Raw genomic sequence first — 58,122 nt, forward strand, 5'->3', positions numbered from 1 at the left:
AAATCAAAATTTAATTAGTACTTAATTGGCTTCATTCATGAACTAGGTAGCATCTCATGTAGCAAGCAGAGAGATACTATGAGGATTTACACAAAATGGGAAGCCTTTAAGAAAGGAGAGTGGGGCAAGGAGTCATAGACAAGAGAAAAACAAAAGTTTGTGTGAGAGTAGTGAAGAGTTCAGGGTAACGATGGCTTCTTGTTGCCTGAGCATGGCATTTTCTATTGGCTGGGTTTGTGGCCGGGCAAGAAGAAAACCTCCCTTCCCGCTTGAGCAGTAAAGTAGATTCCCTGCCTGTTGGAGATGGAGGTGAATCTTACTGTTTGAGGTAATAGATGAGTAGCAGGGCATGCGGGCTTCCTCTCCCGGCTTTACCCACTCCAGCTTCAGCTGAAGTTTTCTTTGTTTCACGTACAAACAGTAACATGGAAATCAAACAATCAACTTCAATCTTTTACCCTCAAAAATGCATTCTTATTTAAAGCATCTTAAGTCAATAAATACACGGTGACACCAATGTAGTAACCTAATGTTCCTGATGACTATTCAAGTAAAATTAGCTTTATAAACTTCCTTATTTTTTTTTTATTTTGGAGGGGAAGGGAGGGAGAAAGAGATGGCAAGAAACATTGATGTGAGAGATAAACACGGATCCGTTGCCTCTTGTACGTGCCCCAGGAGACCCAACCTGCAACTCAGGCATATGCGCTGACCCAGAATTGAACCAGCGACCTTTCAGTTTGTGGGATAATGCCCAACCAACTGAGCTACACTGGCTAGGGCCGACATAAGTTGCATCTGTAGTTTCTGTAGTGTTTTTCTCCCCCAATATTGTGATATTTTTCCAAAAGAAAAGGATTAATGCTGTACACATAGTGACTTAATATAGAGAAGTGATTATAGTTCTAAGAACAGAAGAAATAATTGAAATAAGTAAAGGTAAAGTATGTGAAAAAAGGGGGGAATGTTTTCAAGGAAATGAAAAGGGAACTAGAGGATAGGGAAGACGTGGAAATCTCGTAACATCTTTTAAAGTTTGGCTTCAATTGTTGGAAAAATTAACAAGTACTACATACATGGCTTACAGACCTCATTACACTGTGTTGAGCAGTGTCTCTTCTTAGATATAGTAGGTCTTTTCCCCAAAATATTTTCTTAAAAATATAATACCTTTATTAGTAAATTATCCATAAAAATTAGAATAATTCTGATTTTTCTTGTTTTTCTGTTATTTTTTAGAGCAATGAACACCATTTTTTGTGGTGTTTTACACTCAAAATAAAATAATGTTTGGGATTACAAAAGGAACTCTCAGTAGGAATAAGCAATCTCAGCTGAAATGTCAAAAGTTTGTTCATCCTTCCCAATCACAGCCACAGTCAGGAGCTGGCCTTCTGGTCTCGGCCCACTCAGAAGTACGTTCATTGTGCCTTGTCTTTGAGGAAGTGCTACAGGGAGTGTGCATTACTCACATTCTTAGAACTGAGGATTTCTAGGGCAAACATTGCAGAAAATAAAACAGAAGTTTTGTCCTAACTGGGGTGGCTCAGTGGGTTGAGCATCATCCCACAGAACGAAAGGTCGCCAGCGCCATACCCAGTCAGGGCACGCGACTGGGTTGTGGGCCAGGACCTCACTTGGGGACATGCTGGAGGCAACCGATGGCTGTTTCCCTCGCACATCAATGTCTCTCTTCCTGTCTCCCTCTTTCCCTCTCTCTAAAAATAAGATCTTTCTGTTCTCTCAGAAGTCTAAAAACTATCATTTTAGCTGGGTCCACTACCCCACTTTTAAGAAGACGAAAGTATCTGAAAAGTGCACCCTGTTGTTGTAGTTGGCCTTTCCACTAGTCACTTGTAAAGAAGACTCAAAGTCCAAATTTTTAAGAAATACGGAACATGGAGTAGAATAGAAAACAAAAACATCTGTCCTGGAAATTACAACTAATATAATAATGTCCTTTGGATTTTTTTTTAGAATGTAAATCAGCTCCAAAAATTTAGTGTAGCATGTAAAAGCTACAGCCCGGATATTTACATCAAGCAGTTTTAGGGACTAAGCAAGCTGTGAATACGCTTCTTTGAACATAAACAGAATGCTCAAGGACCACTTGTTAGACAGTTTCAGGAGTGATGATGAGAAAAAACCTCAGCCTCTTTGTGTAGGAGGCAACTAAACATCGGTGTCTGCTGAAATAATACAATGGTAAAGAAAGGTCAAGGTAAACACTCAACAAGGGGTTAAAGACCAAAACAGGACTTTGGGGAAAAGCTTGTTCTTTTACAACACTTCTTGACTTAGAAGAATCAGTTCAGTTTCTTTTTCTGGGATAAATTCCTGCCACCGTTTAAAAACTTTCCAGTGAAGATGTACAAAACAAGTGAGATCAAGGCTAGTAATGAGTTAATCCCCACTACATCCTTGGAATTGCCATCGACAATTCTGTTGGATTCTGAGTGCGTGATTATGCTTTTGTGAAGGAGGATGGGGGGAGGCAGTGGCTGTGCTTAAAAATTACCATGTTGCATCAGAGTCTCTGAAGCGTGTTAAACCTCTTTCTTTACAAATGGAGAGCATCTATTAATACAATTTCTAGTTATGAGGGCTAAAGTCAAAGGACACACTGAGGGAGTGACAGGAAAAGCGCGTTAGGGCTAACAGATGGTCCCCAGACACTGGCTGAGAGAGAGTTCACAGCTAAAGTGTCATGTGTGGGTGTTGCTGTGTTTTCCTCACGCATGCTCTCTGTGGAGAGGCGTTCTGGAACCCTGGTCGTTCTAGCTATGGCCGTAAGAAGAACCGTCAGAAGAACAGGCTGGCTGTGGTACTGGTTTCCCAAAGCACCAACCTGCTTGGAGAAGCGGAAATCCAAGTTGCCCTGGAGGCAAGTGGGAGGTAAGTTATCTCAGGCTAATGCTTCATTTCAAGTACATTTTTTTGTGTGTTGCCACAGTGAAGGCCTCCCTCAAGTAGGAGCAGAAAATCAAGTTCTTAAAGCCTTTAAAAAGTATTAGTGCAATTGTCTGAAGGAAAATTGAGAGGAAGCAATTTGAAGGTGAGATGATGTTAAAAGCCATGAGTATTTTTATAATCCAATGTTATGCTGTTTAGGCATTTAGGTTCAGAGTTTTCTATAGGGAGAAATGTTTATCTTTAAAATCACAAGTTAAAAAAACTCTTATTTTCAATGACCCTGAATTTTTGGAATTAAATTACTTCATTAAAAACAAAAAAGTAAGTTGATGACAGTGAGTTCTCCTTTTCCTAGAAAACTGAGGTCACTAGCCCTTAATTTCTTTTGTTTGGGTCAATTTATGTAGCATATTTTAGTCAGGGGTTGATGTGAGATTTTAAAGCACCTAAATAGGCTCCTGCATAAAGCCCTGCATTTTCTGTCCAGTCTTGCCTGACTGGGGTGTGAAACAGTGAGAGGAGAGGGAGTCAAGAGGGAACCGGCGGCCTCTCCAGCTCAGTGTCTGAAGCCTCTTCCACAGAGACCGGCACATCCCTCCCTTCTCTGCAGGTGGGAGCAGGACTGGACATACAGCCCAGACTAAGGTAAGCAAATTCTTTTACTTCCACCTTGCAACTGAATCGAAATTCTGTTTTCTTGACACCCATGTAGCTCTGCATCTTTTTTTAAAAAATATTGTATTTATTTATCTTTAGAGGGGAAGGGGAGGAGAGGAGAGAGGAAGGGAAACATCAATGTATGGTTGCTTCTCGTGCATCCCCTGCTGGGAACTGGCCCCTGCCGGGAACTGGCCTGCAACCCATGCATGTGCCCTGACTGGGAATCGAACCACGATCGCCTGGTTCACAGGCCCATGCTCAATCCACTGAGCTACACCAGCCAGGGCTCTCTGCATCTTATATAAATGCTTAACATTTACCCCTTGTCTGAGAGATTGTCAAACATAATCTGATGATCTGATAGATGACCCAGCACCAAATCCTCCTCTAAATCAATACAGAAACGGGTATGATGTGTAATCGCCAAGGAAGGTATCTGATTAAGAAATTTATGAAGTGTAAGACCTAGTACACTTCAACTATCCATTTTTCCTAGAATTAATATTTTCTTTCATTCTTTTTCACTATCAACATATAGGAAATCGAACTTAATAGTTCAAAAGTCCCTCTGTTTTATATATATATAAATTTTTATATTTTTATAAAATATAAATTTATAAATTTATAAATTTTATAAAATTTTAAAAGTTATATATAAACATATAAATATATTTGTAAATTTATAAATTTTATAAAATTTATAAATTTTATATACAAATATATAATATAAATTTATAAATTTTATAAAATTTTTTAAATTTATATATATAAATATATAAATATATTTGTAAATTTATAAATTTTATAAAATTTAAAAAATATATATATAAATATCTAAATATATATTTATAAATTTATAAATTTATATTTTATAAAAATTTATATATATATAAAACAGAGNTCCTGGGGGCTACCCCCCCCCCCCGTGCCAAACATTTACTGCAAAGTAACTTCCTAAAATCCACGCTAAACCTTCCTAGGAGGAGTGTAACCGGTTCAACCACTTTTCCCTTTTCATTTGCAAATATCCCTCTTCTGTGATGGGATGAGTGGCATTGGCTCCTTTGTTTTCTGTAAAAGGTAACCACCTAAAGCAACCTGTGCAAAGTAAATGAGGACCATCATGTAATGTGCCAAGAAACCCAATAAAGGCCGGTCAGGGCAAGGACAGTGGCTTTTGCTCCCCTTGAGAGAAAAGCCATGCTCTCCCTTTTCCTCCACTGGACTCAGTAGTCCGTGTGAATGTCTCATTTCATCCATAACGCAGATACTGCAGGTCGGTGTCCACATCATTGGCCCAGTGCTTTTTCACCGCACTGCAATGCTGTGGTTTGTGGATAGCAGGACTGTGAACAGACAGACCCTCTCCATGTTCTACAGGTAGCGCTCATCAGTGGATAGCCTGTGCAGACACAGTTTGGTCATTTCTTTTTCCAAAGGAATTGCTAGTACTCTCATTAGTTTGGAGATTAATAGGCTGTTTCCAACAATCTTTTTACTTACAATCTGATGAAATACAGTCTGCTGAGATATTACCCCATTCTAATGAGATTATTGAAATTATGCCCTATAGAATTATATCCCTTCAAGGTCATTAACTATCTTTCATTCTACCTTTGGTGTTTAACAATGTTTTGTATAGTGGGCCATTAATAACTGTGTGCTTTATGAGTTGATTTATGGAGACCGCTTTGTGGGATTTAAGTTGAATGAATTAGAAAAATGAATTGACTCTTAGAAATTTGCTAATTCCAGTGGATTCTTGCTCCAGTCTTCTGTGTTGATTGCTGGATTGTGGCCACCTACAAAAACAGCTCAATATTCGCATCTCTTCAGGAATTAACTCTGTCACTCATCAGACACCTATCATCATCTATAGGTTATTGGTGTTGCTACAGAACTATGCCAAGGTTTCCCTAAGCACTGCTGTATCAGTCAACCCCACTTGAAAACTTAAATGATCTTAAGGCAAGACCATTGACTGATACTTTAATTATTAAGTGGAGGCTCCCAAATAACTATCACCATGTAACCTAACATACTTTAGCTCACTGTCCTTCATTTCCTCTGTATTCCTCATCTCTGACTTCTAATCAAGTCAAAGGTTTAAACCTCAACTATCCGTGCAAAACCTGGAGCTTGAGAGCATGGTAGTGCAGTGGGAAGAGCCCGGGACTTCAGCGTGGGACCCTGGGTTCTGCTACTGAGAGTGTGTGGCTCTGAGCAAGTCATTAACGCCCAGACTGGAGCTTTCTCATCTGTCAGAGGTAGGAATTGGACTTGATCCTAAAGGTTCCTCCCAGCTTTGTCAGTGCCCGTGACATGAAGATGCAGTAACAAAGTGACGGTAGTTGCTGCAGAGAGCAAAAATGAGGAAGGCTTCTTGAAGCCAAGTAGCACGTCACCATGCATTCATTTACAGAAATAGGACTGGCATTGTTAACTGTCACGGTATCTGATAATTTACATTAAATCCTGTTTAAGGAGCTTAAATGCCAAATGCATACATGCCCTCTCAAGAAGGACAAATATGGTATCTAGACTCCCCATTTGTAGGTATAAGCCCTGAATTGGAGGCTTCCGCATGTCAAAGTCAGCACTGGGTTATGTGTAACTGGCTCCAGAGCACTGGCGCTCCCAGGAAGCATCCCAGCCATTCGATTTCCACGGCTGGGCCAGCCCTTCATGGCATCTTCCTAGTCATTACTGATCACGAGTTCAACATGGCTCCCGGGATACCGCCTTGGGGGAACATAAGTTTATCCTATTAATTTTAAAAATATTTTCTCTTTAACTTCTCATTATGGTTTATAAGACAACCAAACCCTCAGACTGGAATAAGAGCTAGAATATCAGTGATTACCTGGTAAGAGGTGAGGAGGACTGACTGTGAAGGCTCACAAGGGCGGGTGAAAATGTGTTGTATTCTCACTGGGCAGTGGTCACGTGGGTGTGTATGTCAGCGCTCATCCAATAGAAAACACGGGCATTTTGTTATATTTAATCTATACTGCAAGGAAGTTAATCTAAGTATTTATACACACACACACACACACTGAAGAGATTTAAGATCAGAGCAGCAATGTGGTGAGAAGCACAGGCGCTCGAACCGGCTGCCTGGCTCCTACCCCAGCCCCACTGCCGTTGGTGTGCGGTGTTGGTCCGGGTCCTCAGTCTGTCTCTGAAATGGGGATAGCAACAGTGCCTGCCTTGTAGGATGATTCATGAAGATGAAGCAAGTTGATAGAAATAATGCATTTAGATCAGAACCTGACACATAATAAATACTGAGTATATTTTTGCTTCTATTTCTAGTCATAATGGTGCATTCAAGAAAGCTGCTTTAAAAAAAAAAAAAAAAAGAGCCCTGGCCAGGCGGCTCAGTTAGTTAGAGCATCGTTCCGTGCACCAAGAGGTTGCAGATTCGATCCCCACTCAGGGTGTATACGGGAGACAACCAATCGATCTTTCTCTCTCACCTTGATGTTTTTCTCTCTTTCCCTTCCTCTCTCTCTAAAAAATAAATGAGTATATCCTCAGATGTTTATTTTTAATTTAAAAAAAAACATGAACTGCTGGTTTTTTTTCCTTTTAAGCAAAAAAAGAGTTACTGGTTCCCAGGCCAGAAGCCTGGCTATGCTGTGTTAAAAGTGGTGGTGGTGGTGGTTCAGTTCTCTGCGTTTCCATTACTGGTCCTTTGAGGTAGAAATATTGAGGTCATTACTGAAAAGAGGACACTTGGGAAAAAGAGAAATCAAAGTGCCTGATTGAAATGGAGGCATTGCTTTAAGTTCAGGGGGCTCCACATTGAAAAGTCTAGAAAGATGGCCTTCGAATGTGTATGAGCCCGGCAACAAAACCAAGAATAGACAGTGGGGCCATATCCAATGGCAACCTTCTACAGCAAAGAAAGCCATTAGTAGAGTAAGAAGGCAACTTACTAGGTGGGAGAAAATATTTGCAAACTATATACCTAATAAGGAATTAATTTCCAAAATATATAAGGAACTCCTATAATTCAATAGCAAAAAAAAAAAAAAAAGCTTATTGCCCTGGCTGGTGTAGCTCAGTGGGTTGAGCACGGGCCTGCGAACCACATGATCGCAGTTTGATTCCCAGTCAGGGCACATGCCTGGGTTGCAAGCCAGTTCCCAGCGGGGGACTCATGAAAGGCAACCATACATTGATATTTCTGTCCTTCCCTCCTTCCCTTCCCCTCTAAAGATAAATGAATAAAATCTTTTTTTTAAAAGCTTATTTTTAAAATGGGTAAAAGACTCAAACATTCATTTCTCCAAAAAAGACATACAAAAAGCTAACGGGTACAATGAAAAGATATTCAATATCACTAATTAAAAGGGAAATGCAAATCAAACCCAAAAGGAGATATCATCTCACACCTGTCAGGATGGTTATTATCAAAAAGGCAAAAGACAGCAGGTGTTGGTGAGGAAGCGGAGGAAGTGGAGCCCATGGACTCTTTTGGTGAGAATTCAGAATGGCGCAGCCACTATGGGAAGCAGGGTGGAGCTTCCTCAGAAAAATTAAACGGTCCAGCAGTCCAACCCAGCAGTCCCATTTCTGGGAATGTGTCCCAAAGACTTGAAATCAGGACCTCGAAAAGATAGTAGCACTTCTATGTTCGTTGCAGCATTATTAGTGATAATTAAGATGTGGAAACAACCTAAGTTTGTGGGCAGAGGAGTGGATTTTGTTAGACGTGGTATGAACACACAATGCAATTGGATTCAGCCTTTAAAAAGGAAATCTTGCAATACGTGACAGCATGGATGGACCTTGAGCAGATCATACTAAGTGAAATAATTTAGGTTGACAGGTTGTCCTGTCAGTCACAGGACAACCACTATACTGTTTCACGTATGTGGGGGAATCCAAAATAGCCAAACTTGCCCTGACCAGTGTGGCTTAGGTGGTTAGGCATCTTCCCACAAAGAGAAAGTTTGCCAGTTCAATTCACAATCAGGGCACATGCCTGGGTTTTAGGTTTGGTCCCCAGTCAGGGTGCATACAAGAAGCAACCAGTTGATGTTTCTCTCCCTCTCCTTTGCCCCTCTCCTCTCTCTAAAAATAAATAAACAAAATCTTTTTAATATTATATTTACTTATTTTTAGAGAGAGAGGAAGGGAGGGAGAAAGAGAAGGAGAGAAACATCAATGTATGGTTGCCTCTCATGTGGCCCCCACTGGGGGACTTGGCCTGCAACGCAGGCATGTGCCCTGACTGGGAATCGAACCAGCAACCCTTTGCTTCATAGGCCTGTGCTCAATCCACTGAGCTACACCAGCCAGGGCATGAAATCTTTTTTTAATAGCCAAACTCATAGAAGCAAAGAACAGAACAGTGGTTGCCAGGGGCTCCGGGAGAGAGGCAAAGGGGAGCTGCTGAGCAACGGGTGTGAAACTTCAGTTGTGTAAGATGGATAAACTCTAGAGAGCTACTGTACGCCATTGTCCCTACAGGTAGCAATGTTGTATTGTACACTTTTAAATCTGTGAAGAGGCTCTCATGTTAAATGTTCTTACCAGAATAATTTTTTTTAATATTCTGAGGTCAAAGGAGCTAGAGATGGTCATTCTTTTTTAAATTTTTTTTTACTTTATTTATTTTTAGAGAGTGGGGAAGAGAGGGAGGCAGGAGAGAAACCTATGTGAGAGGGAAACATATCGGTTGCCTGCTGTCTGTGCCCCGACTGGGGACCAACCCTCAGTTTAGGCATGGGCCTTGGCCAGGAATTAACCGCCATCCTTTCGCTTTGTGAAACAATGCCCAACCAACTGAGCCTCACAGGTCAAGGCAAGGTGGCCATTCTTTAAAAAAAAATGAAGGCAGTGTCAACTAAGTAAAGAGTATGCCCAAGGGCTCAAGAAGTAGCCTGCTGACAAGAGGCTAGCAAACAGAGAAGGGGAGTGGGCTGGGCCACATTTACTCCATGCAGTTGGAAACAGTTTGCAGGGCCATCTGTAGAAGGGCATGGAAGCTGGGGTGACCTCCATCAGTGCAGGAGCTCCCCGGTTATGGCCTAAAAGGGGACAGAGACTGGGCCCCCCACCTCACCCAAGAACTGGGCCCAGTGTCATCCTCTTGCTGCCTCCGATGGCAGGGACCAGCCCGCTCTGTCCTCCTTTGCATTCCAGCTCAGCTATGCCCCTCACCTCTGCGCTGAGAAGACAGGCAGAGGGTGGGGACTAAAGCAGTAGGGAGCAGGGACTGTTCTTAAAAGGAGAAACCTGGCCCCACTCTGAGGGCAGAGGCTGAGACCAGGTTCACAGTCAGATGACGGCATTTCTTTCCTTTCCTCACCTCCCCTCTGGCCCACATGCCCCCTTGAGGATGTCCTTCATGGCAGGAGGCGAGCTAATGAGAGAAAAACTCAGAAAAACTCAGAATTAATGTCAAGAAAGTCTTGATTTTGATAATTCGATGCAAAAAAAGTTACATGTGGATCACGTAACACACACAAAGGAAGAAAGAACAGTGTCCACAGATATCAGGATTGGGGGTCCTATTTTCTTTCCTTCAGTGTGTCTGTGCTTCTGTTTTCTGAAACTTCATCAAGGTCGGGAGATACCACTTATCGGGAGTTAACCATGCCTGCCGCCTGCCCTGCAACACTGCAGGTGTTATCACCCCCCATCCCACTTTACTTTAACCAAAGAAGGAATCCAAGAGGGTCGAAGGCTCAGGGGCTCAGAGAGGCCGGGTAACTTGCCCAGACCACGCAGCTGGAAGTGGTTCCAGCAGGGGAAGTGAATTTTTTTCAGCTGTGCCCAAGTCTGAGCTTCCCGCCCGGCTCCAGCACCCCCCAGATCTCTCCCCCAAGGCAGTGGGCAGTGGGCCACCTGCTGGAGGACTCATCCCTAGGAGAGAGAAGGAATCTGTGCAGTTCCAGAAAGCTCAACTTGTCAAACTTCCAATGTTTGATTGCACACATAGATTATTTTTTACTTACTAAAGTTTTTCAAAATGTACAGCTGGTGAGACCTCTTGTTCATACATCCTCACCAGCAATGGGGCATCCCCACTTTTGGTGCTTGGCGTGACTTGAGCTTCGTGCTTTGAAACGGGTTGAGTGGGTCCTTCACTAAGGAGCTCCTGGGGGCTGCCCTGGCCAGCCACCCGGGTCTTCGCTCTCAGAGACAACAGCTGGGTTACGAGCTTACAGTTGGGAGCTTCCTTACAGAGTTTGTCGTACATGGCTTTGTCAAACAAGACTAGCTTGTTGAGCTTGTCACAAACTTTGTCTTTGGACCACTTCTCTTTGGCCTTGACCCCAGATTTGTTCATTAAGTCTTTGTCTTTCCTCACGGACTGTCCAGCTCCTTTCTTCTTGTTGTCCTTGGGCGGTGGAGCAAAAGGTCAGAGGGCAGCTGCTCCCACCGCTGCCTGGATGAGGTGCCGGACGAAGAGCCACCTCTGCGTTTTCTAGAACCACAGCCAACTTTCGGAGGCATGAAACTTCCAGGAGGCGTGGAATACCCTCAGAAATGCAGTGTGTTTCCAGACAGACCTGGGAAGTTCAGTCAAAGTAGAACACCTTTGAAAATGCCAAAAAGTCTGTGTTACAGGATGAATCTTCTCCAGGCTCGAAATCGGTCTTTCATTTTTTTTCCAGAGCATATAAAATAAAAACAGAAATGGCAACAGGACTTCTGTTCTCCAGATGTCAGGGCTGTTATTTTCATCTTGGCTCCTGCTGGAGGACGCGGGAGAAATTGACGTCTTCTAGTCACTGAGGCGACTAGAGGCGTGGTGATGGGCCAGGGCTATTTTTGAAATATGTGGTAAGAACTTTTAAAATTTTTTTAATCAACTTTTGGACACAGAGAAAAACATCGATTTTGCGCCCTGACCAGGCACAAAACATGCACCCTTGGTGCATGCGGAGTACACTCTAACCAGCCGAGCACCCGGCCAGTAAGCCTTAGAAGTTTTTTTGTTGTTTGTTTGTTTTTATTTTTAAAATATTTTACTTATTTTTAGAGAAGGGAAAGGAGGGAGGGAGAAGGACAGGGAGAGAAACATCCGTGTGTGGCTGCCTCTTGTGCACCTGCAGCCGAGGACCTAGCCTGCAACCTGAGCACGTGTCCTGATTGGGAATCGAACCAGTGACCTTTGGGTTCGTAGGCCGGCACTCAGTCTCCCGAGCCACACCAGCCACGGCAGTGTTAGAAGTTTTTAATCCCGACTCCCACCCTTCCTCCTGCTCCCACCCAGCCCAGCGTGCACACAGAGGAGCAAACACATGCACACACAGCACCTCATCGCGCCTCTTGTCACGGCTCACTCTGAGACTGTCTGGATGATCTGCTGGCTTAGGGGTTTTGCCAAGAGAAAGTGACTGTGAAAGCTGTGCACCAAGAGAGCCAACCCAAGGAATTAAGGGACTGTGCGTGTCCCCCACTCCCACAGCCACCATTACTCCCCTGGCTGTGGTTTCCACAGCCACCCACCTGTTTGGTTCCAGCTGAAGAGGTCGGGCATGCAGGAGTTTCTCTGTCCTAAAGAGGAGTTCAAGATGCAACAAAACTTAGATCACTAATGCTGGTGTTCGGGTGGCCTCAGGGAAGTGGGTAGGAAAAGTTAGCCCCATTTTCATTCCCCTCCCTCTCCTGTGGGCTGCTGAGCCCCCCTGCCAATCCAGGCATAGAACCGTTGCTTCTAGACCAACCACATTCCCCAAATCCAGGCGGTCGGGCATGGGGTGGGGCATGGAGGGTGACAGGGTGGGAGAGCAGTACTGATTCATTCCAGGGCAAAGGGAGATGCCCACATTTTTCAAACCTCTGCTCTGTTCTTTCTCTGGAATTCCTTCTCTGTTCATTTGCTTGAAAAAATGAGTTTCCTTGGACAGGCATTGCCTGGTGGATAAGGCTGTCCGCCGATGTTCCGGAAAGCTCCCGGCTTCCCTCACATGGTGCCAGCCTTCCCCAGGAGCTCTCTGTGAAGGCCAGCTCCCAAATCTCTGTGTGAGCCAGAGCCACGTATAGGCCAAGACCAAAGGCCGTGAAGTCTGGGATGGCTAAGGGTGGAAAAAACAAACTGCAGCAAGGACAAATGTTTGCAAGGGAGTGATCTTGGCCGTGGGCTGATCTGCCCCAAAGCCCAGTACCTGAGCTGATCAGGTGAGCAGTTCAGGGAGAACTGGGAACCTGGTGGTGGCGGGTTGCTCCCAGACCCCACCCAGACTACTGCTGTCACCCACTAGCTGTTCTTACATCCGATCATCCTTCCTTCCTTCCTTCATGCTCCCAGCTTCCCCCGAAGTGATGTTTCTGACACACAAGTGTGCCCATGCCCTCCCTAGGCCACCACTGTCTCGTAGCTCTCCGTCGCCTACAGCTTTGGCTCTCAGCTGTTGTTCTCCCTCCAGGCCATTCTCATACACAGCACATCTCTCAGTGAGGTCAAGGTGCAGACCGTCAGGAGGGTGCTGGCACCCCAGTGAGAACCACTGACTGAAGGTGCAGACTCCTTCGTACGGCATCCCGGACCCACGCCAATGCAGCCCGCATGCCAGTCTCATCTTCTCCACCCGCCTCCTGCACGCATCCTCTGGGGTAACTACCCACATCCGCACCCACACCATGCTGATAGGCACACTCAGACGTCGGCGAGAGCCCAGGCATGGCTTGAAGGAATGAAAGGGGCCCAGTGCAAGGCACGTGGGAAATGGCGGGGCCTGAAGCCAGTGGGAGAGCTCTTGTTCCAGCTTCATCCTTTTCAGCCAACTTCAGGGCTTAGAGTTCTGAAATATTTTCATTTGTTTGCTCATCAAATTTGCTCTATACCTATTAGAAAAGATTTGTACTTTCCTTATGGTGCTTGTTACCACCTTGTACTTTGAATTGAAGTTATTTGTGTACATTTCTTATCTATTTTCTAGATCGTGGGTCTGAGGGAAATATAACCAGAAAATGACTTCCTTCTTTTCAGAAGCTCTGAAAGCATCCTCACTTCTTTGTCCTCTTTTCTCTGTCTCTCACTCCTGAGCAGGTTGACTAGCAAATCCATGCCTGGGGCACAAGCATCTCTTGTCCTCATGACCTCTTTGGAGGAGTCACACACATTCTTCCACTTCTTCTTCAGCCTTGTTAAGCCCCATGTCCCCAGCCTATGTGTGATCATAATGAGCGTTGGCCCGGAAAGGGGAAAATGAGCTGGCGGTGGAGGTGGGGAGCCTGGGTGGGATTGTGCAGACCCGAGTTTGTGTGACTCCACCCTGAATTTTTCTACTTTCCTACCGTTCTCTGCTTTGGAGTTTCTTTTATTACTGTAGGGAAATCAGAGTCATAGAGACCTGCTGTCAGAACAGCCGTGAGAATAAAGATCATTTGATTCCTCACTGCCACCTTGATGCCTGTAAAATGAACAGCTGAAAGACACATGATGTCAGCTTGTTACCTCGGTCTCACAGGCTGGGAGTGGCAGGCCAGGTGAACAAGAGAGAGAAGCCTAGTGAGTTCATCTCGCAACAGCTACTCGCTGTTCCAGTCACTCCTGGGACCGTAGATCCACTGCTTCAGAACTAACTGAGTGATCGTGAAAACCTTGCATTCCTGTGCTCTCCACTCTAAGGGCCAGGATCGCTGAAGGAGGGGCTATGGATCGGCAGCCGATGCTCACGTTATCCTCTGTCTGAGGCCTGCTGAGTTACAGAGTCCTGTCTGGGTCTCAGTGACTCGCGAGTCCTTTGCACTCCACCCAGGTTGCCAGCAGAGCGCCAGGCCTAAGAACATGGCATGAGGTCAGATCCTGCATGATGGCAGGTGATGGTAAGAAAAAAAACCTTAAAAAAACAGATCTTGGCCAGGTAGCTCAGCTGGTTAGAGTGTCATCCCAATCCACCAAGGTTGTGGGTTCAATCCCCGGTCAAGGCACATCCAAGAAGCAACCAATGAATGCATACATAAGTAGAAGAACAAATTGATGTCTCGCTCACTCTCCCTCTCTCCCCCCAAAAATCCATTAAATAAAAGCTTTTTTAAAAAGATGATAATGACAGTACCTATTACTCAGGACTGTTTGGAGTATTAAATAAGTTAACGCACCTGAAGCACAAGGTCCCTGGCACACGGTGAGGGCTCAATGAACGCAAGCGGTCATTCCCTGAGTGCCAGCCATTCACAAGCCGTCACCACAGTGTTTGCTGTGCCTGCGTGGCCCTCTACTAGAGTTTGCTTAATGTTTCTTACTGAATACTTTGCCTTTTCAACTGCGTGTCATCCCAAGAGGTGATACCTGGGAAATAGTTGACTCGATGTATTATTACACTTTTTACACATTAAAATTAGTGCATAAGAACTGAACATTTTAATCACTCATTGTCAGTACCACCCTAGTGGATTTACCGCCATTGGCAAACACTGATCTCATTCAATGTCAGTTCAGGAAACTGAGGCTCAGAGAAGTTAAAGGGGTTTTTCCAAGGTCACACACAGGGTGTTGGGGGGAAAGCCAGAAAGAGAGGAATTCAGGTTTCCTAACTAGGCCAGTGCTCTTTGCTCCACGCCAACCTCTGGTTTTAGTGTTCTTAAAAGGCACATTGAAATGTACTGAAAAGGGAACATTGCTTTGTAAGCCTGATGTTAAACTGAAATAAACCTTATATATTAAATTTAGCACTAACGGGAGAGCAAGTTGAAAGAGTAGTCTCACCTCATTTCATCCCTAACAGCCCCTGAGTGGGTGCTGGGTAACAGCGCACCAGATGGGTGAGGCTGAGAGGCTGAGCCCCCCCGAGGCTCCCTATGACTGACCCTCTGCAGCTGTGACTCCCGGGGACAGACTAATGCTGCAGACAAAAGTCACCCTGAAGTGACAGCAGCTAAGAGCACGGGCTTTAGCCTCAGACCGGCCAAGTTCTGATCCCCTTCACCACTCCCCAGCTTGGCCTTTGGGCAAGTTGCTTAGCTTTTCTGAACCTCAGCACTCTCATCTGTAACATTCTTACCAGGTAGCTAAAAAAATTTAATTAGATACTCTCTAGAGAAAATGCTTAGTACAGCAGAGGTAGCTTTTATTTTTACTTCGTCATTTATGTTCCTAAACTGAATGATAAAGATCATATGCAGTGAAATTCAATTAGCATTTAAGCCACAGCTTCAAAGGAGTAGGGGACAGAACATCTGCTGCACTGAGTGATTAGAACTTAAATGTCCCTAAATCATGTGAATCCATAATCTTATATATCTTTAATACAAAATGCAATTACTTTCCAAAGTCAAATTTTCTGGAAATAAAATTAAGCAGCACAGTAAATTAATTATTACTTCTTTGCAGGGGCTAATGTTGCAGGTGTGGTGGATATCTGATTTTCTTTGGTGAACCATTCATTCCCTATAACATTTGATCTGTGGGTGGGCTCTTAAGCCATGTCTGGCCAATCAGCATTTTCTAACACCTATATAGACATGTAAGTCCATCCAACCAGAGTCAATCCTGGATTTTTTTTTTGTGTGGAATTCTTAGGAAAAAGAAGCACTCTGTTTGCTAGATGTAGGCCTGGAGCTGCTGACAGTCTTTTTGCCACCACAAGAGAAGGCCTTCCCAAAGATGGAAGCCATCACAGAGAGAAGAGCAGAGAAACAGAAATAGATCAAAAATCAGTGATCTTGTTTGAGCTCCTGGATCCAGCTGTATTTGAATGTAGCTTCAGTATGTGAGCCAATAAATTCCTTTATTTGCTTAAGAAATCGGAGGGCTTAATCTGAGTCAGTGTCTGTCAGGTAAGGGGGTTGCAAAAACTTTGGGAGACATACTCATTTCCTGCTTGGACCCTTATCATATGAATGAAAGCACTCTTAGCAGAGCAGGCTTCACAGGACTTTACGAATTCTTTCTTATGCTTGATCACCCTGGGTCCCACTCTAGCTGGGAAAGGGGCTGCACTGCCTCCCCATCATAGGTTTTTAGGCTTAAGTGGATTAGATCTAGGAAGTGCTTCTCCCAGATGGAAATGGGGGCTCAGGCTATGTCAGAATAGCTGGGGGGTGAGGGTCCATCACTCCCTCTTTGTTGCAACCCCCTGAGTCCTTCCTTGAGGGCCTCCCAAGTGACCATGTCTGGCTTAGGTTGCCCCTCCTCTGAGGGGTCTTACCTGTCTCTGACTAACCGACCAAGCCTTGGGGGCAGGGGATGAAGCAGAAGCAGCGCTGCTGCCAGAGACAAGCTTTGTCTCCTTAGTGGCTCGCAGACTGGAGGTCACTCACTCAGCCTTAGCCATGGGAGGCAGTTACAACTCCTGAAACCAGGCAGAGTGGTTCCCAACACCTAACCAGTGTGGCTCAGTTGGTTGGGCACCATCCCGCAAAGTGAAAGGTCACCAGTTCAATTCCTAATCAGGACACATGCCTGGGTTGCGGGTTCAGTCCCCAGATGGGCACGCAATCAGTGTTTCTCTCTCACATCTATGTTTCTCTCCCTTTCTCCCTCTCTTCCCCTCTCTCTTAAAATAAACAAATAAATAAATAAATAAATTGTCCTAAGAATAGGCAGTATGGTTTATTTGGAAAAACAGGATCCTAACCACCAGATTGTTCATCCAAATCATTACAATGACAAGCAAAGGAGCTAGATCTCCAGGGACTCAGTGTTCATTACCTGTGGCACTCGATTTGGATGAAGGGTTTCCTCTCCAGCACTGTGTATTTGCCCTGCTACTTGAGACCCTGCAGACTTTTCTACCAAGCTACTCCCATCTCAGGAGAGCTTCATCCCTTGACCTTGGGAATCATCACTATCAAGGTAATGAACATATTCATCACCCACAAAAACTTCCTCATGCCCCTTTGTAATCCTTGCCTTTCGCCATTTTGTCCCCTGCCCCCAAGTAACTGCTGATGTGCTTTCTGTAGCTATAGACTAGTTTGCATTTTCTGGTGTATTATGTAAATGGAATCACACAATATGGGCTCCTTTTGTTTTGGTCCGTCTTCTTCACTCAGCATAATTATTTTAAAATTCACACATAATGTAGGTATCAAATTAATTCATTTTTCAAATACTGCCGAATAGTGAATATTTTATTGTAGCAAAATTGGTTTATTCATTCACCTGTTGATGGACATTTGAATTGTTTCCAGTTTGATGCAATTAAAAATAAAGCTGCTATTTTTAAAAAAGAAAGAATGGAAACAAAGGAACAGGATATAAACATCAGAGGAAAAGGTCAGCCACAGTAGTAATTTGTGTACAAGTCTTTGTATGAACACCTGCTTTCCCTTCTCCTTTACATAGGAGTAAAATAGCTGGGTCATGGGGTAGTTGCACATTTACGCTTTTAAGAAACTGTTCAGCCCTGGCTGGTGTGGCTCAGTGGATTGAGCGGGGGCCTGGGAACAAAAGGGTCCCCAGTTTGGTTCCTAGTCAGGGCACATGCCTGGGTGCAGGCCAGGTCCCGCGTTGGGGGCATGTGAGGGCAACCACACATTGATGTTTCTCTCCCTCTCTTTCTCTCTCCCTTCCACTCTGTCTAAAATAAATAAAAATCTTTTGCCCTGGCTGGCGTAGATCAGTGGATTGAGCACAGGCCTGTGAAGCAAAGGGTCGCCAGTTCAATTCCCAGTCAGGGCACATGCCTGGGTTGCAGGCTGGGTCCCCAATAGAGGACACATGAGAGGCAACCACACACTGATGTTTCTCTCCCACTCTCTCTCCTTCTCATCCCCTCTCTCTAAAAATAAATAAAAATATTTTTAAAAATCTTTAAATATATATATATATATATATATATATATATATATATATATATATATATAATGTTAATGCCCCAAGAAAGATGACCCCTATTTGGCCTTTAGCTTTGTGTGGATTCCTTGACATCCTTTCCTCCCTGGGCTGTGCAAACTCCAGTTTGAGGATCTCAGAGGATATGAGAGTTTCCAGAAACCTTGGAGGTCACCTGGAAGCGCCCTTGGTTTTACAGATGTGAAAACTGAGAACCCAGATCATACGCCAATGAATGACAGAGCCAGCTGAAAAGTGAGAAATGCTATTTTTGTGCTGCCGAGGGGTTTGCGCCAAATCCCAACTGCCTCCCTCGCAGAGATCTGGCTTCGCCGCCGACGTAAACTCCTCTCTGCCTCAGGACCCCAGAAAATGAAGCAACTCGCCTTCCCCAAGGACTGACTGGAGAGTTTAACCAAGGGATAGAAATGCCTCCGAGCTGACAAAAGGGGGCGATCGGGGACAGAAAAGCTCAGCTACACGAAGGATTTCTAACCACTATCCGGGTAGCCACTGGCGAGAGGATGCTGAAAGTTTTCACAGGGATGACACTAGACAGCAGTTCCGCTGGCAGGATGGAGTGTGGTTCTCATTGCAAATAGGAACAGGCCCACCTGCGGCCGGTGGGGTAACACTAAGGAGCAGCGTCGCTTCTTTTAACTCTCGGCAGTTGTAGCAGCAGCGCCTTCCCGCCAAGCACTGAGCGCCATGATCTCATCTATCACAGGAAGTGGGGGTTCCTGGTATTTTTGGAAGCGCGTGTGCCCCCTTACCTGCATTTCACTTTCTGTGGGTTTTATTACCCGTGGTCAACCATATTCCAAAAATATTACATAAAAAATCCCAGGATCAAACAATTTGTAAGTTGTAAATTGCATGCCGTTCTAGGCAGTGCCCACTCCGTTCCTCCTTTTGTCCAGGGTATCAACAATGTACGTGCCCCCCGCCCATTAATCACTTTGTAGAAATCTCAGTATCAGATTGACTGGCACAGTTTTATATTGATACCCGGAGGCCTGCCGTGCTGGGGGACTCCACTCTGAAAGTGTTTTCATTTTTCTCAAATTTAAGGAACGCTCATTTACTTAATAATGACCCCACAGCCCAAGCGTAGGGATGCTGGGAATTCAGGCACGCTGCAGAGAGCCCGTCGTAAAGCACTTCCTTTAAGTGAAAAGGTGAGGACAGCAGTTAGAAATTTTGAGAGACCACATTCACATAACTTTTATTATGGTATACTATAATAATTGTTCTGTTTATTATTAGTCGTTGTTAATCCCTTACTGTGGCTATTAAACTATCATGGTTATGCATGTACAGGGAAAAGCATACATAGGGTTCATACACACATAGGGTTCAGCAGTATCCACCATTTCAGGCGTCCACTGGGGGTCTTGGAACTGCTCCCCCGAAGATAGGGGAGCACTGCTGTATTTTCCAGAGGAACAAACAGGCCCAGTGAGGTTAAAAAACTCCGCAGAGGTCACACAGCTTGCCTAGGCTGTCTGTGTCCAGAGGCCTTAACGAGCACATTGCAGGCGTCTCCAATCAACCCTGTTGATTGCTCCCTCCACCTGATGTACGGACACGGCTGTGAAAGTTTGACAGCCCTGATGAGCAGAGCCCCTGAGCTCGCTGCAGGCCCGGGAGTGGAGGCAGCCTGGCCTCCTGGTGGGCTCTGAGTCACACAGGTCAGCCCGGGCTGGTCCGCACAGCCTGTCACCCTCAGCTGTCTCTCTGTGTTGCACAGCAGAGCCGGGCTCAGAGATGGGAACTGCGATTTACAAGCTCTCGGGCAAAATCAACTTTCAGGTGAAGAAAACTCACATTCCCGGTAGGTCCCCCTTGCTTCTGAGGGTCGGATGGCAACCAGGGGTGGGGAGGATGAGAGTCTCCGAGTTGGTTCAATCGAGTTGGTTCAATCGTTTGTGCCTTTGATGTGATAGAAAGACCCAGCTGGCCCTCAGGGCTGGGGGGAATGCTTCAGCTGGGCCTGCTGTTTTGGTTTCTTGTCAGCTGAGTTCATTTAGAAGCTAGTTCACAAGGAAGCCCCACTTCTTTTTGGCAAGCGTGCTTTCTAATTCTGCATGAGTTAAACAAAGGGTGGAGACCGCGGAGCCCTGCAGCTCCCTTCTGGGACAGGACAGCTCGGTAGGTTGAATTTTCCGTAGCAGATGGAAAATTAACTCCAGCATGATTTTGACCAGTTATAAATACCAAAGACATGTGTTTTTCAGTTCAGATTCTTCCCAAAAGGACTCGGGGACTTCCAGCCTTTTGTCCCTGGCTCCCAAGTCTGTCCTGAGAAGCAACAGAAAAGGCACTGAGACTTGGCCTGCTGAAAGAACTGTGGGCAGTGACCAGGCACAGCGACACACCTGTAAATGCACAGGAGGGCCTGGGGCTTCGATAGCTTCAAGAAGTAGTTAGGTCTTCTTATCCACAAGATGTAGATGAAGATTTAACAGAAGTTAAATGTTACGTAAAAGAGGGGACCTCCACTTTTCTCTTGCCAGTGGCTGATGGATTACCCATCCCAAACCTGAAGACCTCTGCAAGGTTGGGGGTGAGAAGGAAGTGGCTCCTAAGGGGTGGGGTGGGGTGTGTGTGTGTTAAGAACTGGAATGGATTCAAAGAGCTGGAATGGATTTAAATCCTACCTGGATTTAAGCCATGACCTGTCTTGTTTCTTGGCCTGTGGAGCAAGATGCCTACCTTCATGCTTAGCTATGGGAAATGTTGCCAGAGCAGCTTGTCGGCCACATCACTCATTGTCTTACTTCTACTATCTAGAGGCTTTATTTAAAAAGACAAAACAATAAATAGTTTTATTTCTAGAATAGTTTACCTGGTTAGTAAGGCAAAGCATTACCATTTTATCATATGTAAATCTAATGTGATGTTTCATGTACCATGCATCAATTACGCTGTGACACGCCACTCGTCGGAAGGTGCATGCCCATTTCAGAGATGTTTGGATGTAAAAAGAGAAAAGTGTCTTTAGTACAGATGATACTTAGCAGATAGCCTTCCAAAGTTCCTTTTAGTCTTGTAATTCAGCACTTCCTCATAAGAGCATTTCCTTCCCTGGCTGGTGTAGCTCAGTGGATTGAGCGCGGGCCTGCGAACCAAACAACTGTGGTTCGATTCCCAGTCAGGGCACATGCCTGGGTTGCAGGCCAGTTCCCAGTGGGAGACGCATGAGAGTCAACCATACACTGATATTTCTCTCCCTCTCTCCTTCCCTTCCCCTCTGAAGATAAATAAATAAGATCTTTTAAAAAATTAATTATGAATGAGAAACACAAATGCATCAAAGGAGAAAATGTTTTCTACTGTCAATACTGAATTAATCCCTTCTTAGAGTAGCACTGACTAGTATACAGCTCTCTAATTCAAGTTGCCTGTTTGGTGTCTTACCACAGAGGCACCGGTGAACAATGCAAGTGTCAGTCTAGTGCCCAGACAAGAAGGGGGAACTGTGGGGCTTTTTTCTTTTTTTAACTGAAACATGAAACAACTTTATTCTCTGTAAGTACTTTTTCAAATAAATTGTACTGCTGAAATAAGGTTAAAAAAGTAAATATAAAGAGCTGAGCATTTTGATGAGGGAGTTTAGAACATTAAAATGCATAGATTTCATAACTCTCAAAGCCTTTTTTTTTTAAGAAATCCCATTAGTGACATTATGTTGCAGATGTGTAATTTATGGTGTGGAATTCCTAATCTCTAGTGTTTCAAGTAGCAAATAAGTAGTTACAGACACTTTCAAAAAGTAAATATGTCAAAGCCACCTAACTCTCCAGAATCCTCTGTTGTTATGAACTAAGGGGCTGGGGGCGTCCACCAGGGAGGCTAACACTCCCAGCTGGGAAAGTGCAGGAGGCAGGCACACGGAGGTTTTCCCGAGGCTGTTACTGGGCAGCGGATGCGTGCCCTCCGGCACCAGCATGTATTTCTCGGTGGTTCCGAGCTGTAGAAGCACAGGAGTGGGGTGTTCGAGGACTGAAGCCTTCTGTATTCTTGGATGAGTGCATATGGGATTCAGTGTTTACTCTCCATTCAGTGTCTCTTACCTGCCCTTACTTATTGAGTCATGAGCTTTTAAGAAGAAGGTAAAATATGGTGCATAATCTTGAAAGAGGAAAAATATAGAATAAGAAATTTGACAATATCCCATTCTATTGTGAATTAAATAGTAATTCTCTAGGATTTCAGCTCCAATTCCATTGTGGGATTGACATGAACCAAAGGTGAGAAGACAGGTGAAGAATTCAGTGCCCCTTTTCCATTCAGTATCATGCCTCTATTTTTCTGAATCATCAAATACATGGTTGGTGTTCACATCTAAGCTCTTTGTGTATGGGACCTGGTCCCACTGTCCCTTGACCCTCCCCCAACCATAGCCGGGCAGAATGTGGTTCAACTTCTAGAAGGAAAGGTCTCCACTCCATGTCCACTCCCTATCTCTCGTTTACTTCAGGACAATCTCTGTTTCCTTCAAATTCCTAATCACAGAATCCCTGTACTCTGTGCTGTGCTTGTCAACTTGACCTCTCGGTGACGCATGACGGTGCTGACTGATAGTTTCCATGAAACTTTCTCCTATCTTGACTTCCTTCCCCACCCTCTTCCCCTCTTCTCCCGTTGCCCCTCTGATTTTTACTTCTCACTCTGCTCAGATGCTCACCTTCCTCTGAACACCCTTTCTGTATCAGTGATCATTCCTTGTCCTGATTCTTACTATAATAGGAGTAGCTGCCACTTGATCTGAGTTCCTATTCTAGAGCATTCCAGGATGTAACATGCCGCATCATTTATGGCTCACCAGAGCTCTGAGAGGTTCCATTATCCCCTCTGCTCACAGATGATAACTTAAGCTTCCAAATGGGCTAGTAACTTGTGCAAAGCCTCACAGCTAGAGAGAGGCCGAGGCAGGATTCAAGTTCAGATGGTCTGACCAACAAACCACGCTCTTTTCAGTATGCCGCTCTCTCCCACTCTGTTCTCAGTCACACTCAGGTCTGCCTGTACGACCTAAAAGGCTGCATGGCTTCACTGTGCACTCCTTCTCAGCTCTGCCCCCGAACCCCAGGCTCCCATGCCCAGATGCCTGCTGGACATCTCTCACATGTCCACTGGCACCTGAACGGCAAACCGCCCAGAGATCAGTACCCATCCTTTCTGCCAGTGTTCTTACCTCAGGAAGGGACCTGGGAGCCCTCCTGGCGTCCCCCCTCCCCAGGTCCAGACCCTGACAATGCTTGTTGTTTCGTCTGCTCAGGCTGCCATGACTAAACACCCCAGACTGAGTGGCTTAAACCACAGACATTGATTTTCTCCCCATTCTGGAGACTAGGAGTCCAAGATCAGGGTGTCAGCAGGGCTGCTTTCTTTTGCGGCCTCTCTCATTGGCTCATAGATGGCCACCTTCTCACAGTGTCCTCACATGGCTGCCCCTTGGTCTGTGTGTTTCTGTGTCCTAATAGCCTCTTCTAACAAGAACGACATTCGTATTAAATCAGGGCCCACCCATATGAACCCGCTGTGTCACACTTGTTGCTTTAAAGGCACTGTCCCCGAATGCAGCCACATTCTGAGGTACTGGGGGTTAGACTTCAAGATACAAATATGAGGGGACTAAATCCATCGCACAACTCAAGCTTTAAGATACCCCTAAAATCTGACTTTGAAGGCGCATGTTAAATACAGCAGTACCTCGTTACTTTGTTCTGGGACTTGAGGCAAGTGCAGAAACGGATAAGCACAGAAAACGCTGAAACATTGTCTCTTGGGAGGCAGTGCCATGACTCACACAAGTTCTAGCGAGTGCCACAAGTCCCACGCAAGCCCCACGTACCCAGATGCTTTTTTCTCATCAAAATGTGATGAGTGGAGGGTTTGATGAATCCCGAAGCCACTGAGTACCGAGGTGTGTCTGTATTTTTTTCTTTATTGACAGCAGTGGGGGCCCCCAAATGTTTATGGACTTTACTGTGGAGATTATATTGATCGTTAGTGAAGCAGATGAAATGCGTTCTTAACTCACCTTTCTGGCTTCTGGCCCGCTCCCCCGTCATCTCAAGACGACGACAACAACATGGACTGCTTTGTCCGGGGCTAGAATGAGAACCTCCCGTACAGCCCCCCTCTAACTTTCCTCCAGCGTTCTGCTTGCCCAGACACCTCTTGAAAAGTTATTTCATAAATAAGGCTCCTTAAGTATTTCGTGATCTAAGATCCCCCTTGAATGGGTTCCATTACTACACTACTGTTTAGAGAGCTATTTGCTAGTGAATAGAGTTGAAGCCTTCGTCTATGTGTGGTAATGTGGCTGTCCTAAGGGCTTTCAAAATGTATCTATAGCCCTGGCTGGGTAACTCAGTTGGTTAGTGTTGTCCCAGTACCGCAAGGTTGCGGGTTCAGTCCCCAGTCAGGGCACATACAAGAATCAACTCATGAATCCAAAACAAATTGAGGTGTCTCTCTTTCTCTCCTTTCATGTCTCTCTAAAATAAATAAATAAAAATTTAAAAATTTACATAGTTCAGTAGTCCCTCAAGAAATCGAACATAGAGTTGCCACAGGACCCAGCAATTCCACTCCTGGGCATGGAAACAACCCACCGTCTCTCAGCTGATGAGTCAATAAGCAAAATGGGGCACTTCCAGGCAATGGAATATCATTCGACAATAAAAGAAAGGAAATTCTGACACAAGCTAAAGCAAGGATGAGCCTTGAAAATACTTTGCCGAGTGAAAGAAGCCAGACACAAAAGGCCACATATTGTGTGGTTCCATGGATATGAAATGTCCAGAACAGGCAAATCCACAGAGACAGAAAATATTGATAGATCGGTGGTAGCCAGGACACAGAGGAAGGAGAAAATGGGGGTGACTGCTAACAGGTCAGGGATTTTCTCTTGGGGTCATGGAAACGTTCTGGCATTCACTGGCGGTGACGGTTACACAGCATCGTGAATCTACTCAAAAGCACTGAATTTTACTTTTTAAAATGATGCATTTATGTAACTTTTGTCTCAATCAGAAAATCACAGTAGCCTAATTTCCTGTCTTTTAAAACATATTTATTTATTTGTTTGTTCCTAGTGAGAAGGAAAGGGAGGGAGAAAGGGAGGGAAAGAAACATCAAGCGTGTGCCCTGACCAGGAACTAAATCAGCGACCCCGGGCTCTGCAGGCGATGCCTGACCAGCTGAGCCACGCCGGCCAGGGCCTGATTTCTTGTCCTCGTGAAATCTGCTCCCTGACTTTACGTTTGCATGTCAGAGAAAGCCAGGACTGTCTGGGATTCAAGGGCTCAGAATGTTATTGTGAACAAGTGGGCCTTTCGAAAACGTTTTTTTTTTGTTATCCCAGGCCAGAAGCCTGCTTTTGGTTTGGGGGCTTACATTTCCCTCTGCCTGTCACATGGGGAGAGACCCATACAACAGCTGACCAGGAACCTCTCCTGCTTTCTCTTTCAGAGGGTAAATACATATGTCATCCCTACTGCCGAGACCTGGTACATCTGGATTATCCACAAAATGGGAGATTACCGACCTGCCCGCCCACGTGTGAAGTAAGGCTTTCAAGCCAAAAGCGCACTCAGGTAGGCACTACGGGGTGCTTGCAGAGCTCTGGGTTTCAGGTGCTGCCATCTTCCATGTGCCTATAGAATGGTCTTCTCACCTTCCTGGCTTACCTGTGTACCTTCACGGGCTCATGTTCTGTCTTGGCCATTACCCCGTTCCTCAGGGCCTGTCACACTGGAGCTCAACTAGGCTGTGGGTTGGGACTTTGTAAACCACCCAGCAGAATGCAGTGGTGGTTAACCCGACAGATACGGGGTAAAATGCGAGCCTTTGATCTGCGAGAGTACATGTCCCCGTGCGGGCTGTAGTCTTGGTGACAGGTGTACTCAGCGCTGCTGAAAATCGGATGTGAAATGTCAATGTGTGTGTCGGTTTTCTCTTTGTCTGACGAAGAACCTCAGCATGAACACCCTGCTAGGGAGTCCATCATTTTTCGCTGGTTGCATTAAAGTGAGGCCCTCCAACTCGTAGGTTGTTACCGACTTCCAACACGTCCTCAGCCTGGCTGCTGGTAGCATGCCCATCTTCACTGGTTTCCTGGGTCGCTGACGTTTTCGGAAAGGGGTGCAAACAGGGGTGATGCCACTCCTCTGCAAATCTGACTAACTCTAGCCTCTGCTCTCCTGGCACATCAAGAGTTTTCTTTAAAAGTGGGTTGTTTTCCCTCCAAAGCTTGGGGACAGTTGCATTACAGGATCTTGGTGTCTTGTCAGTTTCTGGGAGCTCACTGGCATGTCTGAACAGGATTCCTGAAATTAGTCAGCAATATTCATCTTTCCTTCACATGTGAATGAAACTGGTACTCAGTTTGGGGCCAAGACCCTGTTTTCCCCACTGCTTCCTGACCAACGCTGAGTACAAAAGGCCAGACCCATGGATTTGCCTGCTTGTTTTGTCCCCCTAGCAAAGTCAACTCTTGATCAGGGATGCAGTAGCTGTTGTAAAGAGTTTGTTCAGCGTGTGGTTCGCATCTGCTGAATTCCCACTCAACTTAACTGTGCTGGGCAGGGGCACGGGAAGGGAATGGGGAATTGATAAAAGGCACAAAGAATAGCGCTTGTGGCCAACCAATGGCTTCATTTTGAGTAGTAAGTGATGTGAAATTTTCCAACTGGAGCCTGTTGAAGTTCCCGCAAAGCTGTACCAGCCTTACAGCTAACTTAGAAAATGCCTTCCTCTCAGGAAGAAAAGCCTGGGTTAAGGATACAGTTTGTAATTTAATGGGTGACTCTGGAGAGAGCAGAGAAGATAATAAAAGCATTATGAGACGCTGTAGGGAGAACAGATATGTGCTTGTTTGGCTTGAACAAACGCAGAATTCAAGTGTAAGGTTTACACAAATACTTCAGGAGGGTTCCCAAAAGGTACCTGAACTACCAATACTTGAATAATTTACATTTTATACAGATTTTAAAACGTAATACTGAGCTCTCCCATGTGACTTAAAGTTATTGTAAATGATAAAGCAATTTGAAATTTAATTTCTTTTACTTCCATTATTTTTAAATTATGGAATTACAGATTTTTAAAAAGATTTTATTTACTTTTACAGAGAGGGGAAGGGAGGAAGAAAGAATGGAAGAGAAACATCAACGTGCAGTTGCCTCTTGCACGCCCCCTACTGGGGACCTGGTCCACAACCCAGGTATATGTGCCCTGACTGGGAATCGAAACAGTGACCTTTCAGTTTGCAGGCTGGTGCTCTATCCACTGAGACACAGATTTAGAAGTTAGTGTTTTGAAGAGTCCCAGATTTGATTTGCTAGATTGAGCCATGCAAAACATGTAAAAAAACCCAAAACATGCATGCATACATACATATATACGTATACATATATATGTACATATATACATACACACACACATATCATTCCCAACAGGCTGAGCATATAATTCTTCTATATTAGGTTAAGAATGTCCTTTTCCTGTCCGGGTTACTTGTACACCAAAAGGTTGCAAGTTCGATCCCTAGTCAGGGCACATTGGGGAGGCAACTGATCCATGTTCCCCTCTCTCTGCCTTTCTCCTTCCTTCCTTCCCTCCCTCCCTTCCTCTTTCTCTAAAAATCAACAAAACATATCCTCAGATGAGAATTTAAAAAATTTTTTTAATGTCCTCAACTGGGAGTGCCACCCCATTATATCATTTCCTGTATGTGCATCTAGGGGATAATGATAGATACCTCACAGGGAGTGATGAGAATTCAGTTAGACCTTGAACCCTTCATGAGGCGCCCCCAAAATGCGGTGCTACAGTTCAGTGTCTTAATCGATCTGCTCTTGTGAACTGGGATTTGATGCTGTGCTTTTCTGTCCTTGGCTTTAAAGGTTAGAAATGGTAAATGCAATGGTTCTAACATCATTAATAGGATTCCGAGTCTTGGCAATATCTTGAAGGCTGTTAACCTTTTGGAAGTGTGTATCGGCTGACTGAATATATTACAAGAGCTCTCTGTAACCGCCAATGCCACGGGCCTCGGCCACTGGTAGAAGGCTGCACTTCAGAATGATTTCAGTTCGGCGGAACACCTTAAACAGAATAGTTCAAGGAGAATTTCCTAGAAGCTGCAGAATCCAGCTTCAAGAACCCAGAAAACAATTCTCTCACACTTATTTTGCTTCTGTGATTTGATATAGAGAGGGCTTTGAGAGATTGCTGGAAAGTGCTTTTCAACTATAAGATGTATTTTAAAACATATTCAGTTATTTATCAACTTTACATTTTTATGAAACCTGGTATTTAGTTTCTAAATACAATACAATGAAGATTACAAAACTCAAATTTGACTGACTTTTCAAATCAAAAAGCTTTCATAGTGTATATATATTTATGATTATGAGAGTAAAGCATAATTATTATAGAAGTTCTGGAGAATGTAAAAAAGTTTAAGGAAAGCATTAAAATTGCCTACAGTCCACTACTCAAAGATAATCACTTTTAATATTTTAGTGTCTTTCTTTTTTTTTAGTGTCTATTATCTGTATGTATTTCTTCATGAAATTGAAGTCATTAACTAGACACCTAGATACACAGATGCACAGGTGGAGATGGAGATCTACCTTCATTCTTCATCACAATGTGACTCTCTCCTTGTCACTGTGTGTTCTTTGAAAACAACCCCTGCCCTGGCTGGTGTAGCTCAATGGACTGAGTGCAGGCCTGCAAACCAGAGGATTGCAGTTCGATTCCCAGTCAGGGCACATGCCTGGGTTGCAGGCCAGTTCCCAGCAGGGGACACATGAGAGGCAACCATACATTGATGTTTCTCTCCCTCTCTCCTTCCCTTCCCCTCTAAAGATAAATAAATAAGAAAAAGAAAGAAAGAAAGAAAACATGACCCCTAAGCTATGGTAATTCATCTTATGGATATTTCATATTTGATTTAATAATTTTGTTTCTTTTGGCACTCTTTCTTACTGTTATAAATGAAGCTACAATAACATCTTTGTATGAAAATCTCCCCCCCACCCCCCATTGCTGCTTATTTCCTTAATACAGACAGATTCCTGAAGAAGAGTTACTCGGTCAAGAGCTTCAATGGCTCTTAAAACACACTGTCAAATCCTGTCACAGAAAATCTGTACCAATTTGCACTCTCCCCAGCAGTCCCTAAGCAGCATAACTTCTCCTATAGTCTCCTGCATAATGTATTCCATTTAAAAACTCTCTCTCTCTCTTTTTTTTAATGCTTAATCCCTGAAGGTTTGGAAGGTGAGGTGAGGAAATGATTGAATAGTTTGGTCTATTCCAATTTATGAAAAATATAATCAGTGAAGTGTAGGACTCAGAGACATTGGTGATTTTGTGACCCCTCCCCCCTCCAAATCTGGTCTTTCTCAGAAGGGCTCTGCAGAGGGTCTGGGCTTCACAACCCCCTGTCCTCTGAGGCTCTGACAGTGGGTCTTTTCTGAAGCGGAAAGACACAGCGGGTGTGTGTGAACTAGCCGTGAAGTGGAGTATTGTACGAAAGCCCGCCACCACCTGTTCCTGATTGAGGTGAGGGCAGGATCCAAGGGTGCAAGCTGTTAGAAGGAAGATGGCAAATTAGGAAAACAGCCCCAATTATTCAAGTCTCCGAGGGGTTTGACTACATGTGAGGAGCCATTGTTCCTCTCCCAGCTCCAGATCCCACAGGCCACAGAGTCACACTCAAAGTCATTGTGTGTTTTGTTTCCCTTGCGTTAGCACTTTTCAAACCACATGCTCAGATTCTTCATTGCTCCCCATACAGCAGCAGTGATTAGGTTCAACCACATGAATTTTCCATTTTTGTGGGCAAGAAATGGTAAACATCAGCTGATTTTATAAGGATCCGATATATTTATGGAATTATTCCTAATCATTATGAGTTAATGTTAACGTTTTCTGTTGAGAGCACCTTTGGGTGGACTCTCTGGGCCGTCAACAGCAGGGCACAGCCTTCTCTGCCCCAGAGCAAGTAAATTGGGTCCGGAGAGAGGGGCCCTTCCGATCATCGGTTTTGTTTGTGTCAGGACAGCCACCAGGGGGCGCTCTAGCACTGATTACTGTATATTTGCACGTTAGCCACTGACTCCAATTTTTTAAAAAAACAGTACAGACAAGAGAGTGGTCATTACCAGGGTGGGGGGAGGCAGAGCGGGTAAAGGGGGGTTAAGTGGTGATAGAAAGAGAAATGGGGTAGTAAACACACAATACGGTATACAGATGATGTACTGTAGAACTGTACACCTGAACCCTATATGATTGTGTCAACCAATATCACCCCAATAAATTCATTAAAATTGTTTTAATATTACACAACAGTAAGTAAAGATATAAAGATTGTTAGTATTTATTGAGCACTTACTGGACAAAACTAAGGTTTAGACACATAACCATATCATTATTATTTTTATTGTTGATATTAACGAAGCTTCTGTGTGCTTGCCACATGTTTCATTTACAATTCAGTCAGCAAGATGTTACTTTTTATTTTTACAGATGAGATTTGAGGCTTACAGAGGTTAAGTGATTTTACAAATGAGAAAGATAAAATATTTTATTTACAGGCTCAGTCCTTCATTGAAGTTCTCTTTCCCACCCTTCCCTCTTTTTCCCTCTTTTCCTACTAGGGATTGAAAGAAGATACAGTCTTGCTTAAAAAGAAAAAGAGCTGAAGCTAATGTGCATAGTCAGTAAAGTCTGCAGTCCTGCCTGCCTGGTGCCCGGGCAGTAGCGAGTCCTGCCACCCCCGGCGCTGCTCCCACGCATTTCTCAGTCTGCTATGACCCCTTTCCTGCCTCAGGCTTGCCCTAGAGGACTAGCTGGTCTCAGGTTCATCTGTGTTCAGATTCGGAGGGGTGAGGGAAGGCAAGAGGAGAATGCTAGGAATCTCCATAACCCCCCAAAGATGACAGCTATGCTGCTTCCAGCACTCCTCGATGCACTGGCTCGCTGCCTGCACTCAGTGAGCAAGAGCAAGGAGACACAGGCACACAGCCCCTGCTGGCTGGGTGGCCTCAGTTAAGTCATTTAACCTCATCCACAAAGTGTATGTAACAAATGGCAGATCTTATTCATGGGCTTATTATGGATTTAGTTAGACAAGGCATAAAAAAGTACTTAGCCCGGTGCTTGGCAGGAAGCTATTCATTGTGTTGGCTATATGACAATATTCTTAAATTCTCCCAACAGTCACATAAGGCGGGCGTTTAGCACAGAATCTGCTCGGGCCACGATGTGCTGAGTGCTCCAGAAGAGGCACCTTGAGTTCCCAAGAGGCCACAAGATGTGCTAAAGGCCCACAGAGAGTATTATAATTACAAAATATTTTCAGAAATATTTTCAGCTTTTTGGTAGGTGAGCTATGAGATATTATTTTCAACTAGATTGCAAGATGCACGCGGCACTGTAAGCCTGCCTACAGAAGTGCTCAAGGCCTTCGGACAGCCGTCCAAAACCAGCTGGTGCCAGTCACTCAGGGAACCGACAATGCTGTCATGTCCCCCTCGTACCACCCCCCGCCCCCCGCCCAAAATTTAAGAACTGCAGCGGTCCCAGCATGGTTAGGGCTACTGGCTTACATAGGATGTTTCCCTGCAGTTTTAGCCCTTGGTGGGATTTCTGACTCAAGGAACAAAGCAGAACATATCCCCTTTTCTGTTCCAACTCCTGGCCATCTCCCTCCTCTCTGGTTTCCCCTTAAAATGGATGAAAACAAGGTTCAAGATCTGGTGCAAAGGTTTTCTTAAGTAGAAAGTGCAGGCAAATATAAAAGAGAAGTGAGCAGATTCCAGGAGGTGTCATGACCAAGGGAATATTAAGAGTAGCAAATAAACTGCAATGCCTTTAAAAACATCCCCAAGAGATGCCTGGTCCAGCCTCCTGCTCTCAACCAATGAGATTCGACCAGAGTTTATTGAGTCTTCACTCTGTGTGGGGCATTGAGGATTCCTACCCATCCCTGACTGCAAGGAGCCCAGAGTCCAGGGAGCAATCTTGTGCGAAGTAACCACCCCATCCCCATCCCCACCCCCATCCCCACCCCACCCCACCCCCATCCCCACCCCACCCCACCCCCATCCCCATCCCCATCCCAATGTCACTCCTTCTACATAGCCCTGCTTTGGTGGCATGAAGGCACTTCATTCAGGAAATATTCATTGAATGCCAATCATGTGAACAAAATGGACAAAAAGCCCTGTCTTTGTGGAGCTCCTATTCTGGCAGGGGGAAACAGACCATAAATAAGAAACAAAATATGTACTCACACGGTATAATAAATGCTGGTAAATTCTTTGGGGAAAGAAGTCTAAAAATATAAGGTAATCTGGATTTCCAGTAAATTGTAGGTTACAAAATCCTTAGTGTGGTCAGGATAGGTCTCACTGAGAAGGTGACGTCTGAGATGGACTTGAAGAAGGTGGGGAGTGAGCCACGCAGGTAACTGGGGAAGGAGCGCCCAGGGCAGATCAGCAGCAGGTGTGAAGGCCCGGGCAGAAGCATGCCTGGCACAGTGTGGCTGCTCAGACTGAATGAGGAGAGGAGGGAAGACACGGGGCTGATCGTGATGGCCCGCTACACAGATTTTGACTTTTACTCAGTAAAATGAAGATACATCACTTGGTTTTGAACAGAGTGATGTATTCTAACTTCTCTTTTCAAGATCACTGGGGTTACCGGGTTGAGAATAAACTGCTGGGAGGCAGGGGTAGAATCAAGGAGACCCACTTGTAGAAGCCCAAGGAGGGGATCCCACTGAACCCCACCAGCCAGGGCTGCCTCTCAGACCCGAGAGGCAGCAGCAGAGGACTAGTCTGATTCTGGCTGCCTTTTGAAGATGCGCCAACACTGATGAGCAACTGGAAAGATGGAATTTCCATCACTTGGGATGGGGAAGGCTGAGGGGGAAGCAGAGTTGGTGGGAGGAGATGAGTACAGTTTTGCACGTGCTGACTTTGAGATGTTTATTAGACCCACACATGAGACATAAATAGTTGAACAGAAGAGCCTGTCTCCTCCCACTAGACTATGTGCTCTGACAGAACTCTTTCTTCTTCACCACTGTATTCTCAGTGTGTGGCATGTAGCAAAGACTCCGTTAACATTTGCTGGATGAGTGAGTCATACACTTTGCTATAATACTATGTGTTTGAAAACTGGAAGAGTCTGGCCCTTAGAGTTTCAAACAAGACATTTATACCGCGTAAGGAACTCTTTGATGGGACTCTGTCTTTGTTATACCAACCAAGGTCTCCATCTTAGAGGAGATTAATGACACTTGAGGATTCATTTCTGTGTTAGTCTGAATCCTCAAAGAAGCAGAACCCAAGACAGAATTAGACAGGCAAGAGATTTACTACGGGAGGCCATCTGGGAAGGGCGAAGGGGAGAGAGCCAGGGAAAGTGGGAGAGGCTGCGGGCTGCAGTGCGGAGCTGACACCGCAGGGAAGGGAAGGAAGGAGACTGGGAGGAGGAGAGTGATGGTGCGGCAAGGTGTTGTGGGCAGTCCCCGAGGGCATTAGTAAAACGGACTAAAGAAAACCAAAATCCTGCCATTTGTGACAATATGGATGAACCTGGATGACAAGTGAAGTGAAATAAGTCAGACACCAAAGAGCGAATAGTATATGACACCATTTACATGAGGAGTGTAGAGCAGTCAGACCCATGGAGGCAGAGCGTGGAATGGTGACTGCAATGGCCTGGGAGGCGGGGGAAATGGGGAGGTATTAGCCAAAAAGCACCATGTTTCAATTACGTAAGATAAATACATTCTAGAACCTACTGTACTGCACAATGCCTATTGGTAGTGATACTGTATTATACATTTAAAAATTTCCTAAAGGATGTATTTTAAGTGTTCGTATCACAAAATGATTATGATGATAAAAAAAGGTGGGAGGAAACTTTTAGAAATGGGGGATATATTGATGGTATAGATGGATATGTTTATGGTGATGCTTTTATGGGCATATACTTATCTCCAATTTCTTTTTTCTTTTCAAAGATTTTATTTGCTGCCCTGGCTGGCATAGCTCAGTGGATTGAGCACGGGCTTGCGAACCAGAGGATCGTGGTTTGATTCCCAGTCAAGGCACGTGCCAGTTCCCAGCAGGGGACACACCAGAGGCAACCATACATTGATGTTTCTCTCCCTCTCTTCTTCCCTTCCCCTCTGAAGATAAATAAATAAAATCTTTTAAAACAAGATGTTATTTGCTTACTTTAAGAGAGGGGGAAGGGAGGGAGAAAGAGAGAGAGAAACATCAGTGTATGACAGATACATCGATCAGATGCTTCTCACAAGCCCCTAACTGGGGATGTGGCCTGTAACCCAGGCATGTGCCCTGACTGGGAATTGAACTAGTGAACTTTCAGTTTGCAGGCTGGCACTCAGTCCACTGAATCACACCAGCCAGGGCTTATCTCCAATTTCATCAAGTTGTATGCATTAACTATGTATAGATTTTTATGTATCAATACCTCAATAATGGGATTTTTTACAAGAATTAAAAAGATGGAAACTTGAAAACAATGTTCATTAAAAAGGAGTCTGCAGCATGAGGGCATGGCCTGCATTAGTCCCCCTCCCTGCGTGGTCTGTGGCTGGAAGCATCCTGTAGGAAGTGTGGCTCTGAGCAAAAGCAGAGTGACCTGGGAAGGCCAGCAGCTGGGTCTCAGTCAGCTCTGCTCCTGCAGCAGGAGGTCTGAACGGTGCATTTTCACGGCTGCCACTGTCCACCCACTGCATCACACAGATGTACTTCTCTGTGCAGGTGTGGGGAGTAGCAACTCCGTGAGTCCCGTGGACCCCTCTTCCTGAGGGGAAACTTAGAAGAGGAAGGTTAAGGGGACACACTACAGCCCCCATAGCTGCACTTGGCCTTGGGGACACCACCGGTACTCACTCTCTCTCTCCTTCCCTCCCTGTAGCTCCCCTCACCCTCAGTGGCTTGCTTTGTGGTGTGACTCAAGCCATCACTCCTGAAGGCCTGAGTTCCCCCGTGGGTCCTCGGGAGTGATGATAAGTGGGGCCACTCCTGCTTTCACCCCTTGGCTCCCAGACCCACACATTCTTTCTTCGAGGACATAGCACCACAGGGATATCTCTGATTTAATGCATATTCTTTTTAATATATATACATTTATTTGTTTATTTCTTAGAGAAAGGGGCAGGGAGGGAGAAAGAGAGGGAGAGAAATATTGATATGTGAACCCAGGCTTGTGCCCTGACTAGGAGTCAAACCTTTTGGCCTGCAGGCCAGCACTCATTCCACGGAACCACACCAGCCAGGGCTGATGTAATGCACGTTCTTCATCCTGCAGAATGGCACTCGTGATTGCATAGCGTTCCTCTAAGCTGGCAGCCGCTGCATCTAGAAGGCCCTTCTATTGCATCTGGCTGCTTCTGGTGGGGAGATACATGACATGGCCAGTGGATGCCGTGGTCACGGGCCTACTCCTGCACCTCCTTTGTTGTGAAGTGGGGTTCCTGACCAGATGCTCAGTGGTGTGGGATTCTGTGCCTGTGGGTCAGGCAAGTTATGAGACCCCAGCTGGTGATGCTGGCTGGGGCTTCATGGGCAGAAAGGCAAACACTACTTGGAATAGCTACCTATTCTGAGGGTGAAGCTCTGGCCTTCAGGATGGAAGGTGCCTGGTGCAGTTGACTTGCCAAAAGGTGTCCAGTTGTCCTCAGAGAATACTGCCAGATTACGAGCTTGGCCTTGGTCTCCTTTGCTGAAAGTTGGACATTCCAAGGCATCAGCAGCTAAGTCAGCCTTGGTATGTGGGGGTTCATGCTGCTGAGCCCACACAGACTCCGTGTCTGCCACCATGGCCACTCTGTTCATGTGCCCAATGGACCTTTTGGGGGTTGGCTGATCGTGAAGGTTGATTAATGTCATCTGGCTCAGTCATTTTGTCTAATTGGTTGATCAGGACCTCTTCTGCAAGAGATGCTTTCTGGTGGTGAACAGGTGACACAAAAATATAGTCCTTGTATGTCCTTGCATGGTCCTGGACTAGCCCTTGCTGGCCAGCCAGGCCATTGGCCACTGTACAGTCATTTGTATACATTATGGGGAAGGAGATGCCACCCCTTCCCCATAGCCACACGTCCAAGGTAACACTACAGGGTGACATAGGGGTCTGGTGACAGGGGCTACTTGCCCAGGCAGCATGCTTGGACTCAACCCGTAATGCACCATTTCCACCTCACAACCGACTGCTGCTGGGACCCATCCTATGTCATGACTCTGTGGATGTGACAGAACCCAGTTCAGGATGGGCTACTCTGGAGGAGCAGTTACTTGGTGCACTGTGGCCAAGCATTCCTTCTCTGCCAGAACCCAGTCAGATTCCAAACAGGGGCTGGGATAACTCTGGGAATCAAGGGAAATTAGACCCTGTGTCAGAGTCCTCGAAATGACTAGGCATTCCTCTTTCCCTCATTTCTAGTAACCTGAGTAAATGACTAAATGTGTCTTTGCGAAATAGCTGCAAGTATGTTTACAAGATGTATTTTCTGCAGTGCTGCAGGGTCCTTCCTCCTAGGAACATACCTCTTCAACCAGTGGGTGCTAGGTCTGAAAATCAGCTCAAGTGTGGGAACTGTGAGAGAGAATATGACGGTTTTTTTTAATTTAAGATTTTTTGTTTATTTATTTTTAGAGAGGGAAGGGAGGAAAACTGAGAGGGAGAGAAGCATCAGTGCGTCATTGCCTCTTGAGTGTCTTCTACTGGGGACCTGGCCTGCAACCCAGGTTGTGCCCTGACTGGGAATTGAACCACGCACCCTTTGGTTGGCAGACTGGTGCTCAATTCACTGAGCCACACCAGCCAGAGAAGAGTGTGAGGTGGTTTTTTTTTAAAATTTATTTAATTATTTTTCAAGTACAGTTTTCTGTCTGTTACTCCCATCCGATCCCACCCCCAAGAGTGTGAGTTTTTATTGGAATGATATCCCACAGCCTTCTCCTCCTCCATTCTGGCCTTTTCCTGGTGTAGATACCATGCAGCACCCTCTTGAGTCTTCATCACTTCTGACCTTGGAGACACCAGGCTCTATTAACCATTTCAGAGATCCCTCCAGGTCAAGCCTCCTCGGCTGCCCCTCCGACCTTGCTGGTCATTCCAAGTAACTGGCCTCCTGCTTCTCGTCCTTTAAGTGCAACCGCCTGGCCTCTGTCACACAGGAGCCTCGTAACTCCATGGACGTTAACAAGCCCAATTCTCTTATTGATATTGGGTTGGCCAAAAAGTTCATTTGGTTGGTGCCACACAATGGCTCTAGCAGCACTTAGTGGTCTTTAACTTGACTCGAAACAATTGTTAGATTGTATTGTGATAGCTGTCATACCAGCAGACATGGTTTTAAAAAGCTTATCAAAATTTTGTGCAGCTATTTTAATTTTGAAGATGGAAGAAGATATGCAACATATTCAGCATATTATGCTTTATTATTTAAAGAAAGATAGAATCCTAACTGAATCTCAAAAAAAGTTTTGTGCGGTGTATGGAGAAGGTGCTGTGACGGATCAAACATGTCAAAAGTGGTTTATGAAGTTTCTTGGTGCTGTTGACTCTGGCAAAGTAATCCTTGGCTGTGGGGCTGTCTTATGCACTGGAAGATGTTTAGCAGCACCCCTGGCCTCTACCCACTAGAAGCCAGTAGTGGGAGATAGCCACCATACTCAAAATATCCAAATCAGTAAAGTTATTGGTGAAAATGAAAAATGTGTCTTTTATTTTATGGAAAAAACATAATGGCCTTTATGGCCAACACCATACCTGACTGCCACTTCTACCCCTGAATCTGACATGCAGGGGGTGGTGGGCACCACCCACCTCTTTAGCAATGCTGGTGCTTCTCTGGAGGTCTTGGTGAATGACGTGTCCTCTAGGTCCCTGTGGGACCATTTTCTGAGCTTCTTTAGTCTTCCCTCTACCATTCATAGGGGTAGCTCAAGCATCTGCACTTTGCTCAGATTGGCTCTCAGGGCCCTAGGTTCCCCAGAGCCATGCCAGCAGCTGTCCTCATCCTCTGAGGTTTTTATCAGGGTGATAACTCCTGTGTCCAAAGAAAGTGCCCCCTGGCCCCAGGCAATGAATTCTTGCTTTTCTAGTCTTACATTCTTGGTTCCTTGATCAAATTCTCTCAAATTATTGCAATATAATCCCAAGGCTACTTCTCACAGCTCCTCTGACATATAACCTCTTTCTCCTCTATTAAATCCAGATTATTCCCTTCTAGGTCCTGCTGGGGTTTAATCCTACTTATTAGCTTGGGAGCCAGTAGAGGAAGTAGGGGCAGCTCCTAAAAGTGTGCCTGCTGCCTTGCAGGGGGGCAGGGTCTGTGCTGTGTGTCCCAGCCTGGTGAAAGTGCTCCTGAGACTGACACGGAGTGCCAGCTTGGCGGCCTTGGAGGGCTCAGGGCCTCTGCCAAGCCAGCAGCTGGAGAGGCATCCATCCAGATGTTCCCATACTGTGTTTCAGAGTTCCAGCTTTCTCCAAACAGGTCCCTGATCACTGCATGACTGACTTGCCTTAGCTAAGTATTCCCGTGTCTCTGGGGCTCCATGACTTCATCAGACCCTCAGTCAGCTGCTCAACTCTGTCAGTTCTTCTGCTGCAGGAGAGAAGGGCCTGTTTGTAAGTTACTGAAGAGCCTCGCACTCGTCTTTATTGTTTGGTAGCCCTTTGCAGTGCATCAGGACAACGTGGCAGTAAGAACAGCCAACTCTGGTGTTCTTGAAGGCATCGCTGCCCTCACGTCACTCAAATGTCCGGGTCCCTGCGCCTGCCATTGCATTCCTCTCCGCAGGGACATTCTCCCTGGTCAGCACTGGAGAAATCTTTAGTAATTGCGCCATCACCTTTTTCCGGGGACCATCCATGCTTCACAGAACACTCGAGGGTAGCATCCTCTCTGCTTGCTAGGCTATGACTAAGCCAGTCTCCAAACTCCATCTTCCCTTTTGTTTTCTCAAACAGCTGGCACCACAAGGGTAAGTCTGGGTTCTCTGAGAAGCAGAAGCCAGGAGGGGATTAAATGTGTGAGAAATGTATTAGGGGAACACTTGCTAAAGATAGAGGGGAGGGAGCCAGACCAGGGGGGAGAGTGGTGAGGAAGAGACAAGGGGAAGAGGGATCGGGCAGGAGAGTCTTGGGCTGCACTCACAAGAATAGTTCAGCCAAGCTGATGGGGAGTTGAGGAGCCTGAATCACTCCTTCAGGGAGTCCTGCCTCTTGCAGGACTGGGCCTGCCGCAGTGGCCCCTGCTTGCTCAGTCACTGGCCAGGAGCAGCCTGAGACGCGTGGTCTCCAAGTAAGTGTGGGGGTGGGTCCGGAACATCAGCAGCTGGGACCGTCAGTCATTCAGCTCCCCACAGCAGGAGATCTAAGTGGTGTGTTTTCAAGGCCTCCACGACAGCCTACTTATATCACTATTGTTTGTATATTTTGTGAGTCATAGAACAAGGTGGTTGGAGCTAACCTCAGAGATGATTTCATCTAATGTCTTCATTTAAAAGATGAAGAAAGAGAGGCTCCTATGTTTTAAATAAACTCTCCCAAGGCACAGGAACTTTGGGTTGGACCACTGCTCTCTGGTGAAGCCTATTCTGCATATTGCAGCACACTTCACATGCCTGTCCCCACGCACTAGATGCCAGTGGCCCTCCTCCCCGACCTGGTGACAAGAAAAAACTGCTCTCTCCCTTTCTAAAAATTCCCTGGAAGCAACAGGGTCCCAACTGCCACTGAACAGGGTCAAAGCTGCTGTGTAGCAGTGACCCCTGTACAATGCACTTGCGTAACATCAACTGCACACGTAACAAAAAGTGCCCCCGAGGGCACCGCCCATTCCTGCTTCAGAGAGTTGCCTGCGTCGTCATAGCATGGGTCTTGCATGTAGGAGCCCTTTAGACATCCTGGTGAGGAGGACCATTCATCGCAGGCAATTCTGGCAGTTGAACCGGCCTTCTTGGTATCTTCACCTGAGTGGATGAAAAGGACCTCAAAACCAAGCTGTTGCCTTTGCATCCTCTCCTCCACCCCGATCTTTCCCTCCTAAATAGATGGCACTCTCCACAGCTAGTTGTGCAAGGTAAAAACCCTGGAACCTTCCTCGCTTCTCTTTTCTCTTTTTCCCTGCGTACAATGAACAAACTCAGTCGGCTCTGTCTCCAAAATATAACCAATGTCTCTCTGCTTTCCTCTGTCCCTGGCTGCCACCCTTGTCCAAGCCCCTGTCTTCTCTCCCTGGCACCACCTCTAGGCCAAACTCCTATGTTTCCTGCGTCATTTACACACAATATGTATAGAATATTTAAACGTGTAAATCAAATTACATGACACCTCTGTTTTAACTGCTACTACCTTCGAAATAAAATCTACACCCTGACCAGTGTGGTTCAGTTGGCTGGGCATCATCCCAATGAGTGAAAGGTTGCCAGTTCGATTCCCCGTCAGGGCACGTGCCTGGTCAGGGTCCATGCTTGGGGCAGTACAGGGGGGCGGCAATCAGTGTTTCTGTTTCACATCGGTGTTTCTCTCCCTCTCTTCCTCCCTCTCTTCTCCATCTCTCAAATAAACAAATAAATACATACAGAAATACATAAACTCTGCACCCTTTACAGGACACGTCATGGTCTGGTCTTTGCCTGCCTCACTGAGCTTGGCTCATACCCCTGCCCCACTCGGTCAGTCACCAGCTCAGCTGACTCTTGCTCTGTTCCTTCAATAGGCTGAGCTCAGCCCTGAGCTCCTTTGCCAGTCTCTCAGCCTAGAGTACTCCCCCCAGATCCTCTCTCAACTGGCTCCTTAACTCAGGTCCTGGTTCAAATGCCACCTCAATGAGGCCTTCCCTGACCACCCACACAAAAACCGCCTCTGCCCTACTGTTATCTCCGAACATGTTACCCTGTTCTGTCTTCTTCGTGTCGTTTACACTGACTTCATTTTGTTTATTTCTTGTCTTCATTAGAGTGTCAGTTTCAAGGGAGAAGAGGCTGTGTCTGTTCTGTTCATGGCTGCGGCCCGGCCTGTCACAGACTGGGTTCTCAAAAACATGTGTTGAATGAATGAATAGCACCTTTGATGCACATGGTCTCTGTATATCTAATGTCATTGCGTATTTTGACCATTGATTTAGACTTTCGACTTTTTTTAAAATATATTTCATTGATTATACCATTACAGATGTTCTATTCCCCCCCTTCAATCCCCTCCACCCGCACCCTCCCTCCCCCACCATTCTCCCCCCCTTAGTTTATAACCACGTGTCTCAAGTTCTTTGGATTCTATATTTCCCCCACTATTCTCGCCCTCCCCCTATCTATTTTCTGCCTACCATCTATGCTATTTTCTGTGCCTTCTCCCCCCTTCTCCCCCTTCCACCCCCCTGTTTCTAACCCTCCATGTGTTCTTCATTTCTATGGTTCCACTCCTGATCTAGCTGTCCTCTTGGTTTGCTTTTGTTTTAGGTGTGGTTGTTAATAACTGTGTGTTTGCTGTCCTTTCACTGTTCATATTTTTCATCTTCTTTTTCTTATATAAGTCCCTTTAGCATTTCATATAATAAGGGCTTGGTGATGATGAACTCCTTGAACTTGACCTTATCTGAGAAGCACTTTATCTGTCCTTCCATTCTAAATGAAAGTTTTGCTGGATAAAGCAATCTTGGCTGTAGGTCTTTGGATTTCATGACTTGGAATACTTCTTTCCAGCCCCTTCTTGCCTGTAAGGTCTCTTTTGAGAAATCCGCTGACAGTCTGATGGGTACTCCTTTGTAGGTGACTGTCCCCTTATCCCTTGCTGCTTCTAGGATTCTCTCCTTCATTTTGGTCTTGGCTAATGTAATTATGATGTGCCTTGGTGTGTTCCTTCTTGGGTCCAACTTCTTTGGGACTCTCTGAGCTTCCTGGATTTCCTGGAAGTCTATTTCCTTTGCCAGACTGGGGAAGTTCTCCTTTATTATTTGTTCAAATACGTTTTCCACTCGTGGCTGTTTCTTTCCCCCTTCTGGTACCCCTATAATCCGGATGTTGGAACGTTTAAAGATGTCCTGGAGGTTCCTAAGCCTCTCCTCATTTTTTTGAATTCTCATTTCTTCATTCCTTTCTGGTGGGATGTTTTGTTCTTCCTTCTGGTCCATTCCATTGATTTGAGTCCCAGTTTCCTTTCCATCACTATTGGTTTCCTGTGCATCTCCCTTCATTTCAATTAGTTTAGCCTTCATATGTGCCTCTAATTTGTAACTTTGTTCCTCTAATTTGTGACTATAATCTACCAGTTCTGTGAGCATCCTGATAAATAGTGTCTTGAATTGTGCTTCTGAGAGGCTGGCAATTTCTCGGTCGCTTAGAGTTATTGGCTCTGGGACTTTGAGTTCTTCTTGAGCCATCTTTTGGGTTGCTCATGCCTGTTCCATAGCAGGATCAGAGCCCTAAAGTGTTCACTAGAACAGGGCAACTAAGTCACTGGGTTGTGATGTTGTAGGTGGGGGCGGGGTCAAAGAGGGACAATGGCTCTCACTGGTATTGCAGGGCAACTAAGTTGCTGGGTTGTGACGCTGTATGTGGAGGTGGGGTCAAAGAGGGACTATGGCGTCCTGTCCGCCGCCTGCCGCCATGGCCCTCACCGGTGCCGCAGTTGCTGCCGTCACCGGGCCCACGCGTTTCGTCCCACTGCACGCGAGTATGCCACCGCCATCAGCCCTCGCCCCCTGGGGCCTGCGTGGTTGGCCTCACTGTGCGCAAATATGCGCCCGCGGTCTGCCCCGCACCCCAACTGGTTCTCGTCTGCCTGCGCGCCTGGGTGGGGGGGGCCCTGTCCTGCCTGACCCTGCTTGCTGCTGGCTCCTCCCCTCTTACCGTCCCGTTGAACGGTTAGCTGTAGTCGGACTTCCGTATAATTCAATTTTCTGTCCTTTGGTTGTGTCTTTGTTTCTCCAAACCTTTGTTGTATTCAAACTTGGTTGTGGGAGAAGGCACAGTGTTTCCACCTATGCCTCCATCTTGGCAGAAGTCACCTAGACTTTCGACTTTTGATACACACCACCCCAGATGCCAGGGTTTGCTGTCTCATGCACAGTCAGTGGTTGGTATTGATTTCAACTCTCTACTGACAGATAGTCTTTGCTTTTTGACAGTGGAATGCATGTAACTTCAAAACAGGATTTTTTAATAAACAAACAAGTGAGAGGTCCCTTGCCCTCTGATAACTACTATTCTGATTTTATTGGACTGAGGGCTGATAATTCTCTTAGTTCCTAAGTTCAGTAAATGCCTTCTCTTTCACATCACGTTTCTGCAAGCTGCCACCTCCAACAGAGAATCGTGTTCTTTGAGAAAACAATTCAGGTATGCCTCAAAAACTTTGCATATATTTTTAGCAGTCTCAAAACCAAATTCTGCATCCGTGAATACTAGAACGTAAACTCCACCTATCCTGTGAGCAAGAAACAAAAGGCTGGCATTCTGAATGGTGCACCTGCCGAGCCAGCCTGTGGGGCAGAGAGAGGACCTGCAGGTCCTAAAATGCTGGTCTCAGCAGGTCAGCAGCCACGGTGGCCTGCAAGGGCAAATCCTCTTCAGGGCAAGTGATGTGAGGGTTGGTGCATTCGTGGGGACAGACAGTTATAGAAACAAGCTGTGAAGACAGTAAGCAGTTTTTGGGCCATCACTGGTGGGTGGTATATACTATTGAAATGAATAGCAACAATGCGTGCTGGGTTGTAGATGGAAGCTTGGTGCCCGCTGAGTGGCACTGTTGGCTTCACTGTGTGACTGGTGATCATCCAACAACGATACCACCTACTGCTCATAAATCCATGTGGAGGAACCGTAATTTCAAGGTGTGTGACACTCCAGGACAATATGTACCTTACTCTCACCCTAGAAAGAGGTTTCAGGAGTGGGTCCCACCTTCAACACCTTAAAAGTAAAGACAATGAAAAATAATTTAAACATAGAAAATAGGGAGCTTTTATGTAATTGCACTTTTATTGCTTAAAAATATTTGATTAAAAAAAAAAGAGTCCTGTCTGGGTAGCTCAGTTGGTTGGAGCATTGTCCCAATAAGCAAAGGTTGTGAGTTCAATCCCCAGTAAGGGCACGTACAATAATCAACCAATGAATGCACAAACAAATAGAACAATAAATTGATGTTTCTTTCTCTCTCTCTCTCTCATCCCCCTTCCCATCTCCCTCTTAAAAAGAAAAAAATGAATAAAAGGTTAACCCAGAAGCAGATAAAAATTGGTTTCAATTTGGGGTATGTGTTAGGAGGGCCCTGAGGAGGGATGTTTTTTGTACCAATCACTGATCCTCAGAGAACTGAAGAGTCTTATTGATGGAACTCTATCCTGAATAAGTGAGGAGGGAAACTTTTCTAAGAATGCTCACCATCCTAGACATTTCTGCTTTTTTTCCCTCCAAAGAATGTGAACCATCTTGTTTTACATTTTTTATTTTATCGTTTAATCCATTTGCATGGCACTGTTGCAAAGCATTTGAAAAACATTCCAAAGCAGAACTCATTGGAAATAAGGCCATTGGCCTCAAAATTCAGTGTCTAGCCATGCCTTGCTCCTAGTGAGCCCTCACCAGTACGTTAATCAGACCCAGAATTCCTGAAAGGGTCCAGAAAGGAGGCAGAGCCCCAATTCCAAATGTCTCTGTCATGAGACTCATTGCCAAAATTACCAAGGGTGCAGGTGAAAAGTGGGGGGCTGAAGTGATAGAAAATAAACCCCCAAAATGGCAACACTGAGAACTCTAAAACAAATATGAATTGAGGGGTCCACATATAGGCACTCAAGACTTTTTTAAGGCACATCCTGGCTGGTGTGGCTCAGTAGATTGTGCACCAGACTGTGAAGCAAAGGGTCACTGGTTCCATTCCCAGTCAGAGCACATGTCTGAGTTGTGGGCCAGGCCCCCAGGAGGGGACACACAAGAGGCAACCATACATTGATGTTTCTCTGCCTCTCTTTCTCCCTCCCCCTCTCTCTAAAAATAAAAAAAAAATAAAATCTTTTTTAAAAGAATTTTCTAAGGCAGAGACGAACAGGCCACACAGGCTGCTACTATCAGAAGTTCATACTGAGACCTCTTTAAAGACAGTGGGCAGGTTTACCGCATTTTACTTTTCTAACCATTCTGTGTCTGTGAAATGGAGATCATCATGCATGCCTATCCTTATCTCTCCTGAGGTCTAAGGTTTCTAGACTCTCGAGAGTTGGAGGTGGTGTTTTTGTCATCGCCAGGTGGGAACCAAGGACAAAAAGCAGTTGTTGAAGTGATTAGGTGCAGATTAAGTAGGGCCTTATGGGCTGGGGCTGAGGCCTTGAATCCTGTCCTTGGGCAGTTCAGCAGACCCTGCAGTTTATTGAGGGCCGGGATAATCAATTCTCTTTCCACTGGCCAAGGAGTAAAGGAGCAGCTGGGGTTTGCAACTGTTGTGGCAGATGGATTTCAAAAGAAGCCTGGTTAGAAGAAGCCTGTTGCAGGAGCTGGCCGAAGAGACAAAGGCGTGAGTCAGTGCCTGTGGGATGAACCCGGGTGACACTGTACCTGAGGCTGAGAGGGTGAGCGTCACACCCTGGTTCTGAGCCCTGCTGGTGTCAGTCACAGGCACAGCGCAGCTCTCTTGTCTGAGCAAACACGGGTACAAAGACACCCTTCCCTGTGGCCACATGCATACTCCCTCTCTGCAGAGAGCCAGCAGTGGGCAGCGCTTGCACCTCCATGCTCTGCTCTACCAATGCACACAGCGGTGTAGGGCTCCAGCTTCCGTAGGGCTCCAGCTTCCCTAGCGCTGAGTGCAGCCACGTGACTGAGTCTCCGCCAATGAAACGTGCGTGCGCGCGAGAGCTGACACTCCAGACTCCAACCATTGAAGGAGAAGGGACTGGTGGGTATCAAAATAGGGGAGTTGCCAAGCTGGGGACTGAAGTGGAGTTTCACCCCTAAAGGCTTTGCTGGGGCAGTTCCAAGAGGTTACTACCAGGATTACAAGTACGTGGATGGGACAAGAGGGACGTTGCCGGGGTTTCTGTGGTGCTGGCAGCTTCTGTGCTTTTCAGCGACTGCCCTTCTTATAAGGAACTCATCCATGAGCCTTGACGCAAGTCCCACTGAAGAGGACTCTTTGTGGACTCCGTATTCCTGGCTGTCATCTTTGCCCAGCACCTCTGAATCCTTTCATTGTAACTGACACCTAATAAAAACGGTGGCTGGTACTAAGTTACTTGAGAAGAAAGGAACGAGAAGGGGAAGGGGAAGGAAAGAAACATGAGCGCCCGCGTTGTTGGCCCCTAAAACCTCCTGTGCACAACCTTTGCTCTCTCCCCTTATCCACTGGCCGGTGGAGACGATTTTGCGGAGCTGTTTTGCTTCTTCCTATTACAACAGGCCTTGGTAAGGATCCCTAATCGACATCCATTTTGAAAGGGGACCATTTTCCATACCTACTTTGTCTCACACACCCCTACCCAGCACACGGTGGTCTTCTCCTCTTCTACCTTCCCTGTCCAGAGCAGTCTCTGGACTCCGCCAGAGCAGGCTGGGTGCTTCCTCATCTGTTGGGGAGTCTCACTCTGCAGAACATTCCAAAAGGTACCCGTGTTTTCCTCCCCTCACTTGTAGCAGCCCTGAGGAGTAACAGACGTTTTCTGAGTTGACTGCCATTCCCTCACTGCAGTAGCCAGGTCAATTGAGAGTCTCAACCTGGAATGTGAGAACAGTTGGTGAGAACTACATTTTACGTCCAGAAGCAGTTTTGGTCTGGACCTCTTTGTTTATAACTCCTTGAGTGTTCGGTGACCCCAAAATAGAAATGTGTATCCGGATGGCTGCTTCTCCCCAGTAATATCCTCTTCTGCCAAAATTACTTCCCACTCTTTTAGAGAAGCCCCTTTCTAGAAAACCACACCCCTGTTTTGGAAAGCCATTTTTTTTTACTGTTGCTATTGGAGCTTCTAGGTTTCCTTCAGGAACATAGCTCCTTAGACAAGTTGGAAAAAGGCACCTCCTCTGGCAGCCACAGCACCGCCCTGGAGCGCCAGCCCGGCTGGTGGAGAGGGCAGGCTGGATTTCAGCCTCCACCTGGCCTCCAGCCAGGTGCCCAGGTGCAGTGCACGAACTGCACACATGCGGTGCTAGCGCCTTGCACCTGGCTGCTGAAGTGCCCCCCACTCCACACTGTGTTACCATCAGTTCTACCCAGTTCTTCTCTCCTTGTCTCATCACTGTCACTCCCAGGGCTCAAAGGCAAGTCTCAAGGATCTTAAGGTGACCGGAGGTGATTTTGGTTGCACTGTGCCAAGTAGAATTCTGTGGGCTGATCTAAGAACACAACTATGTAAATATCATTGTTCACATGAGGAAGTGTATCCTAGCTCTTCACAAACAACCAGCTTAAGGATAAGTCTTTAGGGGACAATCTGCCCATTAAAAACACAGGGCCTGTCTAAAATGTGTTTGACTTCCTTCTTCTCATCCTCGAGCTTGTCAATGTCTGTCACTTACTCTGACTTTGGCCTTAGCTGGCTCAGAGTTGACCTTGGCTCTCAGACTTTGCCCTACAAGTCCCATGATCTTTGGAGAATAGATTTCTGCATGTAGTATTTTCTTTGCAACTTCAACCCCAAGCACAGAATGTATCTTTGTAAATGACTGATTTCATTAAAAAGTGGACAGATGCTGATTATATGCATTTCTCCTCTCTGAATGTTTTTTTTTTTGGTGCTGTCCTAAAACTGAATCTTAGAGGCTAATGGGTTAGAAGCACAGATGTTTCAGCTCAGACTTCTCTCCCTGATCGTTCTCATCTGGGTGTCACAATAATACCTAAGGACAAACAAAGCTGAACTCAACACCGTCACTTGACCTCACTCTTGATTTATAATTCTCCCTCTTTGAGCAGCAGACCCTCTCTGAGGTATGTTTTTAATTTTAATATCTTTTTGTCCTGGCCTCTTTCTTTGTCATCTACCATGTGTGCATCTGGCTGAACTTGCCGACTAGAAAACTAAAACATACTTCTAGCCAGCAGCCAGAAACAAAGGGAAAAATTGTCTATCTAAAGAGCCCTTTAGCTGCCTGTGTTCACCCCCAACACTCCCTTGCTTATATGAACAACCCCCACAAGAATCTAAGCTGCTTTTGTGCTAATGTCAGCCGTGACATTTCTCCCAGGGCTGTGTTTGGCATTGAAAACGTCAGGGCTCCACCATTGCAGGGTGGCTCGTCACAGCCCTGCCAAGTTCTGTTGTACCACATGGGAGGGACTTGAGGGACAAGTCATCTGGCAAGGAACAGTTTGGGTTAAGAGGTCTCTAAAACCTCACTCAATTGCCCTGGTCAGGTAGCTCAGCTGGTTAGAGCATCGTCCCAGTGCATCAAGGTTGCAGGTTTGATCCTTGGTCAGGCACATACGAGAATGAACCAATGAGTGCATAAATAAGTGGAACAACAAATTGATGTTTTTTTCTCTCTCCCTTTCTGTCTTTAGAATCCATTTAGGAAAAAAAAAAAAAGAAAAACTAGCTCAAAGTTACATCCTTTTAATGCTGCTGGCTTCCCAGCTTCTTAGAACCCAGTCAAGATGGTTTCAAGGAATTGGCAGTGACTTCATCTGGAAGCATTTTCTTGAAACATGTAAATATTTGTACCTCAGGGGACTCTCTGACTCGAGAAGGTTTACACCAGTGTACACGCTGTGGAGGTAAAGCATAACTCATGGGACACTCTGAGGGGAGGTCAAGGTTTACCTAACCCATAAGAGAATTTGAATTCCAGAGATAGGAGTAACCCGTCGCAGGAAAGGGAAGCAGGGTGTGTGTGGAACAGTCAGTACCTGAAAGCCAGTCTTCCAGATGTGGACACAGTTATGGAAGTGGCACCCGGGAAACGTCCTTGAGAAGGATAATTTGTCTCTGAGCTTGTCCCGCTCCATGCTTTATAAAGACACGCTGCAGATGTTGGGCCCAGAAAAGGCAGCACAGAGAGAGAAGCCGTCAGCTTTTTAATACAAGGGCTTCAGAGGACTACGAGGCCACTTGGCCACAGGAAATGAGAACACCCCCGTCAAACCCGCATGCAGCCCCACTATTATGTGGCAACGCAGGAGAAAGCTGGCAATCTGACTCTGTGTGGAGATCCACGGGGTTGGGCTGAGGCTTCAGCATTAATTCGTTTCCTGATCATTCAGCACTCTCCTCTGTACTTTCTTTTCTTTAAGACACCTGTGTTTTTTGGCTGCCAGGAGGGGAAAAAAGCCAAGCCTTGGCAGCTTCCTCTGATCTGGCATTAACAGCATCACACTAGTCATTTCCAGCAATTATCTCCCTATCATAGATGTTCTGTGAAGAGATTTGGGACACTTTCTTTGTGTGGTTCCAATGCATACATTAAAATCAGGAGATGAATTCCGTTCAAACTATCTGTCCTCTTCTCAGATTCCCTGGTGCTTGGCCCAGCCTACTCATAAATGGATGAATAAATACACAAACCGAGGCAGCTGGCAAGGACAGTGGGGACAAGCAGAGTGATTTCTGAGATTCCGCTGGTGCAGGAATCACTCGCTTTAATCTATTCTTTCCAATAGCTAGAGGGCAAAGGTCCTTCTACCAACCTCAGAATTCATGGATTATAACCTTTGTAAGCTTCCTCTTCCCTTGGATTAGGCCCAGTTCTCCCTTTAATTTCTCCCACAGCTTCCTGAGTCTTCCCTTCATGATTCACATCAGAGTTTATAATTGTGGATTTGTCTGTGTGATTATTTGTTTTATGTCTTCCTCCCATTGACCTCATCAGTTCTGCTAGTGCTTGAGTTCCTGAGACTGGCATATGGTTGGGTCCAATAAATATTTATTAAATGAATAAACAAGTGAATGAATGAATGGAGCATGAGGGAACCATAGACACCGTCTGGTGGCTTTGCTTTATAGATGAATATGCAGAAGTTAAATGACTTGCCCAAGTCTATGAAGTTTGTTTTTTTGTCTTACCGATATGAAAACAGATTGAATTTGTCAGTTAACTCCAAAGTATTAATTGAACATTTATTCTGTTGTATTAGAAAGTTCAAAGATGAGTAAAACTCAATTCCTACTTTTACAAAGCAGCAGTTAAACTGTTAAGATAGTAATAGTATTCATTAAGTACTTATGCATTATTCATCACTGCTTCTTTTTTTGTTGTTTTATTTTTTTATTTTTAGATTTTATTTATTTATTTATCTTTAGAGGGGAAGGAGAGAGGAAGAGAAACATCAATGTATGGTTGCCTTTCATGCATCCCCTGCTGGGAGTTGGCCTGCAGGGAACGGACCTGCAATCCAGGCATGTGCCCTGACTGGGAATCGAACCGCGATCCTCTGGTTCGCAGGCCTGTGCTCAATCCACCGAGCTACACCAGCCAGGGCTCATCACTGCTTCTAACAGCCCCATTAAACAGGTCTTATTATCCCTGTTTAACAGATATGGAAAACTAAGCTCAGAGACAATATTGCTTGAGATAATAAAGATAATAAAGCTCAATTGTATTGAGCTTTTACTAAAGCTCTTTTACATGTTTTACTTATTTTTAAAAAAAAATCCTCATCCAAGGATATGTTTGTTGATTTTTAGGGATAGAGGAGGGGAGAGACAGAGAGAAGCATCAATGTGAGAGAGAAACATCAGTGAGTTGCCTCCCATATGCACCCAGACTGGGGATCGAACTTGTAACCCAGGCATGAGCCCTGACTGGGGATCAAACCCATAACCTTTTGGTGTACAGGACAGTGATCCAACTAACTGAGCTTCCTGGGCAGGGCTGTATTACCTATTCTTATAATTTATTTATTTATTTATTTATTGTTATTTATTTATTTTAGATTTTTTATTTGTTTATCTTTAGAGAGGAAGGGAAAAAGAGAGGGAGAGAACTATCAATGTATGGTTGCCTCTCATGTGTCCCCTGCTGGGAACTGGACTGCAACCTAAGCATGTGCCCTGACTGGGAATCGAACCGCAATCCTTTGGTTCACAGGCCCATGCTCAATCCACTGAGCTACACCAGCTAGGGCTATTTTTATAATTTATATAATCTTCAAGGCTTGACTAGGGAAAAGTTAATTTCTAAGATCACTCATGTGACTGTTGACAGGACTCAGATTCCCACTCATTCCCGCCAGAGATAGCTCCGTGCTAAATGCATCTTTCCATAGCAAGGGTCACAACAGGGCAGCTTCCTTTCCCCAGAGCAAGGGCTGAAACAGACAGAGACAAAGAGATTGCAGTTAAAGTCTTCATAACTTAATCTCAGGAGTGACTTGCCATCACATGATTATTGCGATTTTCTGTTCATTAGAAGGGAACAGAATGGTGCAGCCCACACTCATGAGAGAGTATTACACAAAGTTGTGAATACCTGTGGCAGGACTCACAGGCCACGGTAGAGGCTGCCTACTGTGAGGAGGTTAGTTAAATCCAAAATCAACCAGTGTAATTTAGCATAGTATTAGGTTGGCCAAAAAGTGCATATGGTTTTCTCCACAAAATAAAAGACACATATTTCATTTTCTCCAATAAGTTTCTTGATTTCGATATTTGAGTATGTCAACTATCTCCCACATGGCACAACGTTGATTGTTCTCAATTAATGTCTCAATTTAAAAAAAATATTTCATTTATTTATTTTAGAGAGAAGGAAGGGTTGGAGAAAGAGAGGGAGAGAAACACTGATGTGTGAGAGAAACATCAATCAGTTGCCTCTAGCACATCCCCAACTGGGAACCTGGTCTGCAATCAGGCATATGCTCTGACTGGGAATTGAACCAGCAGCTCTTTGGATAGCAGGCTGGCACTCAATCCGCTGAGCCACACCAGCCAGGGTTAATGTCTCAATTTGATTGCTATTAACTTCAACTGCTCTACCCAAAGGTAGAGCACAAAACTTCTTAAACCACATTTGACACATTTGATCAGTCACAGCACTTTCTCCATACATTGCATAAATCTTTTTTTGTCTTTCAGTTGTCTTTTTACCTTTCTTTTTTAATTAATTAATTTTTTTAGAGAGAGGGGAAGGGAAGGAGAAAGAGTGGGAGAGAAACATTAATGTGTGGTTGCCTCTTACATGTCCCTTACTGGGGACTTGGCCTGCAACCCAGGCATGTGCCCTGACTGGGAATCGAACCAGCAACCCTTTGTTTCACAGGCCCATGCTCAATCCACTGAACTATACCAGCCAGGGCTCTTTTTACCTTTCTTGAACTAATGAAGCATGATATGCTGAACTTGTTGCTTATTTTCTTCCATGTTTAACATTAAAATGGCAACGCAAAAATCCACTAACTTTAATAAGTTTTTAAAGTACGCTGATATGACAGCTGTAAAATACAATCTAAAAAAATTGTTTCTAATGAAGTTCAAGTGACCTAAGTGTTACTAGAGTCATCTTATGGGGAAATCGAATAAAAAAGAAAAATACGATCACTTCAGTAGGTGCAAAGCAAAGTATTTAATAAAATGTGACATCCATTGATGATAAAAACCCTTAACAAACTAGAAATAGAAAAAGGGACTGTTCTTGGTCTGATAAAAACATGTGATAGTGGCCCTGGCCAAGTAGCTCAGTTGGTTAGAGCATCATCCCCAAACTCCAAAGTTGCAGGGTCTGTTCCTGGTCAGGCCACATATTAAGAGCAACCATTGAATGCATAAATAGGTGGAACAACAAATCAATGTTTCTCTCTTTTTCTCTTTCTCCCTTCCTTCCTCTCTCTCAAATCAATAATAATTTTAAAAGGATATAATAGAATCCCTGAAGGGGCTCACTTCCTCACTCCTCCTAAACTAAACTAAAACAATAAAGGTTCTGGAAGATATTATAAGATGTCCCTATGACCTTGGGGTAGAAAACATTTATTACTGGTGTAGCTCAGTGGATTGAGCGCGGGCCTGCGAACCAGACGATCGCCGTTTGATTCCCAGTCAGGGCACATACCTGGGTTGCAGGCCAGTTCCCGGCAGGGGCCAGTTCCCAGCAGGGGATGCACGAGAAGCAACCATACATTGATATTTCTCTTCCTCTCTCCTTCCCTTCCCCTCTAAAGATAAATAAATATTTTTTTTAAAAAAGAAAATAAAACATTTATTAAATAGAATGCAAGCAACGCTAACCATAAAGGGAAGGACCGACAAATCTGGCCGACCCCTTTGTTTTTGTAAACCAGGTTTTACCAGGAGGGAGCAAGCCCATTCTTTTGCATCTGACCTGTGGCTGCTGTCACTGTGCAGGGGCAGAGTTCAGTTCCTGTGTCAGAGATCTCCTGGCTGAACTATTTACTCTCTGGCCCTTTTCAGAAAAAGTCTGCCAACCCCTGAATTAGACTAAATTAAAATTAGGAATTTCAAGCTATCAAATGGCACCGATAAGAGACTGAAAAGGCAAGTCTCAGCATGGAAAATACATAACTGACAAAGGCCTCCTATCCCAAACATATAATGGACCTCTATAAATTAATAGGAAAAAAACTCAGTAGAAATACGAGGAAAATAGGAGTAGGTACTCACATCACAAAAGAGGGGTGGTCAACAAATGTATTAAAATGTGCTCAGCCCTGGCTGGTGTAGCTCAGGGGATTGAGCTCGGGCCTTTGAACCAGAGGATCGCAGTTCAATTCCCAGTCAGGGCACGTGCCTGGGTTGCAGGCCAGTTCCCAGCAGGGGACTCATGAGAGGCAACCATACATAGATAGTTCTCTCCTTCTCTTCTTCCCTTCCCCTCTAAAGATAAATAAATAAAATCTTTTTTAAAAAAGAAATTGCTAATTAAAACCATAATGAGATATCACTACACACACACCAGTGTGACTAAATTAAAAAGAGTGAAAATAAAAAGTGATGACAAGAATATGGAACAACTAGCCCTGGCTGGTGTAGCTCAGTGGATTGAGCACAGGCCTATGAACCAGAGGATCGCGAACCAGAGGATCGCGGTTCAATTCCCAGTCAGGGCACGTGCCTGGGTTGCAGGCTGGTTCCCTGCAGGCCAACTCCCAGCAGGGGATGCACAAAAGGCAACCATACATTGATGTATCTCTCCCTCTCTCCTCCCCCTCTAAAGATACATAAATAAATTTTAAAAATCTTTAAAAAAGATTTTAGAAATCTTTTTAGAAATGGAGCAACTGGAATGCCCATATACTGCTGGTGGCACAGCTACTTTGTGACGATTCATTAAGCTGTATCCCTAGGAGTTCCACACGTCTATGTATGTAAATTCTACTTCAATTAGAAATCATCAGTTTTGAGTTGCTGGGACTGAGCATAGGGGAATGTCAAGGTCTGATTGGCTGAAGACTGGACACCTGAACCAATCCCTGTGGAAGGGGTGATGAGACTCTCTTCACAGGTTGTAGATAAGTAATTTCCTACAGGGGTGCTGTTGGCATTTTGAGATCTTCATGGTTCAAGGCTGTCCTATAGCATCCCTGGCCCCCCAAGCACCAAATGTCAGTAGAAACATCATCCCCCCTCCACTTCCCAATTTGGTGCAGAAGGAACGCATTCTGCTCTGTTTGAAAGCGATCCCTTTAGACCCGGGGTCCCCAACCTCTGGCCCTTGGACTGGTACTGGTCCATGCCTATTAGGAACCAGGCAGCACAGCAGGAGGGGAGCTTGAATGTAATACACTTGAATCATCTAGAAAACATCCCTGCTCCCCAACCCTGTCCATGGAAAAACTGTCTTCCACAAAACCTGTCCCTGGTGCCAAAAAGTTTGGGGACTGCTGCTTTAGACCAGGACCAACTTTTGGAGCTGCAGTAAATCCCACCAAAGTCACAAGGTAATTATACGTAATAAAGAAGGGTGGAAACAACTAGAACAGGAACAGAATCACAGAAATGGAGATCACATGAGTGTTATCCATGGGGAGGAGGGGAGAGAATGAAGGAAAAGGAACGGGGAGTGAGCATAAATGGCAGGTACAAAATAGAGGGGGATGTTAAGAGTAGTATAGGAAATGGAGAAGCCAAAGAACTTTTATGTACGACCCATGGACAGGAAGTAAAGGGCGGGGAGGATGCTACTGGGGGAGCGCAGGGAGGAAGGGAGTAAAGGGGAGGAAAAAATGGGACAACTGTAATAGCTAATCAATAAAATATACTTAAAAATAAAAAAACAGAAGGGTGAAATGACTTTGGGGAGAACACCACAAAGGTCACCGCACACCGATGAGAAACTGGAAAAGGAAAATCGCCAATCATCCCCTTCCATCTGCAGCACTGTTTGTCATTACTTTAGGGGGAAATTCAATCTTCTGAGGGAGGTAGTTGTTTAGTTAGTGAAAATACTGATGTAATTGCTTTCATTGTAAGAAGGAGGCAAATGAAAAATAATTGGTGTGCTGGTAAGCCTTTCCTTATTTGCAAGGTAGTCTAATATCTTAAATGTGCATAAACTTGCTTCTGCTCAAAGAAGGAAGTTAATGTGACACACATGCTTTGTGACTGTGTACCTACTTCCTGAAAACTAACATAAATGACAAAAAAAAGGAAGACTGTTTCGGTGGATGGTAGCACACTCACACAGTGGTCTAAGATATAGCCCTTACAAACGATCTTTATGGTGAAGGTTAGGCATGTGGGAAAGGGGCTAGGATATTATGCAAAGCAAAGGATGTGGGGTGCACAGAGGCACAGGCACTGTGATGGCAAATATGTACATTGTGGGTGCCTCCAACCAAGGACTAAAAGGTGTTTTGCCAAAATAGTTGGTAGTGATCAGTTTTTTCTTTCCTCAAAATGATACCTAAAATTGTTGCATGGTCCTCCCATGAATGAGAGACGTAGAAAGAGGGGAGAGCATTTTTTCCCTTGGAGAAATCCCATTTGCCCCCGAAATGGGATTTCTGTCGTTTGTTGAGCTCTCCTTGCATGAGGTCCTTTCAAAAGGGCTATTCCACCCCATGGAGTGGGCAGTGGGGAATCCTGGCTTCTATTTCCAGCCCTGCTGTCGATGGAAAACGGACCTCACGCATGTCCTTTAGCTTTTCCGGCCTCTGAAGCTGTAACCGCCACGTTTACACTTGCTGCTGCCGTTTACACTAATGAGGTGCATTTAATGCCGTGAAGTTCACTTTGGCCTTTGAGATTCTAGTTTCCCTTTGAGAAGTAGGTGTTGTTTGTGACAAAGGCACAGTGGGAATGCCATTGCGTTGTTAGAAGTGAACCCCTTCAACCAACATAATCCTGCAACTTTCCCATGTAAGGCACTATGTTTGCAGTTAGGAGGTGTACACAAAGATGGCTGAACTGTAGTTGTCTATGTTCAGGGAGCTTACAGTCTTATGATGATAAAAATATCCAATAATTACTCAGTGTTTACAGGGCATCAGGCACTACCCTTTATGTACGTGGATTCTGTACTATTTCTTTATTATCATTAATATGATTTTATATTAATTGGCATGTAATGAATTTATTTAATCCCAACAATGGCCTAGGGAGATGGGGGTTATTCTCATCATATAAGAGATCAGTAAATTGAAGCTGAGAGAGGCTAAGCAAGAATACAAGGTTATGAACTTAAATCAGGCTGACACTGACGGGCTACTGGACAGAAAGTGGATGCATTTTTTGTCCCCCTCCTGTTCTGTCTCCCAAGCATTAGCCGAGTTGGGAAACAACTGCCTCCCTCAGCCAGCTTGCAGTCAATCAACCCACGGATAGGTTCTGATCTGCAAAATAATGCCTCTTCGTCAGATGTCTAGTTGAGTCTCCTAACCAAATAACTGGGTTGGAAAGTCTGTACCTCTCCTCAGCTTCAGAGGCATTTGTAATAGAGGTGGAATTCTCAGGTTGTTTAAATTGACATATAATTGCATATAACATTGCATAAATTTAAGGTGTGCAGCATGTTGAGTTGATACAGTTATATACTACAATGTGATGACCACGGTGTCGTTAACTAACACCTCCATCACATCACATAATTATCATTTCTTTTTTGTAGTAAGAACATTTAGGATCTAGTTTCTTAACAACTCTCAAGTATATGATAAAGTATTGTTAACTATAATCACCGTGCTGTGCATTAGATCCCTAGAACTTATTCATCTTGTAGCTGCAAGTCTGCACCCTCTGACCAACACCTCTGGAATTGTCAGGTAATCTAGAATGTTGGGATAAAAGTCACCACATTTAGCCCTGCCTGGAGTGGCTCAGTGGGCTCAGTGCCAACCTATGAACTAAAAGGTCACCAGTTGGATTCCCCATCAGGGCACATGCTTGGGTTGTGGGCCAGGTCCCTAGTTGGGAGTGTACAAGAGGCAACTAATAGATGTCTCTCACACATCGGTGTTTCTCCCCCTCTTTCTCCATCCCTTCCCCACTCTCTAAAAATAACTAACTAAATAAAAGTCTATAAAAAAGTTACCACATTTAGGTTATAATTACTTGTTTTAATACCCATTATTTGGGGAAGGGAACTATGAGCGCTAAATAGCCAAATGTTCAAAAAACCAATTTTTCTTAATGTTATAACTTTTGTCTAACATTAAAAAATGTTAGAATCTATAAGGAATCATAGAGTAAAGCTTGGCTATGCTGAGAATAGGATGCAAAACTAGATGTTTTTTTGTGTCCTGATTCTAAACTACATCCCATTCGCATCCTATAGAATCACAGACTCTCAAGTTTGGAAAGAACCTTAACACGCATTTCTAGTCCAGTATTTTCTGAACCA

General features: G+C 45.1%; 1 pseudogene; it reads left to right on the forward strand.

The window, feature by feature from the left end:
- Nucleotides 1-43,682: 43,682 nt before the first annotated feature.
- LOC118998570 (NADH dehydrogenase [ubiquinone] 1 alpha subcomplex subunit 12-like) lies at nt 43,683-44,354 on the forward strand (annotated as a pseudogene).
- The last annotated feature ends 13,768 nt before the right edge of the window (nt 44,355-58,122 follow it).

The sequence above is a fragment of the Sturnira hondurensis genome, unplaced genomic scaffold (genome assembly GCF_014824575.4).
Source record: "Sturnira hondurensis isolate 20B ecotype Veracruz unplaced genomic scaffold, ASM1482457v3 Scaffold0014384, whole genome shotgun sequence".
NCBI lineage: Eukaryota > Metazoa > Chordata > Mammalia > Chiroptera > Phyllostomidae > Sturnira > Sturnira hondurensis.